Below are 70,589 nucleotides of genomic sequence, written 5' to 3'. Positions count from 1 at the left end.
TTTGAATTATTTTTCATAATACATTAATACAACTAATTTGTGCAAAAGTGTTAAAGAATACGGGTTTTTAACCGTATTTTCAAAGTGGGAAATTCATCAAATATTGATGGAATTTAAAAAAAATCTTGAAGTCAAAGACGCCGATGCAGCTGTTCGACTCTTCACAAAACTTGTAGATGTGATTACTTTCAACCAATAAAACTATATAGGTCGTATGTCTTACTTGTTTCCTAAAACAAATGTATTTGTTGATTTTTATGGTTTTCTTTAGCAAATGAGTAGTGTTAGGTTAAAACTGCTCATTTGGGTAAGCATGTTCACTTCCCAGTGGCGCAATCCGCATTCGGCCGAAATTGGGTATTGAGAGAGAATCCATTCGAGAAGGTATATTCGTAATCGATCGTTTCTCCAGCTTCTGGAACGTAGGATTGTAATGGGGCATTGTATTCGTTTTCTGCTCTCCCTTTTCATCGGGACTTCGGGAATCGTTCGGGTCGCACGTTTTTTTTCTGTTGAACGTTTCTATGATTTTTTAATTACGCACACATCCGAGCGCCTATGTTTTTTTCAGCAAGTTTTGGGTTCCACGGCATGTTGTTTGTGTAATTTTTTGTCTACTCTTTTTTAACGCACTTTTTTCTTGCAACGCGTCACTTGTGTTTTGGAACTTTGCAGAGTCTGACGTGTTATGGTAAAATAAAGTGGAAGTTTTGATGTATTATATGGGAAGTACAGCTAAACATTCTTAATAAATTGACAACTAATTTCCCATTTATTCTTAAATATAGATGCTGTAATAAAAAATGGACTAAGTAGCTTATTGTACGTTACAATGATGCCAGCTGTCTTAATAAAACAAATAATAAAATTATAATATTTAGTTGAAAATCACATTCTTTAATTTGTCTTCGAATAAAGCCATATTACGTGGTATACCAGTTCGTAAAGCATTTGCATTACAACCCTATATACAGGGTAAACCAGTCAGTAAAACGGGTGCACTACAAACCTATAAACCAGGTATCCTATTCGGTAATGCACTTGCATTACAGCCTCATATACTTGGTATGCCACTCAGTAAAGCGAATAGATTACCACCCTATATGCAACAGTATATAGGACGGTAATGCAGCACGAAGTGTGCTCGGCTACCGCCTACTTTCTCGATTCGAAGTATGCGGTTTTGAAGGTACACTAACGGAAAACGCGGCCAACCTTATGGAATCGTAAACAGTGTTGTGGTATGAAACCGAATGCATTCCGGCTTCGAAGTATGGCGGTCGGAATCGATTCTCGAAGGCAAATTTCCGCCATTATAATTTTATTATTTGTTTTATTAAGACAGCTGGCATCATTGTAACGTAGAATAAGCTACTTAGTCCATTTTTTATTACAGCATCTATATTTAAGAATAAATGGGAAATTAGTTGTCAATTTATTAAGAATGTTTAGCTGTACTTCCCATATAATACATTAAAATTTCCACTATATTTTACCATAACACGTCAGACTCTGCAAAGTTCCAAAACACAAGTGACGCGTTGCAAGAAAAAAGTGCGTTAAAAAAGAGTAGACAAAAAATTATACAAACAACATGCCGTGGAAACCAAAACTTGCTGAAAAAAACAAAGGCGCTCGGATGTGTGCGTAATTAAAAAATCATAGAAACGTTCAACAGAAAAAAAACGTGCGACCCGAACGATTCCCGAAGTCCCGATGAAAAGGGAGAGCAGGAAACCCTACGTTCCAGAAGCTGGAGAAACGATCGATTACGAATATACCTTCTCGAATGCATTCTCTCTCCATACCCAATTTCGGCCGAATGCGGATTGCGCCACTGGGAAGTGAACAATAAAGAAAAAGTTCGAAGGAACATGTTCACTCACTCAGTTTAGTGAGCAACTCTTTTTTGTTCACTCACTCATGAGCAACCCAACACTACAAATGAGTGCGTTGCTTTTCAAGTGCCTTTGAGTGCCATCCCCAAATTAGTTCATTCCCTAAAAAAAAATTCGTTGATTAATTTACTAAATGCGTAGCCCGCCGACTCGATGCGGTTTTGCCTTAGTTTTCGGTACTTTAAGTTTTAATTGAAGGCTTAACTCGAAGTCGAGCTATTTTGATAAGCTTTGCTATGAGAGCCCAAAAGTATGCCGTATTTTTTCTTCTTTAGTTTTTTGCACTTTTTACGTACATTTATCCATCATGGTATTTTCGAAATCTATATAGCTTAGATCCGGAAACTATTAAACAGGAAATTACAGCGCAGTGCTCAGTGGTCGCTGCCATAAGCCAAAAATCAAAAAATTGATTTTGAGATATTCCAGCGAAAACCAGTTTTACGATCAGCTGATTGTCGAAACTTTACTACACAATAGTTATTCCCGTTACTCGTAGAATAAAAGGGTATATTGTATTCGTGCAAAAGTATGTAACAGGGAGAAGGAAGCGTTTCCGACCCTATAAAGTATATATATTCTTGATCAGGGTCACAAGCCGAGTCGATATAGCCATGTCCGTCTGTCCGTCCGTATGAACGCTGAGATCTCGGAAAGTACAAAAGCTAGAAGGTTGGGCGCCACGCCCCCTCTAACGCCCACAATCGCCCACTAACGATTTTAAAATATCTCTGGCGCCCACACCTTTAAAGATATCCGAAAAGTATAAATGCAATTTTGTTGTGTATATTTATACCTATCGAAATGGTCAAATCGGACCATTCAATAAAAAGTTATACGCAATTAGCCGAGTGACGGGTATTACATAGTAGGGACAACAACCCGACTATAGCGTTCTCTCTTGTTTTGTGAGTTGATTTTAAACGTTAAAAATTCTCAAAAATAAAAACGTCTGAAGTAGAAAAAATATGTTTAAACTTTTTATAAAATAGCACAGGCCAGTAAGTTCTTCCAGAATAAAGCGTTTTTTAAATAGGTTTCTCGTTTATCCTGGTCCTCGACGATGAAAAGGTCTTTGAAGTGGTCCTTTTAATAAGTGATGGGTGAGGTGAATTGTAAATGGCTGCGGCTTTGATGGGGCCCCGGCACTTCATAACTATGAGCAAAATGTTGGACTAAAAATATAGTGGACCAAATGCAATTTAACTTCAAGGAATGAAAGAATATTGTGAAGCAGTAACGAAATGAAAAGGACGTAAAATACCATTCGATGCAATCAACCGTAAAAATGTAAATGAAAATTGACAGGAAAGCAACAAAGTTTTCTCGGCATAACAAAAATCACTCATGAAATTTGATTGACTGCATCAATGAATAAGTGACTTTAACCACTGACAGATGAACCGAAACTTACAGGAAAAAGTTCCTTTTTACTGCGGAAACGTCCTGACAATCACAACTCAACTTTTCCCAAAGCCGAGAGGGCTCCACCGCTGCCCAAACTTCCCTTCTAGGTCTCATGAAAATTGACAATCAAATTGCAAATAGCTTTATCTTGTAGTTTGCTTATTTATTTATATCATTTCGTTCACTTTCTGTGCACGGCAGGAAACAACGAGCGTCACGGAAACGGGGGTCGAGATGGGGCAGATGACGGCCGTATTTGTTATGTTTGCCCCGTCTCGTTTACTCGTGCCCACCCCGCTCGGATGTGGGAGTGGGTGTGCGATTGCCTGTCCTTTTTGGCCTGTTATCCTTGGCTTATGTTTTCAATTAAATTTCCATACAATTTTCATGACATGATGAACTACCTAGGGCCAGAACAGATCCAGCGCCAGGACTCAGCTCGACTTTCCTCTCAGCTGTGACTGACTGGACTTTTGTGGCTTCGCGTGCGTGTATGTATGTATTTCAGTCAATTTATTTAATAACAAACGCGCACATACACAAACGCCCACACATACATATACATAAGTGACGCAGTCAGTCACCTGCTGTATGTTACATAAGAGCATTGCCAATCCAACTCGTGTTTCATCACACAAATCTCTGTTGAAGTTTCTGAATAAATCAAGCGCCAAATATTTTATTTAACTCTGTTTTTGCTTAAACAAAATAGAAAAACAAGAGAAAACGCTATAGTCGGGTGCCCCGACTATCAGATACCCGTTACTCAGCTAAAGGAAGTGCGAGGGAGATAGAGATAGAAAACTTTGATCGGGCATAACTTTTTAACGAATGGTCCGATTTGAAAAATTTTTTCTACATTTTGATAAGTATTGATGAACACCATAACACTGCATTTTTACTTTTCTTATATCTTGAAAGGTGTAGGCGCCAGACTCCTTTTAAAATCCTTTGTGTGCGATTGTGGGCGTTAGAAGGAGCGTGGCCCTCGGCTGAAATAACCTTGCGCTGTGTAGGAAGCCAAAGAATATGTGTGGGAAATCCCAACTTTCTAGCTTTTGTAGTTCCCGAGATCTCAGCGTTCATACAGACGGACAGACAGACAGACAGACGGACAGGCGGTCATGGCTAGATCAACTCGGCTCTTACTCTTTTACTCTACGAGTAACGGGTATAATAAAGAGAACAGAAAAAAAGGAGTACATTTGTATATACCTTCGGAAGAAAATATAGGAAGTGCACAGAAGAAAAAACTGAACAATACCCGAATAGTTAAAGTTTTTGACTAGCGCGTTTTCTCTTGTTTCCTTGTGAAAATGTTTATATTTTGGGCTTATTTGAAAAGTGAGTATATTTAAATTATTATTTTTAAGAATTCGGCGATTCAAAGTAACTTTTGCATTGCCTTCAGACTTTTTGAATGTCCTTGTTCTCAAAATATTATTGACTTATAAAGCTATCGCGGAGTTTATTTAAATAATTAAACAAAACAAAAAGTAAATACTGCCAAATTTAAATATATTTAACAGAGTAACAACAGAGGGAAATTCGATTTTGTGCAGTTCTTTCGGAAGTGAATTATGGAACCAGTCTGGGAAATTCGAATCCGTGTGAATCTTTCGGAAGTGAAAACTAGAACAGGGCCGTATATCTGATAGTTGTGAAAAAAGTAAAATATGAATATTTCATTGAATATTCCAATTATATTAGCTGCCGCTTAAGACAACAGCAACAACATAAATTAAATCAGACCATTGCCATTGACAATTGTTGGAATTCGATAAAGATATGGACAACATGGACGAAGAGGACATAAATAACGCTTTCAGGGTCTGATAAGTTCCGAGAAGTATTTTGATGCATGTGAGTCAATGTTTATTAGCACAAATAAAAAGTAAATAAGCCACAGCCCTTTTAGAAAAGATTTGGCCAATTCTGGGAAAAGGACGTACCGAAAACAATGAGGAGTTTTCTGATGGAGACGGATATATTTTGTATTTTAGTCTCAGGACTGGAAGAGCTGCAAAAAAGGGCACATCATTTTGCAAAGCAATTCCTTTGTCAAAGCGTGTCGCTATTGCACTCTATACACTCAAAAAATTATTTTTTCTTAAATATAGAAAAAAAAATTTTTTCTGTGCTTCAAAAAAATATTCTATAAAGAGGAAAAATTTTCTAATCTTCAGAAAAATTTTCTAATCTTCAAAAAAATTCTGAATTGAACGAGTTTTTTTAGAAAATATTTTCTGAAATACAGAAAAATCAATTTTTTTCTAAATTATAAGGTTTATTTTTCTAATCATCCTTTCTTTTTTTGAGGGTTAAAATCGCCATTGATTTTAGAAAAAAAAAGACTGAACTTTTCTAAAACTGAAAAAAAATTGCCATTAAAATTATAAATATTTCTACATAATAGAAATATTGTTTTTCTAATAACAGAAAAATTTTTTGAAGATTTTTCTAACATTTTGAAAAAAATGTGTGATATTAAGAAATATTTTTCTAGAAAATAAAAAATTTAACCGTATTTGATCGATTTCCTTTCTTATAGACTTTTTAGAAAAGTTTTTTTTAGCCTAAGAAAAAATCGCTATTAATCGAAGAAAATTTCCGGGATTGGTAGCCTAGGGGTCTAACGCGTGCGTGCATGCATATGTTATTCAAGCTTGCGGCTGCAAGAGTGAGTTCAAACCCACGTCGAGACGAAAAACTCGTGGTGTCTTTTTGTTTTTTTTTTAACACTAATAGTTACATATTAATAAAAAAAATGTATTGCATTTTGTTTAAGTTTTTCAAATTTGAAACATTCAATTACTGTTACTATTGAACCATAATAAATAATAAATATATAAATATTAATATTAATCAATAAATATTTAAAAGTAAAATTAAATGATAAACTAAAAGGAATAACCAGAAGAAAGCCAGATCAATTTGAGTAAAAATAGGAGAACAAAATGTGAATAGACTTTGTACAGCGCCTCACGTGATGCTTCCGTGGCGTAGCTAGTAGAGTGCTTGACTGCAAACTGTGAGGCGCGAGCGGTTAGCGGTTCGAATCCCGCGTGCGGCGACCAAGATGTTTTTCTCAAAATAGTAAGTTATTGGGTTTTTATATTTATAATTTGTAATTTGTACACTCATTTCAGTTCCAATTTGAAACCACCCATGTGCTCAATTAAAGGAAATTAAAATAAGGTGACAAACAAGAACGAAAAAAAAAACAACACAAAGGCCGTGGCGTCACAGAAACAACCGGGTATAATTCCGAAGCCCGAAAATAGATTTTTGTATTTTCTGAATTTGAGAAATTTTTTTTTTTTTATTTAAAAAATATTTGTCTATATTTAACAAAAACCGTATTTCTATTTTTTAGAAAACCTTTATTTCTAAATTCTAAGAAATAATTTTTTACTTTCTAGCAAAATATTTCTAAATTGCAGTCTATTTTTTTTTGAATTTTAGGAAAAAACGTCTTTGATTTTAAAAACCTACTTTCTTTAATATAGACAAAATCGCCAGTAAAGCAAATTCATAGGCGATTTTCTAAAACCAAGGGCGATTTCAGTCGATTTTTTTTTTGGGTGTACCTTGGAAAGCTCGGCAAAATGCTGGACTATAGGAAGGCTGTTCGGAGTGTCAGCCAACAGTGTTTGCAATATTCTTTATGAGTTTTGCCAGGCGTTTATTTCAAAGTTCGCAGAGGAGTACTTGCCAGCCAATTTTTTGACTGAAGAAATGGTTGATAACTGCACTCAAAAAAAAAAAACAGCCCGAAATCGCCATTAAATCAAGAAATTCGCCATGAATTTCAGTCGATGACAATTTACCGTATTTTTTAAAAAGGAATTTTCTAAAATTAAAAAAAAAAATTCTGAAAAGCAGAGATACTTTTCTAAAATCAAGAAAAATTGCCATAAAATTGAGAAAATTTCCTAAAATTCAGAAAGTACTTTTCTTGAAAATAGAATTTTTTTCTTAAAATAAAAAGGACTTTTTTTATTTTCAGAAAATGTTCTTTAATTTAAAAAAATGTATACATATTTAATTTACTATTTTATTTCCTAAAGGAGAAAGAGAAAAGAAAATAAAAAAGATGAAAAGAAAATTATTAATATTTCCTAAACAAAAAGGGAAAACAAAACAAAAAAGATAAAAATAGGATAATAAATATTTCCTAAAGAAAAAAGAGAAAAGAAAACAAAAAAAGATAAAAATAACATTATAAATATTTCCTAAACAAAAAAGAGAAAAGAAAACAAAAAAGATAAAAAATTATTAATATCTATATTAAGTTGGTATTTAACATATTACCTATTATTAAAATTTACTTACTTACTGCCAAATTATCAACAATATCTGAAATTGAAATTATTCCTGCAATCGAAAATAAAAATTAATATTAGAGAAGGATGGTATTTGCGGCCTGTAATATTATTAATAGCCAAATCTATTAAAATAGTATGCCCTTTGCTTACCATAAATTTTCACACACTTACCAAATTTATATTTAAATTTTTTTAAATTGCTTACCTATTAATTGCCTCTTAGAGGGATCGCACTTTAACTTTCTTAAATAGGCTCAACACAAACTTATTACTTTGAATGCTCATCTAAAACTGAGCACAAGGGTTCAAGATGCAGCGCAACGCAAGCAACTCTCTCGCGAGAGACTGCATTTCCAAAACAACGCAATAAAAGTTACAGCTACGCACAAGAAAATTCTCGATCATACGGACAAACACACATAAGCATATACACACATACGCCAAAAACAGTCGTCGCAACGCGCCGCCGACTAACCCCCTGTCTTCTTCTTTTTCGTTTCGAAGAAAGAATGAGAAGCATAAAAGAAATACAAAAAGTTTTTCTTAAATCTATGGTGATTTTCTAATTCTACTTTTCTGTTTTCAAGAAAAATTTTTCTTTTTTAAATCAGAAAAATTCTTAAAATTTAGAAAAATTTCCCGTATTTTTATGGCGACTTTCTAGATTCTAGGAAGGGCTGAAGTACATTTTTTCTTAATTTAATGGCGAAATCGCCATTAATTTAAGAAAACTTTTGGAGAGCAAACTAGGAAAAAACACCATTGACTTAAGAAAAAAAATAATTTTTCTAAATTTTCATAAAATTCTGTTTTTATGGTCTTCTTTCCTAGATTCAAGAAATCAATTTCTACAATTCCGAAAATTTTCTAAAATTAAGAAAAAATTTCATTTTATGGCAATTTTCTAAAATTTAGGGAAAAAAAATTTTTGAGTGTGCGTCAAGGGATTTGAGAAAATAGAAAATTCCTCAATGTATTGATGCGATTCGTTAGGGCCTTTTTTAATAGAAAGATACACATGTTACTCTACTCCAAGAACGTTTTCAGATAATTGCCATATTAAGATAAAGCCAACAGATCACTTTAGCTACAAGGGCTTGTACTCAATCGTTTTATTCGCTTGTGGTGATTATCGGTAATATCTGAAACCAGTGGCGGATCTAGAATTTTGTTGTGGGAGGTGATATCAGAACAAATTTTTTGTTGCATACTTTTTAAATACTAATATTCCTTTCATTTTGAACCCGAGTGGGGGGTGATATATCACCCTTATCACCCCCCGTGGATCCGCGCATGTCTGAAACATAAATTTTCGAATATTGAGTTTATTAATTTAGAGCATAGTTATAGGTTTATCTATGCTAATGTTGGCTGTTCAGGGCGTTACTATGATTCTCTTAAAATTGTGGAGTCATAATCAAAGGTTCCTCTACTTCTTCCATTTCTTAATTTTCCATTTCCATTTTCTTAATTTGAGTTAATGATCAGCATAAATTCTTTATTTGTAAAGTTTACCCTAAAATAAACTAATCGAGTATTACTATAAAAGAGTAGATGATGAAAATTGAGTCTGAATCGTGTGTTAGAGGAGGTGGGCACTAAGAAAGGACTTTTTCAAATTCGGCTCCCAAGTGACCGATGTAATAATTTATAAGACCTAGTCTTGTCGCATCGGGATAAAACAAATAAATAAATTAAGGACTTCCAGGACTCTCGAAAAATGCGAAATTGCTTGATTAAAACATCAACCATTCCCACAGTTTTCAACCAAACAAGTTGATATTTTTTTTTAAGCTTTGTGGAAATCTTTAAAAACCCAGAAGATGAGCCCCAACCGACTTCCGGTTAATTAATTAATTAATTTTTCCGCACCGATTATGCGATCGGATCCGTTTTTGGTTTAAAGTATGCAGCTATGCCATACAATCAGTAAGGTATTTTTTTTTTTTGACCCACGGATGATTTTATATGATTTTTTTTTGTAAGATTGCGGGTTGCGGGGGGCCTTTTTGGCAGCACGTGGTTTTTGTTTTTTGTATGCTTCGGCAGTTCACAGCACTTACGAACGTCAGCAGAAGCAGAACGAGAGAGTAGTGAGCAGAGAGAGAGTCATTCGAAGCGAAAGAGAGGCGGCCAATGTTTTTGAAGTGAAACTTCTTTAGGCGCGTTATGCATTTTCGGGGACGGATTAAAACCAATTCATGACCGTCACGAAAATCTTCTTCTCTATCACCGCTGACGAACGTTCTATTTGTACTCTGAGCGCGCTCAGAGCGAAGAGAGGAAAGAAGAGATGTATGTACAATGTACGTCCAATGTATATATATATATTTATATTTTATATATATTTGTATATTTATCTCTGATCTAATAGAATTATAAGGATAAAATTTGGTCAGTAGCAAATGCCGCACAGTGTGACGTAAAGATTAAAACAAAAAACGACCCCAAAATCGATTTGTTTTTTTCTACATTTTTTTTTGCCATTTCTCTGTTATAAATGTTTTTAAAATGGTTTAAAAATGTGATGTTCATAATCTTATGGCATACCCGCAAATAACTGCATTTAAATTTTTTAGAGATTTAGCATCTTTAACCAAGTCCCCAATATTTTCAAATTTGGCTAACCTAATGTGACGTCGCGGCCTCCCCATATGTACGTATGTATGTCCTGCTGTCGCACTTTAGGTGTGACCGCGCAAGGGGAAAATGAAAATACCACAGGCAACATTTAAAACGAAACTACCACACTCATAACACTCATAACATTAAAATGCGCGGTTAAAAAATCGATTATATCGCAAATCTTTTCTTTTGCGCCCTTTTCTTAAGTAAACGTTAAATTTTAAAATATCGGTGGACCTTATTTTACAGTTTAAATTTTCCTTAAAATTGCTTTTATTTTTATAATGCAAAAAACTGATTAGCAAACTATTTATTAGTTTTCAAACCTTGAGATATTTACGAATTGTTGATTTGTAAAAAACGTTATTTCGCTCTGTTGCACACACACATGGACGAAACATATAAAAGCCACAAAATGATTATACCCGTTACTCGTAGAGTAAAAGGGTATACTAGATTCGTGCAAAAGTATGTAACAGCTAAAAGGAAGCGTTTCCGACCCCATAAAGTATATATATTCTTGATCAGGGTCACTAGCCGAGTCGATCTAGCCATGTCCGTCTGTCTGTCCGTCTGTATGAAAGCTGAGATCTCAGAAACTACAAAAGCTAGAAGGTTGAGATTTCCCACACATATTCTTTGGCTTCCTACGCAGCGCAAGTTTATTTTAGCCGAGCGCCACGCCCCCTCTAACGCCCACAATCGCCCACTAACGATTTTAAAATGGGTCCTGCGCCCACATCCTTAAAGATTTCCGAGAAGTATAAATGCAATTTTGTTGTGTATATTTATACCTATCGAAATGTAGAAGACATTTTTCAAATCGGACCATTCATTAAAAAGTTATACGCACTCAAAAATTATAAATCTATCTCCCTCGCACTCCCTTTAGCTGAGTTACGATTATTAGTCGGGACACCAACCCGACACAGCGTTCGCACTCCCTTTAGCTGAGTGACGGGTATTAGATAGTCGGGACAACATCCCGACTATAGCGTTCTCTCTTGTTTTTTTATAAACACATCCCTAGATATGTGCGTGTGTGTGCATTTCAGCGGACTAAGGAAGTTAGATTCGCTTAAATTCAAATTAATGATAATACTGATATCCTTTTGCATCGAAGACATTTTCTTATAGATTTTTGTGTTTTAAAATGCAAATAGCATTGAAAGTATTAAAAAAAACTAAATATTCAAATCAATTGATTCTCTTACCCTTTCTTACACGTGCCTCATATTGTTTAAACAAATGGAAATGTTTAAGGGGTTATATACCTTTTTTTTTTTCAAAAAAACGAAATTTTTTTTTTTGCTGATTCCTAAAGTATATCCCCTAGAGAACATCTTCCCAAATTTTCATACAGATCCGAATAATAGTTCGATAGGAAAACAGCGTTTTGCCGCGCTCGACTTCAATAGTTGCAACGTCAACGTAAAACTTTGAATGCGATTATCTCAAAGTCGTGTTTTTCCAAAAGTGCCTTCGCTGTGACCACGATTGCGCAAGAACTATTTGATCGATCTTCTTCAATTTTTTTTTAAATTATTCGTAATGATTGTGCCGAGTTCGTGAACGATTCAGTTTTTATGCGTCAATTTTGATTTCGCAGAAAAAAATTTATTAATTAAATTTTTAGTACTCGAAAAATCAATTTTTTGGAAAAATTGTTACTGTATGCAAAAAAAAGCAAATATTCTTGAAAATAATCGTTCACGAACTCGGCACAATCATTACGAATAATTAAAAAAAAAAATTAAGAAGATCGATCAAATAGTTCTTGTGCAATCGTGGTCACCGCAAGCCGCTATAAAAAAAAAAGGGTTCCGAGAGAATTGCCATAACTTTGTAAATTATTCATATATTTTCAAGATCAAACGCTTGTTGTTTCGATAAGAACATGTACTATCAATAAATAATAACTTCAGTTTCATAAAATAATTGCTACACACCTGAAAAAAATCCAAAGTTCCCTCAATTTTTTTCGCTCAAAAAGGTATATAACCCCTTAAACAATTTGATACCCGGCATCCCCTTCCACCTGCCTTCCTTATTATTAATATAATTCTAATCAAGGTGAAAAATTAATGGAAACAAAAATAGTGAAGCAAAAAATTATTTTTAAAATGCAGTAATAATGCAGTAAAATTAGTCAAATACATAAAGCAAAATATTGCTTCGCATAAAACGAAAAAAAGCTAGCTCAACGACAGTAAATGCGAATGTAGAAGCCACCTTAAATCCTAACTTGGTAGCTGCAGCCGCTTCTGCTGACACAGGGGTAAGTGAACCACCTGTGCCAATAGACTCAGCTAGTTCCGGTGTAATCCCTATATCTGAAAGTCAGGCTCCAATAAAATCCCTTAGCTGGCGGAGTCAATCAATTCGGTGCCGACCATGCCCACAGGTTCAGTAGGTGCTGTTTCTGTCTCTCAGCCGAGTGACGTTCAGACTGCCGCTTTGGGGCGGAAGAAACTGCCAGTTGTACCCAAACGAGGCGTTTCTGGCTCACAGCTGGGAAATGTTCAGACCGCTGCTGGGGGGCGTAAGATACTCTCAGTTGTCCCACATAGGAAGCAATTGTTTGTTTCAAGATTTACGCCTGATACCACATCTGCGGATGTTATGGAATTTATTCGAGAAAAATTCCCATCCGAGGATATTGCGGTGGAACAATTTAGATTTTCATATGCCCGTAGGATATCGTCCTTCAAAATTTTTGCCCCGCCTGATGTGTTTAATATACTACTTTCTGAAAGCTTTTGGCTTAATGATGATCTACACACAAAAAAAAAACTTGGTAAAATCAACTGTAATAATTGTCAAACAGGCCCCAACCAGCAAAATTGTCAATTCTACTAAGTAAAATAGTCATTTCACAACAACAAAATACACACAATTAGCAAAGACACAAACCCAAAGCAAAAACAAAATACACGTAACTATTTTAATAGTTACGAAACTATCTTTGTTGGTCAATTTTACCAAGCAAATTTTTTTGTGTGTAGTAATCAAAGAATTTGTTCCAAATAAACCGAGAACAAATAACAGGCCTTCGACGGCGCCAAAAAACTAAAAAGTTTATTTTTGGCTTACCAAAATGTTAGAGGACTTAACATGAAGCTAACCAAGCTGTATGCTGACTCCTCGGCATTTACGGAAGATATCTTGGCTTTTACTGAAACTTGGCTGAAACCAGAGATAACCGACTCTGAAGTTCTGTCTAACAATTTTAATACCTACAGAACCGATCACCTTTCCCGTAGGGGGAGCGGCGTTTTAATTGCCGTCACCTCCACCATAAGTTCTGAGAGAATTCACTCTCATGCCTCTACACACAAAAAAATTTGCTTGGTAAATTTGACCAACAAAGATAGTTACGTAACTATTAAAATAGTTACGTGTATTTTGTTTTTGCTTTGGGTTTGTGTCTTTGCTAATTGTGTGTATTTTGTTGTTGTGAAATGACTATTTACTTAGTAGAATTGACAATTTTGCTGGTTGGGGCCTGTTTGACAATTATTACAGTTGATTTTACTAAGTTTTTTTTTTGTGTGTAATGACATTGAATTTGTTTGTGTGAAAGTTTCCCTGCAATCCTTGTCTATTTTTATTACATGTTCGTATATTCCGCCTGGCTCTGACCTAATAATTTATGAGCAACATCTATCTGCTATTAAATCTATTTTAACCTTTTTTTCCAATAGAGACCTTTTCATTGTTTTGGGTGACTTTAATCTCCCTGATATATCTTGGTCCCCCCCCTTCTGACTCACTTGTCGCTTTACCTTTATCCACCCATGATTTTGTGGATGGCCTTTTAGAATTATCGTTACAGCAGGTTAGCTTTATACGAAATTCATTAAATAGACAATTAGATCTTGTGTTTGTTTCAGAGCCGTCTGAAGTCACAGTATCTAAAATTGACGCTCTTGTGGTACCAGAAGACCGATACAATCCAACTATGGAATTGACAATTTGCCTCCCCTACCTTGATACCCTCTCTCCTTTAGTTTCTCCAACTAAAGTGAGATGCTTTCGGAAATGTGACTATAATAAACTTAATTTAATGATTTCGCAATACGATTGGACAGATCTTTATAACTGTTTGGACATCGAAAGTGCAACGAAACTTTTCTATAGCGTTCTAAACACTTTTTTTAATGAATGCGTTCCTGATAGGCTTCCTCCAAAGCCGAACAGGCCCCCCTGGTTTACAAATGCGCTTCAAAGACTAAAAAATCTTAGAACAAACACTTATAAAAAGTATCAATGGAGGCATCGACTGACTCTGAAATTGCAGATATATTTTCCGACTTTTTCCAAACTACTTATAGCTCTTCTTCATGGTCAGAATCAAACTACCGTAATCCCTTAAAAGGGGCCAATTGTATTTTTTTACCTATAATTTCCGAAAGTTCTCTCTTAAGAGATTTAACAACAACAACGCCAACTTACTCTGCCGGTCCTGATGGACTTCCTGGGTGTGTGCTTAAGTTCTGTGCATCAACCATTTGCAAACCTATTCTTAAACTCTTTCATTTGTCTATTTCATCATCAGTTTTTCCAACTATCTGGAAGGACTCTTTTATTATTCCACTTCACAAAAAGGGTGCGAAGGCGGATGCCCAGAATTATAGAGGTATTTCTAAACTGTCGGCAATTCCAAAAGCCTTTGAACGTCTCATCACATCCCATTTACAACATTTAAGTTCCTCGCTAATATCACCGTGTCAGCATGGTTTCGTTAAGCGAAGATCGACTACCACCAACCTACTTGAATTGTCATCTATTGTAATTAATGGATTTAACAATAAAATGCAGACCGACGTTATATATACAGATTTCAGTAAAGCCTTTGACTCCGTTAACCACTCTCTTCTTTTATTAAAACTAGACTTGCTTGGGTTTCCATGTAATCTTTTAACTTGGATTTCAAGTTATTTAAATGGGAGGACTCAGAGGGTTATATTTAAGAACGCTGTTTCTAAAATGATCCGCGTGACATCTGGAGTGCCCCAGGGTAGTCATCTAGGCCCTTTGCTGTTTACTTTGTTTATTAACGATCTTCCCTCTATCATAACAAATTCTCGCGTACTAATGTATGCTGATGATGTTAAGCTTTGTTTGACATACAATAATAGAGAGTCTGGTTTCGGCTTACAATCAGACATTGATAATTTTTAAGTATGGTGTGAGTATAACCTCTTAAATTTGAACTGCCTGAAATGTAACGTAATGACCTTTCATAGAGGTACTCCTACGTTTATAAGTTATTTGCTTCAGAACTTGCCACTTGACCGTATATATTCAGTAAATGATTTAGGCGTTCTTCTGGACCCGAAGCTTAAATTTGCCTGCCACATAATGCTGACTGTCAACAAAGCTATGAGTGTTTTTGGGTTTATAAAGCGTTGGTCAAAAGAATTTGACGACCCTTATATAACCAAATTACTATTTACCTCCCTTGTCCGTCCTATATTGGAATATTGTTCTTCGGTTGGCTCCCCACAATACCAAGTGCACATTGACCGTATAGAGTCGGAACAAAAAAAATTTCTTATTTTTGCTCTTCATAGTTTGAAATGGGATCAAAACGTAAGGCTACCTTCCTACCAAAGTAGATTACTATTGCTTAATTTACCTACACTTGAAAACCGTAGAATAATGCTTGGTACTATTTTTATGCAAAATCTTATAAGAGGTGATATTGATTCTGTAGAATTGGTAAACCGTTTAACTTTTAATGTTCCCGTTAGACTAACACGAAATTATTACCCTCATAATTTGCCTCGATGTACATCAAATTTTACTCTGCATGAGCCCTTTCGTGTTCTATGTAATAATTATAACAATCTTTATCATTTAATTTGCACTTCTACATCTATCCCTGTATTAAAAACTAAAATTTTATCTCATTTGCTTCAATCTTAGTTCATAATCTTTATAATCTTTATATGTCCCGTCTCTATTTGTCTCATGTATTTTCCTCGCGAACTCTCATTTTTGCCCAAATTGATAAAGGGTCCCGCGCGTAACAAGCACGTGCTTGGTATCGTTGGGCCACTTGTTTGTACTGCTCGTAGTGCATCAACGTCCATCATATATATAAATATTGGTTTCCCTTATAAGAGTTGTCTACTCTGGATACCTTCCAAAAGCCCCCGTTAACTAATTCGTATTTGGTTTTTATTTACCTTTTCGTTACCTATAAATAATATACCCTCTAATTTCATAAATCTTAACCAAAATTATCTTATTGGTTGTTCGAGAGCTATCTTTTCGAGAGAGCAATTTTTTGTACTATTTTTTTTTAGGAAAACAAGTTTATTTTTTAGATTTGCACGCTAATTGATTTGGAATTTAATTACATGCTCATACCAGTATGAAATTCTATATTTAAACAATATGTTTTGGACAAAGTACTAATGTTATGAAAAAAATTAATTTAAGGATTTGTGTCGAAAAATGAATTTCTCTTTTCTGTTCTGTGCAGAGCAATAAGAATTTTAGGATTTTTTTATGCAAGTTTTTATATATTACTTAAGTAGTTTGCTTAGGACAATATAATGTTGTTTTTACGGAAATTAAGGAAAAAAGTTATGATAAAATATTTTCTCGGCTTATAGGCTAAAAAATGTAAAGTAAAAACCAAATATAAAGGTATGCTTAGTTTTCAATTTTAATTTCCGCAGGCAAAGCTGCGGGCTACCGACCCTGCTAGTGTTTTTTTTTTTTTTAATCAGTTTGTTTATTATGGGGGGAAGGGTTTATAGAGCTGTGGGGGTGGTGTGTACAGAGTTTGTCAATATATAAAATAGACCAAGAAATAGAATAGTTAAGAATTTTGTTCCTGATAACCCTGCTGGACTACCGCGTGGCTTTGCTTCGCAGGGTCAGGATTTACACTGAGGCTCATCTCGAGGTCCCTCGTCGAGCTTCGTCTCGCGTTCTCTCTACTTTCCGCTGGGTCTTCATGACTACCGCGGCAAAGTTGTTCATCTGAGCCCAGCAGCAGGGTCTCTAGTCTCGCCTAAGAATTCTTCCCTGTTGCGCTCAAACCGTGGGCAGGTGAAGATCACATGCTCAGCGGTCTCCTCTACGCCACATTGGGGGCATCTGTGGTCGTCGTCGTGGCCAAATCTGGTCAGGTAGCTCCTGAAGCATCCGTGTCCGCTTAGGATCTGCGTCAGCCAGAAGTTTACTTCTCCTTTTGGTCTTTCAATCCACCGCTTAACGTCGGGTATGACCTGGTAGGTCCAGCGTCCTTTTGTAGACTGTTGCCAGCGAGCCTGCCATATTTTTGGCTCCGTTCCCTCGCCCTGGCTTTGATGTCTCGTCTCTGTAGGGGAGTGCATCGCATTCCAAGCGCCTTGACTTCTTCGTGAATATCCCTAGCCTCGATTGCCAGAAGGTCTATGGGGACCATTCCGGAGATCACAAGGGCTGCGTCATCTGATACCGTGCGGAATCCGGAGCAGACTCTCAAAGCGCATAGCCTGTAGGTGGATTCCAGGCCCTTTATGTATGACTCCGTGCTAATAGCTTCGGCCCATATAGGGGCGGCATATAGCATTGTTGACCGAGTTACCGACTGCAGAAGGAGTCGGCGCCCTTGTTTTGGTCCTCTGGTGTTGAGCATTATACGCGTCAGAGCTCTAGAGACGTTGGCGGCCTTTTTGTTCGCTTCGAACAGGTGCTCCCTGAATGACTGTCTCGTGTCTATTATGACTCCCAGGTAGCGTATTGCTCTTGCTAAGCGTATATAGGAGCCTCCAACTTGGATGCTCACTGTCTCGACCACCTTACAGCTGGATATGAGGACCGCCTCGGTTTTGTGGTGCGCTATGCTGAGGCCAACCGAAGAGAGCCACTCTTCGATAGATGCCACTGCTCCGTTTCCGAGTTGCTCCGCTTCCGGGATGGTTTTGGCCACGATTACGACTGCTATGTGGTCCGCAAAGCCTACCACGCTCGTTCTCCCTGGCAGTGCCAACCTTAGAACTCCGTCGTACATCGCATTCCAGAGCAGCGGTCCAAGGACGGATCCTTGAGGTACTCCACAGGTGATCTGGTGCTCCATTGTCCCTCTATCCGTGTCGTAGAGTAGGGTGCGGTCGCTGAAGTAGGACTGTACGATGCCTACTAGGGGCTCTGGTACGCCTAGCTGCCGGATTGCTTCCAGTGTAGCATCCCAGCGCGCCGAATTGAAGGCATTTCTAACGTCCAGGGTCACGACTAGGCAGTACTCCTTACCGCCTCTCGCCATCTTGTGCCTTCGAAGCAATTTCTTTCACTGTCGAGATTGCGTCCACCGTTGATCTCGCCTTCCCAAAGCCGAACTGCATGGGTGACAGGTCCCCGGCTGCGGAAATGGCTTCTTGCAGTCTGTTGCTGATGCACCGTTCAAGTGCCTTGCCTACATGGCCGATCAGGCATATTGGCCTGTACGACGACGGGTTCTCTGGCTCTTCCGCTTCGGGAAGGTATTTTCCCTTAGGCAATGGTTGAAGGCGTCAGCGAATGCTTCGGGTTGCTCGAGCATATCCAGCTTTACTGCGCTGTCCGGGATGCCGTCCGGACCTGGAGCCTTTCCTAGGGGCAAGTCCCTGGCTAACTTCCGTATTTCATACGGCTGGACGATACTCGGCGGTGTAGCTGGTAGTGCTACCTGTTCGCGCTGTGGAGCTGGACGCACTGTTGGAAACAGGTGTTGTACTATTTCCCTTGTTCTGTTGGCTTCTCCTGGGCCAAGGGGCTTTGCCTAGCTCATCTTTTTAACCACCACTTTGAACCCCAGGTATCCTGGTCGGCTGCGTTGCACAGTTCCAGGAAGCAATTCCTCTTTGACTGCTTAATGAGTCTCTTTAATATTCTGCGGTTTTCGGCGTACTCCTGCCGCCTGAGCTTAAGGTTTATGCGACCTCTCGCCCTCTGATGCTGTCTTCTCGCACGCACACAATCGCTGCGGGCTGCTGCGATCTCTCCTGACCACCAGTAGACCGGTTCTAGGTTACGGTGGTGACTCCTCGTTTCCCTCATGCTGGCTCTGCATGCCGTCGCCATGGCTCCCATTAGCTTCTCAGCGCTCCTCTCCGCGTGCTCGCCTATACCCGAGTCTCCCTGCTCTGTGGAACGCGTCCTCCTGGAGCGTCTTTGGATTGAAACGGCTGTGTGCTGGGGCTGCAGCCGCCGGTCGATTTGCATTTTTTCCAAGAATTTGGCCTTATGGTCGCTCGCAAAGTAGACTTCTCCAAGGCGCCATCGTACTTGTTGGAAAAGCGAGCTGCTGCAGAAGGTGAGGTCCACGACTGAGCCGGCTGAGCCTCTTCTAAAAGTGTGTTCCGAACCAGTGTTTAATAGGGCTACATCGAGTGACGCGAAGGTTTCGAGCAGAGTTTTCCCTCTGGCATTCGTGTGGACCGATCCCCACTCCTCGGCCCATGCATTGAAGTCCCCGGCGATGACCACATTCCCTTTTCCCCGTGCATCATCCACCAATTCGTCCAGAACTGATGTCAATTCCGCGATGGTGAGGCGTGGTGGCAGATAGCAGCTATATATGAATAGCTCGTTCACCATAGCCCGGATGAAGTAGGATCCGACGCGCACTTGTTGGGGTCGGGATGCTGCCCGCTATGTGCTTCACGTCTGCCTTCTTAGCATTTTGGTTCCCGCGAGCAGTCTGCGACCTTATGCCCGGATTGCCCGCACTTCAGGCAGCAGTCGCTGCGGTCTACTCCGCTCTTGCGCCGGAGCGCTATATGCCGAAACTCAAGGCACTTGTAGCACCTCCGTTCGGATGCCCTTTCTCGGACCCGGCAGTTCGACCAGCCCACCTTTACCCTCCCTTCTGCGAGGAGTTTTGCTGCTATTTGCGGCGAAAGTGCGAGCACCGCCATTTTTGTGCTCGCGTAAGCCGGGCGAAGCGCTTTGACGCTTGAAACGTCCACCTGGTGGCCCGTTAGGGCGTGCACGGCTGCTGCTACCTCCTTCTTGGTGGTCAGGTCGTCTAAGTCGCGTACTTCAACGTGGGCCTCTTCCACAACTGTCCGGACGCAAGCCAGGTCTCCAAGGACGTTGCCTAAGCTTTCCTTGATGGACTGGGTGTCCTCCCTTGATGCGCCATCCAGTTCCAGGAGGAGATCTCCCTTTTCTGCGCGTTTGATCCGGCGAACGTTCTTACGCTCGTCTTCCAGCTTGTTGTCCTCTCTCCTCGTTACCAGGTTGAGGATTTCGCTGTAAGAGTGCCCTTCTGTTCCTTTGATGATAAGGGCATCAGGGCGGACCCTCTTGCTCGGCTTGCTCTTTTTCGGAACCGTCTGCTCGGACGTCCTTGTCCAAACTCTGCTCCACTCCGTGAGGGACCTTCCTGGCTCTGGCCCGCGGGTGTTTGCCTCTCTGGCAACTTGGCTGTAGGAAGCTAGGCCTGGCGTTGTCTGCGTAGACGTGCGGGTTTTCACCATCGCCCATTTCTCAACTTGCTCGCTGAGCTCTAGCTGGATCTCCTTTATGCTCATCAGAGTATGTGTTTATGTGGCGCACCGCCGGCTTCTTCTCGATGCATGCAGCTATCAATCCGTCTATAAGGCTTTCCAAGTCGTTCACCAGCTCCATTTGGGTTTTTTGGCGCTTGGTCTTCTTGGCCTGATTCTCTGGGCTTGTAGGGCTCGTGAACACCCTGCTCCTTTTTGGGGTCTCGCGTTCTCCGGTCCGCTCGAAAGGAAACATTTCCCCAGCCAGGACCGGCGGCGCTGAAGGTGGGGGCGTTCGACAGTCCTTGGGTCGTTTGTCGAACCCCGTGAGGCTCCCGACTTCCGCAGCGGCGTACATCGGTAGGCCTCTTAGCGATCGCCGCTACCGTCGGCTGCTAATCGGTGAGTTTCGGTGAATATTTTGGTAGAACTCCCTTGCTGGCCGAGAGATTTCCTTCCGGCGCTCGATGGGGGTTTTACCGCCCCTATCCTGTTCCCAGAGCCCCCTTTTTTTTGGCGAGGCCGCCTAGCGGTGGGGTTGGGTGACAGTGCGATCCTTTGTCTTTACCTCTATTGTCCTACCATCGAAAATTCAAACCGAATTCGCCTTGGCGGGCTTTGTTGTGAAGCAGTGCCGGCGCTGACAGAAGCTCTTGTCTGCGACACCAAGCAGTGCAACTACGGGTATCTCCGAAATGGCAGCCCTGGCCAAAATGGCAGCACTGGCTGATTGGCAGCACTGACCGCAAGTGGGCGGGGTGGCAGCGCTAGCCTTGATCAGCTGGGCTCTGCCCGGGGGTTTCGCAACACTGATCAGCTGCGATCGTTTGCGGAACTTGGGAAAGCGTGGGAAAAAAGCAATAGGAAGGAGGAAAAACCAAAACCAAAGATATTATAAACACTACGATGTGTAACGAGGAGCAAGAAAATGTACGGAGGCAGCGTAATTTTTGTCAAATGCGACTCGCACGTATTCAGTCTATTTTTAGAATGCCGTTTCTTAACTTCTCTCTCTCTCGCTCACTTGCTCTCTCGCTCTCAAAACTCCGCGCTGCAGAAAAGTCGAAATTCAATTTTTGTCTCATTTGTTGATTCTTGAATTATGTTGCCGAAAAGGAATCGTCCTAAAAGGCACATTGCGCACAGCATTTCAAAAAGGGCTGTGGCGCATTGCGTTAGTTGGTGGCCCGAAAATAATGCGATTGAGGTTCGAGTCTACTCTGAGGCGAAGTGGTTTTATTTTTATCTTCATTTATTTTTATTTTACTTTGTTTTTTTTTTAATTTTTTTTGTTTTTCAATTTTTTGGTTTGTTTTTTAATTTTTTTTTGTGTTTTTTGTTTGTTTTTAATTTTGTAAGTTCTAAAAGCAGAAGGATTTTGAGCAAATCTTTTAAATTCATTACTTTTGAATTAAAAGTTTATGAAATACGCATCCGAGTTTACTTTTATAATTTTATTTAATTTTTAATTTTTATTGAAGTATACAATTTAAATGCAATTCAGGGACTAAAAATAGCAATAATTTTAATTTTTAAACAAAAAAGCAAGCACACAATCCCTAGAAAGAAATGATTTACACCGAAATCATTCAATCCTTTAATGGTCTTTATCTTTCTTTCAATTTTAAAAATTTATATTAAATGAACAATGTTTAAAAAAAAAAATTACTTTAAAAAAATGTTGTTTTCAATCGGAGTTGAACTCGGTCCGACAAGATTCGCAGTTGAGCGACTACACCCCTAGCCCACAGTGCCTTGTTTCGAGACGTCAGACAGATGCGACATTGAGCCTATTTCGCAGTAGAGCAAACAAAATTGCACACTAACACAACCAAAGAATCTAACACGGACAACGCACACTAGGAAAATTATAAATCCACTTTCTGAATCCACACCAAAAATTTTGCCGTACATTCAGTTGTATGGGCGTTACACCTCTTAGGGCCGGTTTCTCGAGTCCCTGTCAAAGTCCCTGATAGCTATCTGTTCGAAAAACTTAAATACCAGATAAACTGTTCGTAAAATCAAATCCGCTTTCTCGACTGCTTCAAAATTGAAGCATAAGACTTATTTGTCAACTTTTATAATAGAAATTGAAAAATAAAACTTATTTGTCAATTTTTTTAAAAAAGTAACTCTTACTTGCGATCCCTGGTATTTATTGATATTTTAGTGATTTTCCCAAACATTTGGGTAATACAATTTCAGCTGTCATTCTATCTTTGCCAAAACAGAGGCGAGAAGCGGAAAGCGCGGGATGTACCCCCTGGCCCTGCCTCCCCTGACCAGCAGAGAGATGCTAAAGGCGACTTTTTGGATCTCGGCGGCTGTTGTTTTGGAGGATCTCACCCTGTGTTGGTAGCGTGAGTACCAAGTTTGGCGAGCACAGTAGTTTTCCTTTCCTACAGCTGTGTTTCTTGATGCTGAAGAAGATTTTCGGGAGAGCTACTTGGAAAACTGCCTGTATTTGCCTTCGACCCTGCTAGTGTGTATATATGTATTTGCGTGCGCGCTCAGAGCGATGAGAAATCCATGTTTTAATACATAAACAAAAACAAAGGCTGGAAGTCTCTCCTATACTGACTAAAATTGAAATACCATTTTACGGGATGCAGAGGCCAAGTTCAAGCTTCTTTTAGTCAGGGGTAGTACATTTGCATTCGTTTCATAGGACTATTTAAAAAGAACGCCCAGAATCGGCATAGAAAACCCGTGGCGTCCAAGTGAGTTTTATTTTTGATAAAAGAAAAAATTAAAATCAACAATAATCATTATTTATATGGAGAAAATGGATTCATTAACCAAAGAGACCCTCGAAGATATCTTAAATAAAAACATTAAATGTTGCCATTTTTTTCAAACCGCGATTGCCCAAATACCATCCGTTAAACGCGAGAATTAAGTATGCAGATATGCTTATATACGTTTATATTAACATATTTTAATGCCAATAGGCCTGCACCTTTTAATAAAGTACATTTTGTTGACCTGTGTAATCATTATTTACGGTGCCTGGTAATTTTTAATTATTATATTGTTATTTATGTAATATTGTATACTTGTAAATAAATATGAAATAAACCAAATTCATGCTTCGTTCTTGAATTATTTGACCTATAATCTTCAAACTAACCTTAGACAGAAAAGAAGAGATAATGAAATGATAAATAAGAGAGGAATACTACAAGTTTCACTTCTGTCGTGCGTAGGCTTGACACACCCATTTTTTTTTGGTTTGGAAATACCTGATCAAAATTATACTATTTGGATACCAGAACGGATTATCTAATGGATGCAATTCTAAGTCAAAAAGTGTAGCCAACCCATTAAATGCATAAGGAATTTTTGTTTTGATTTTAAAACAAGAAAGGAAGCTAGTTTCGGCCAGCCGAAGCTTATATACCCTTGCAGATCATTCCTATTAACTTACAAATCGCAAAAATTTTAAATTTCGTATTGTTTTGATATTAATTTTTCTAACCTTCCCTATGGCAGCTATATAATATAGTTATTCGATATTAAAAAAAAAAGCATATCCTAGAGTAGAAGAGAATACAATAAAAATCAACGTAGCTATAATTTGTTTCCAATTAATTTCCCATTAATTTTTCCATAGAACGAAAAAATAACATCCCCAAGAGTAGAAGGTAATATTTCAAAAAACACCGAAGCTAGAATTTTTTTAACGATTTTTTTTCCGATCCTTCCTATGGGAGCTATAAGATATAGTTGTCCGATCCCGTCGGTTCCGACTTATATACTACCTCCAATAGAAAGAAGACTTTTGGAAAAGTTTCATGTTGATAGCTTAAAAACTAATAGTTTGCGTACAAACGGACGGATATCTGCGTCAAACCCGAATAAGAGTCGTTCAAATCTGAAATTTTTTTCTGACAAAAAAGCAAAGAGTGAAAATTAAAAATTCTTTTTTTGTGCTACAGAAGAAATTGTACTATAAAGAAAATCCATCGACTACTTTACGTCTTTTTGATAATTTGTAAAAAGAATTATTTTTTAGGTCCCAAACTGTAAGAATGATGGTTAAAAAGACGTTTTAGCATATAAAAACAGGATTATACATTTTCAACTAGCAAAAAAAACCCTCAAAACCTTATTTTTGAAAAAAGGACAGATTTCCGGATAGGGGATGTTTGAAATTTTTTCCGGATAAAGCCGTTAAAAAAAGGATAGATCTATCCGGAAAGAGAACCAAATGACAGCACTGCTGGTGATGCTGATCAAGAATGAGAATGAGATCTCGGAAACTACAAAAGCTAGAAGGCTGAGACTTTCCACACATATTCTTGGGCCTCCTAAGCAGCGCAAGTTTATTTCAGCCGAGCGCCACGTGCCCTCTAACGCCCACAATCGCCCACTAAGCATTAAAGATTAAAGATTTCCGAGAAGTATAAATGCAATTTTGTTGTGTATATTTATACCTATCGAAATGTAGAAGACATTTTTGAAATCGGAGCATTCATTAAAAAGTTATACGAAATCAAAATTGTTTATATATCTATCTCCCTCGCACTCCCTTTAGCTGAGTTACGATTATAGTCGGGACACCAACCCGAGTACAGCGTTCGCACTCCCTTTAGCTGAGTGACGGGTATTAAATAGTCGGGACACCAACCCGACTATAGCGTTCTCACTTACTTTTTATATATTCTTTTTTATGTTTTTAAGGTTTAACGTTAAAAAAGAGTAAAAATTTTTCTCTGCATTCGCTTAGCTAACCAAAATTATATAATTAGGCTACCAGAACGGTGGAGTTAAGGTGCACCTTCATTCCCATGGGAATAAGGTGAGGTAGGAGGTATTGATAGATTAGGGTAAAAGTAATGTAAAGAAAGGGTGAAGGTGAGAAAGGTAAGGTTCGTTTGGACTTTAGTGAGGATAAAGTGGGTCAAGGTGACAAACAAGTTTTACTAAGAAAAAGGAAAAATTATTTTCTAGGTGAGACTAAAGTTAGGTTAGCTTATAGTCTATTTACACTGGGGTGGAGTTATGGAGTTATGGGGTTATTGACATAACCCTGTTTTTTTTACATAGGATGTGTATAGGCAACTAGATGTGGGCAAAAGTGGGGTACTTTTAGGGTCTTTGGTATTTCGGAGTATTTTTTGTATATTTCGGTATATTTTGTATTTATTTCCTATCGTTGAAGGTCCATCCCTAGTCAAATAAACAACACAAACAAAAAACACTAGATGTCATTACTCGATATTTGGAGTTAACCAAGTGGAAACACTTTTTTGGAGTAATCGGGTTATTGGCTCACTCGATAGGTTACCCCACACAGTGTGACTAGACTATAAGAAGAAGAAAAACTGGTGTTAATATGGGCTAATGCCCTTTCCTCACCAGAGCTGAATGTAACATTTTGACATTTTTTGGTATATGTTACATTTTTCCCATATATGTTCAAGTGGTTCTAGAGGTGGGAGAAAAGAGCATTCCACAATAAAAGCTACTACATTTCGATATTCTCATGCCTAAAATACCAAATATCTGAGTATTTTTTGACTATCGACAAAACCGCCATCGCAAAATTTTCGAAATAATCAAGGCCCACTATAGATGATTTCTCTGCAGAAAAAAATTACGAATAACTGCAGTTAACAAAGCCTGGCCAATTTTTTGCCGCTCAGGTTTGTCACAGGAAGTAAGAGGAAACAAACCACCATATCGATAAGACCACCAAAGGATTGCAAAATTAACAAAAAATTATCCCAAAAAAAGATCTAATGTGCATGCATAGCTTAAATAATAAACGATAAAGATAGTGCAATATATAATGCAAACAAAAGCTTAGTAAAACATTCAAATCTTTATTGTCCATGGTCAATACATTTGATTGTTCAAATCTTCTGCTGGCGGATAGTAGTATTTTAGAAATTATGCCCATATTTCAGGTTTTGAAAAATGTCTTCCTCATGAAAAGCTTTCAACGCTTTCCTTTGTGTTTCCGTGCCTGTGTTTTTTCTCTAGCTGTTTTTAGAATTTTCAGCAGAAATCACATGACAAAAATAAGATAATTTTTGTTAGCATTCAATATTTTGAATTTAAAAGCAAAGCACATCTGTTTTGGAAATAATAAATGCTGAATGCTAAATGCTGTCCCGTGCGGACAGGAAATATCATTTTTTTGAATACCGAAAAAATACTGCAGTATGTACATCAGTGAGGAAACGGCATAAGACGAGAAAATAGTGATAACAGCATTAAGGTGCTAAAAAAGTGTGCCAAGGGCTAGAATAAAATAGGTGGGGTTAAGGTGAGATACAGAGAGCTGCAACGAGTCAATCATTTTCGGGTACACCCGATCATTTACTTGTATCCGTTTTGATTAATCGCTTCGGGTGAGCGAAACGAAATGAGCGGTGAGCGAATGCGATCGTCCCATGAATGATCGTTTGTGATCGTTCAAGTGTATGATCTGATCGTGTGTGAACGTTCGCCTTGAAGATTTTACCCGTTTGTGATCGAATATTTTGTGCAACCGATTGGTTGATCGTCCTTTGCGCCCATCGGTATGACCGTGCAGTTCGTGTTATTGCTTTATATTTTGCACAACATATTTTTATATTTGCACAAAAGGACAACAAGTAATAGATTTTGAAAGCGTTTTAGAACTAAAATCAGATGGAACCTACACGTTGTCAGGCCAACGGAAAGGAAAAAGTTCCATATGGAATAAATATTTCTCATTAAACATATAATACATTGAAGTGCACTCTTCCCCTATTTTATTTCGTCGTTACAAGAAATTATATTAATCCGTTCACAATCTATTCATGTACAACTGACTCGAGGTCGCAATAATCGGGAACGATTGAGCGCTTCGGAACGATCGTTTTGTTCACCTACACCCGAAGTTCAAAATCACATCATTGATCGTTACGAAGCGAGTGGGGTAGTTGATCGGATCGTACTTTGGCTTTCGGGTTTGTTCGTGATTATTCGTTGCCGAGTGAGTTTACCGGATTAAACGAAAATGATCGAGCGATGATCGATCGTACTCGATCATGCTCGTTGCAGCTCTCTGGTGAGATAATATTAGGGTTAATGCGGTGTTAAGGTAAGTTATGTTATGTCTTCAAGAGTACACCCAGAAAAAAAAATGACCTAAAATGTCAAAAAATGGCCTAGAATTTAGGTAAAATTGGCCTAAAACTGGAGCCAAGTCCTTGAATGGCCTAAAATTTAGGATTGCATTACCTAAAATGTTAGGCCATCATTGGCCTAAAATGGGGGTAATTTTTGGCCTAGATTTTAGGTAATTGGCTGCCTAAAAATATGAGAAAACCCCTATCCAAAATTTTAGGCTTTTTTTGGCCTAAAAATATGTACTGAAAAATGTATCTAACTCGAGGTCAATGTCGGCTTAGTCTTCAAGAAGTCGTCATTATGCCAACACACAAAAAGGAGCGAAGAGGCTTCACTGTACATGCATACAATCATCAGCAATGAAATCGCTGTCTTGGTCATCGATCGAATTGGGTTACCATGCAAGCCGCGCTATAACTGGTTGGGAATTATAGCGTCGTCAGAACGGTATCAGAGTGTGGAAGATGCTTCTGTCAAATTTATTTAGGTAAAATTAATTAATTCTAAGGCCCACGGTAACCTAAAATATTAGGTTAGACGGGACCTAAATAGTAGGGAAAATATACCAAAAATTTAAATTTTTAGGCAGTACATGACCTAATGTTGTTCATCATTTTTCTGGGGGTATATAAAAAAATCAGCAATAAATGCTTTGCTAATAGTAGCGGACAACGTCGCTTCGGGTATTGCTAGTATTCATATAATTGCGTTCTGACCATTAAGCACCGCATGGAACCCTTTGCTTGCTTTTAAAGATTTTTTCCCGCTGCTTCCGTCCAGATTGTAGTTAATGACACTGTGCAACATTTTTAGGGTTATAAAATGTAACCGCAATTCTGATTTCATGGGCGGAAAGAACTCATCGAAATAAGCTAAAACCCATTTGGGCTTTTCTGGCTTAGCTCGCGTTTACCTTTTATAGCGAGTTAAAGTTTTACATACAAAATTTATTTTTAACGGCCATATCTTGTGAACCGATTAAAATTTCACTATCAAGTCTTCAGTGATTATGTAGCTATGAACCCAAGGAACTAAATTGACAAATGACTCTTGCGAAGACGTACACCTAGCGCGTTAAAAATCGAAAAATTAGGCAAATTTGTTTTTTAACGCGCTAGGTGCACTAGGTGCTAAGTGCGCAAGAGTCATTTGTCAATTTAGTTCCTTGGGTTCATAGCTACATAATCACTGAAGACTTGATAGTGAAATTTTAATCGGTTCACAAGATATGGCCGTTACAAATAAATTTTGTATGTAAAACTTTAACTCGCTATAAAAGGTAAACGCGAGCTAAGCCAGAGAAACCCAAATGGGTTTTAGCTTATTTCGATGAGTTCTTTCCGCCCATGAAATCAGAATTGCGGTTACATTTTTCATGTTGCACTGTGTGACCAGACTATTGGAAATAATCAGCTTAAGGCATTTTGGTGCAAATTAAAGTTAAGTCTATCACAATATCTTACATATAAAGTAGCACTTACCTGACTTTAATTTATGTACAATATCACTTGCCACAAAATATTTAACTAATCACGCAAATCCTACTTCTCTCAGAAAACCTTAAAAAATAATGCGATGCACCAAGTCTTCTTCTTACCCCTTTAACTGATTTCGTTTGCTTCATCTTCGCTGTTGGCGTGTGCCAACGCTCCTATAGCCTTTCTAAAGCGGTATATGTCCGACTAAATAATTTGTATTTGTGTAGTAAAAACTCAATTACTGTTACTGTTATAATATTTAAATAAATATAAATGGATCATTTTTTTAAACTAAACTAAAAAATTAACTTATAAAATCAAGTTAAATAAAAAACAAGAAAGAACGCTATAGTCGGGTGCCCCGACTCTCAGATACCCGTTACTCAGCTATAGGGAGTGCGAGGGAGATGGAGATATAAACTTTGATGAACCATAACTTTTTAACGAATGGTCCGATTTAAAAAATTCTTCTTCTACATTTCGATAGGTATTGATAGGCACAAAAAAACTGCATTTTTACTTTTCCGAAATATTTAAATTTTTAAAATCGTATATAAGCGATTTTTGACGTTAGAGGGGCGTGGCACTTTTTTGAAATAAACTTGCGCTGCGTAGGAACTCCTAGAATCTGCATGCGAAATGCCAATCTTTTAGCTTTTGTAGTTTCCGAGATCTCAGCGTTCATACGGACAGACGGACATGGCTAGATCGACTCGGCTAATGATCTTGATCAAGAATATATATACTTTATAGGGTCGGAAATACTTCCTTCTAGCTGTTACATACTTTTGCACGAATACAATATACCCTCTTACTCTACGAGTAACGGGTATAATCACTATGGATGGCAGTCCATGTAGTGACGAAGCGCACCAGGAGAGTGTGCGAAGGCGACTACTATTATATAGCCGCAAAATTGAAAATCTGCTGTGATAGTCCGATCGTAATGAGTAATACACCAATCGAAAGGTATTTCAAAAACTTAATGGATTGCATACCAAGACTTTAAGAAAATCAATTGGCTTGGGAGAGAGAGCAGTGAAAGTGAAAAAGTGCAAATTTCGAAATTTGGAGCTGTTGGGGCCGGTGGGGATAAATGCCCCCTCGCAATGTTTTATAACACAAATTTATTCATTCGGCACGCTACAACAGAAAACTTCCGTGTAGATATTAAATATTTGCTAAAGCGGGCCGAACGAGTATATTTTAGGTAGCGTACTTATTTAGTCGCATCTAATATCATTTTTCGTCACAAAATTTGATATCAGAACTTTTGTACGTTGAAGGTGCGATCGTCACTATTTTTTTACCTCGTTAAGAGGTGTTTTTATTTGATAAAAATATAGCCATGTCCGTCTGTCCTTCCGTCTGTCCGTATAAACGCTTAGATCTCGGAAACTATAAAAGCTAGAAGGTTGAGATTTTCCACACATATTCTTGGGCCTCCTACGCAGCGCAAGTTTATTTCAGCCAAGCGCCACGCCCCCTCTAACGCCCACAATCGCCCACTAACGATTTTAAAATGTGTCTGGCGCGCACATCTTTAAAGATTTCTGAGAAAATTAAATACAATTTCGTTGTGTATATTTATACCTATCGAAATGTAGAAGACATTTTTAAAATCGGACAATTCATTAAAAAGTTATACGCAATCAAAAAATGTTATACATCCATCTCCCTCGCACTTTAGCCGAGTGACGGGTATTAGATAGTCGGGACACCAACCCGACTATAGCGTTCTCTCTTGTTTTTATCTTAAGACTTACGGTAGTTCATTTGAACTAATTAGCCTTTAATAGCTCATTTGAAAGGTTATTTGTTTCTTCATGGAATTTCTTATTAAAGACTATTAAAGAATCACAGCAGTCCTATAGGGAGCAACATTATTTTCGGTTTTGTCGAGAGTCAAATTGCCCTAGAAAAATCGGTTGACAGTTATTGGCAAGCTCTGGTATAGACTATTCCATTGCTCAGTTTTGCTCTCAGCTACTGATAAACAGGGGTAAAGGGGTAACCACCAGTGTTTTTAAACTATCCTGCGTTTGGCTTTTGCAGCTGTAACCAATATGCAAACAAACCATTTGCCGCATTAATTGCAAAGTAATGCGACCCGGAGCGTGAAATGTAAAAATAAACGGCAGCTGCTCGCGATTTCATAGATGACTCGCGCGGAGAATCAATTGAGGGGGGCGTGTTCAAGGATAGTGGACAGAGAATTGGTGTGGCAAATTGAGGTCATGCCAGTAAACTGTCTGTTCCGAATGACCACCATGCGCCATGCCAAAAATGGAGCAATTAATTTACAATTATGCACCCAGAAAAAAAAGACCGAAAAAATCTAAGACCGAATTTCTTACATTACTACCGTTTTGTTCTTTTATTTTTTTAAGACCATATTCTTATATTGATACCAAAGGGTATTGATTTAAGACCAGTAAATTTAGGTTTAAGTTGAACTTATGCACGCGCGTGTAACATGGTGCGATGGCCCAGTTGGTAAGGCGTCTGCCTCTGATGCGAGAGGACCCCGGTTCAAAAACCGAATAAGTCAAAATAAGTAAAAAGTTTTTCAAACGTATTTCAATTAACATTTCCTTTATAACTTTAAGAACAAAAATGTATTAAAAAAGTAAAGTTATTAATTTACTAATTACAAAAAAAAAAAGAGAGAACGCTATAGTCGGGTGCCCCGACTATCAGATACCCGTTACTCAGCTAAAGGGAGTGCGAAGGAGATGGAGATAAAAACTTTGATCCGACGTAACTTTTTAACGAATGGTCCGATTTAAAAAATTTCTACATTTCGATAGGTATTGATAAACACAATAAAACTGCATTTTTACTTTTCCGAAATATTGAAATTTTTAAAATTGTATTTAAGCGATTGTGGGCGCTAGAGGGGGCGTGGCACCCTTTTGAAACAAACTTGCGCTGCGTAGGAACTCCTAGAATCTGCATGCAAAATGTCAATCCTCTAGCTTTTATAGTTTCCGAGATCTCAGCGTTCATACAGACAGACAGACGGACAGACGTACATGGCTAGATCGACTCGGCTAGTGATCCTGATTTAAAATATATAAACTTTATAGGGTCGGAAACGCTTCCTTCTAAATGTTACATACTTTTGCACGAATCTAATATACCCTTTTACTCTACGAGTAACGGGTATAAATATAAGTTGTGTTGTGAGCGGGAATTGAACCTCGTACTCCCAAACACAAAATAATACCAAAATCCAGCACCTTGGCCCCTGGGCCATGGCCCTCTTATTTCCTTCCATGGCAGAATGCTTACAGGAGCATTCAAAGAAATTTATTTTTTTACTAAAAATAAATATAAATTTAAGTACGTTTCGTTCTTAAAGTAAAAACAGCGGTCTTAAAAATCCGTTCTTAAAATAATTATTAATTATTATAATGATACAAAACGGTATAAAGCTATTTTTGAGACTCAAACAGACACGTTTTCAGAGTGTGTCAATGATTGCAAATAAGCGCAGTAAAAACGAAACAAACATTAAAAAAACAACAAGAAAGGAAGCTACCTTCGGCTAGCCGAACCTTATATACCCTTGCAGATAAAGTAATTTTCTCGGTGCAGTTCCAGGGATTCCAGATTCAGCGTTTCTATTTAAATTTGGTTTTTAAGTAGTCAAGAATTAAAACGCCTACTTCCTACAAAGTTACAATGAATTTTCTTATATTTGTTTGAATGTTCCTATGGGAGCCTTAAGATATAGTGGTCCGATCCGGCTCGCTCCGACATATGTACTACCTGCAATAGAAATAAGACTTTCGGGAAAGTTTCATCGCGATAGCTTTAAAACTGAGAGACTAGTTCGCATAGAAACGGACAGACGGACAGACAGACAGACAGACGTACAGACGGACATGGCTACATAGAATCGGCTATTGGTGCTAATCAAGAATATATACACTTTATGTGGTCGGAAACGTCTCCTCCACTGCGTTGCAACCATCTGAGTGAAATTATAATACCCTCTACAAGGGTATAACAACGTCGAAAAATGTTGTCTCATATGAAGTTTTTGTTTTGGACGACTTTTTGTTGGGTTGAGTACTAGCCCTAAATTAAAAAATCCCCTGAGAAATATCTAGTACATATGTCGGAGAGAGCCGGATCGGACCACCATATCTTAAGGCTCCCATAGGAATATTTAAACAAATATAAGAAAATTCATTGTAACTTTGTAGGAAGTAGGCGTTTTGATTCTTGACTACTTAAATAAAAAATTTAAATAAATAGAAACGCTGAATCTGGAATCCCTGGAACTGCACCGAGTGAGCATTCTTTTATCTGCAAGGGTATATAAGCTTCGGCTGGCCGAAGGTAGCTTCCTTTCTTGTTTTTTGTATTTTTGAAATTTTGTGGGAAATTAAAATAATGATAATTTCCGAAAAAATACACTTAACCTTTCCCCATAAAAATGTATCTAAAATTCACCATACAACGTCAAAAAAACACGTGATCGGGGAACACTGTTGGAAGCCAAAGAATATGTGTGGTTAATCCAAGCATTCTAGCTTTTGTAGTTTCTGAGGTCTCAGCGTTCATACGGACAGACAGACAGACAGATGGACATGGCATGACAGATCTATATGGGGTCGGAAACTATTCCCTATTCCTGTTTCATATTTTCCGACGAGTACAACATAGCCTTTGTCTCTACGAGCAACGGGTATAGTTAAGAATTAAACGGATTTTTAAATAACTAAATACTTTAATTATTTTCGATATTTCGACTATCGATACAAGCCAGAAGCTATGTACCATAGCGCACAATTTTTACGCTACCTGATTGTTTATCAGTGATGAATTCTTTTTATCATGTGTGTTTATCAGAACTATCGTGAGATATTCATGATTGATTAGGTGTCATGTTGTTCTGCTGACCACGCCAAGGTTTCAGTTTAACTCTGGGTTTCGACGAAAAATCGAATTTTTGAACAGAATACGCTTTAAAGTTACTAACACTGCCCAGATCCTAGAGTTATGTCGCCATTAAAACGCTTGTGCGTGCGAGTACTCTTAACTTTTCTAAAATGTATACAATTAGGTACTAAGGTCTGCGTCTTGTTTTAGCTTGTCACGCATTGATGCGATTACCGAAAACATCGGACCATGCCCTGGGACAATAAAGTCGCATAGATGTGCCATTTTACAGCGTTCCTTGCGCTGAAGCTTCACACACTCGCTTCCAGCATCCTTCCAAATGCTCTCGTCCTCTATGTCCTCGCGTCTCTCAAAGAGATCCCCGGTAATACCAACCCGCCCCCCCAGCTGGGAGTTGTCCACAATCACTGAAACGCAGCTATGGGTGTGTCCTGGCGTTCGTCTGACAACCACCTCGGCATTCGAGTCTAACGCCAATTCCTCGTCCTGATCTTCACTGCTAAAGTGATTTAAGTAGAGGTCGCGGTACGAGGCACACGAGCCGACCAAATGCATTCTTGCATTCTGGAACAGGTAGTTGCATCCAATGTGGTCAGAGTGTCCGTGTGAGCAGACCACGACGTCGACGTTGTCGACGCCCACGCCGTGATCGCCCAGCAACGAACACAGGCGCTCTCCATCCCAGGCCGTCATTGTGTCCACTATGACGTTGGTGCCATCCCTGCAGCGTATCAACGTGGAGGTGCAGTTGGCTCTCATAGAAGTCTCGTCACCGTCTTCCTGGCGAGAGTATCCGTCCTGAAGTACAATTACATGGTTTCGTTGTATAGTGGACAGTGTATCAGTGAATGCCATTTTAAGTTTAGCAATTTAAGTGTGTAAAGGTTTATTTTTTGTGTAAGGCTGGTTTTAATGTTTACAAAATTGTGCTAGATGCTTAGTGGCTGAGGTGAAGAAACATCGATGTTAACATCGATGTCATCGATGATTTGGAAACATCGGTAACATCGATGTTGGCTTGTCAACATTTTTCCGGGTTTTTATTCGGGATCTAGACCTTGCGAATCGTCGTAAAAGATTTCTTCCATCGTTTTCCCATTTTAGTCTTGTCAAATTATGAATTTCGTTGGAATAATTGGTTAAAAAAATGGAGAGACAAACATCAAATGAACTATTAAAATGTAGATTAAAACAAGAAAGGATGCTAGCTTCGGCCATTTTCTCATTATTTTCCCGATCGTTCCTATGGTATAGTAGTTCGATTTTTACAAAATTAAAAACCGAAATTCCGAAATATTTAAAAAGAGTCATATCCCGAAGTAGAAGAGAATACAATAAAAACCAACGAATCAATAGTTTATTTCCTATTATATTCCCTTTAATTTTCCGATCGTTCCTAAAAATTAAATAAAATAATATTTTTAAAATAGGAGCTTAAATGTCAAAAATACACCCAAGCTACAATTTCTTTACATTTTTTCCCCCGCGTATTCCTATGGGAGCTACTTGATATAGTTGTGCGATCCGGCTCTTTCCGACTTACATACAGTGGTGGCCACAAGTTTAGCACACCATGCTCGCACCATTTTATTTCCTTTATTTTTTTGGCCGTTTATGAGCTACAAAAAAAGTGTGTTGAGAGAGTCCAGGACATTTTATAAGGACTTGAAAATCAGGATCTGCTGAAATGCCATGAAATGGAGAGTCTATTTATCACCATTTATCAGGTCCCAGCTTAATGTTTTCGACCGCATTATCTTTTAATTGTTTAATTTTAAGGATAACACGTAAATAAAATTGATGAGGATCCATTTGAACACTTAACCTGCCTAAAAACAGGATATTTTGACAATTTTGGTTTTATATGTTCCAGGGTCGTTGTGATGCATCTATAACAGCGGTCGGCAGCGTCCTATTAAGTGAGCATAGGGAATTGCTCTGCTCACACGCTGCCCCTCACGGACACTGTAAAACAGCAGTCTGTACACACACATCAATGCGCTGCCCCGTGGAAATTACTCACACAAATATAAAACAAAATGTCATCGTATGTGTGTGCCGACCGCTGATCTATAAACATCGTTTCTTCAATTTCTTTTCTTATTTAGGTTGACTAACCAGAATACGAAGTAAAAAGTTGAGGAAAATAATCAGAAGTGTGAAAAGGATATGAATTTCCTAAAGTGTGCTAAACTTGTGTCCAGCTCATTTTGCAGGTTGATCCACTAAAATGATTGCGAATGCGATGATATTTACAGTGGAAGTTGTTCTATTTATAGCACGAAGGTGGGTGAAAACAGGAAGCCGAAAACTCTAACGGTAACGAAGATATAGAGGAAATAAAATGGTGCGAGCATGGTGTGCTAAACTTGTGGCCACCACTGTATATACAGCCTGCAATAGAAAAAAGTTTCATCCCGATAGCTTTAAAACTCGGAGACTAGTTTGCGTACACACAACAAAATTTGCTTGGTAAAATTGACCAATAAAGATAGTTCAGTAACTATAAAAAATAGTACTTTAACAATAAAAATAACGTAACTTCTTTAGTATAAAAGTATGCAACAGTAATTTTACAAATCTTCTGCGATGCCTTATTTATAATTCCCAACTGGGGGTAGCCCTTCATGAACCCAGCCAAAGTCAGATTCTGAGTCATTAAGACTTATTTTCTGTCTTAAGTCTTTAATATACTTCCACACCAGCTGGAAGTCAAGTGCAACCCGCACCTTAATAAGGTGTAGGAAAAAGTCACTTTTGGAAAAAGTAATTGGACAACTACCTTTTTAATACTACTTATACTTATATACTACTTATATACTGTGAAATAACTATAAATAATTGTATATTTACTATAAAAATAGTAAGTTAACTACAGTTTATGGTTATTTGCACATCCTACCCTTTTTTACAGTTGCATAACTATTTTTTAAAGTTACCCTTACGCTTTCGAATTACGTAAGAGAAACAATTTACTTAGTAAAATTGACAATTTTTATGGTTGGGGCCTGTTTGACAATTACCAGGGACTGCAAATAAGTGTTATGAGTTTAAAAAAATTGATAGTCAAAATAGCGTCAAAAAAATAAGGGAAAAAAACCACTTACTTAGTATAGTTCGGCAAATGGGAAAACGTGATAAACCTTTTTTTTCAATTTTTATTTTATAAATTAAAAATAAGTCTTATTTTTCAAGTTTTAAATTAAAAATTGAAAATAAGTCTTATTCTTAAATTTTTATTATAAAAATTGAAAATAAGTCTTATTTTCCAATTTTTTTATAATAAAAATTGAAAATAAGTCTTATTCTCCAATTTTTATTATATAAATTAAAAATAAGTCTTATTCTCTAATTTTTATTATATAAATTGAAAATAAGTCTTATTCTCCAATTTTTATTATAAAAATTGAAAATAAAAATTGAATGCAAATATCTTTTAAACCAATGGGAATATGGGCAAAAATCTAAAAACAGGATTGATCCTCGAGTCAATACCTTTCATATGAGCTATGACATGACTATGTCCAAGGATATTTTAAGGACTTATAACGCCTTTTAATGTTTTATATATGTAACTGCTATGTTCGGTGGAAGTACATGACGTAAAAAAAAAGCCATTTAGTACCAGAAAATCCAAATGATACGAATAAATATCCCAGTCGAAATGCACCTGTCCATCTGTCTGATTTTGCATAAAGTAATTAAAAAATGAAAGTCGCGAATTTTCCAATTATTTTTAAGTATATTTAGTTAAGTTAAGTTATGTATGATCCACACAAATAAATCCTCTTGTTCCTAAGAATTCGCGGTTTTTAAAGAATCGACATAGAATACATATTTAGGTATCTGAAGTAAAGTTATGTAAGATACACAAAAATATATCCTCTTGTTCCTAAGAATTCGCGGTTTTTTAAAAATTGATCTAAAGATGTATTCCGCGAATTTTTAGGATTAGCTTGAGTGGATTATACACAGTTTAACTAAAGAGATCAATTTTAAAAAAAACCGCGAATCCGTTGAAAAATCATAATGGGTGCAAACTTAAAGTTTACATCCTACCAAATAAAACAAGCCGGATATGGTCCAAATCCATGGAAAACTGGATTTATGGTGGATTTTTAAAGTTTGGATTTTTCCACTTTTTTCGGTTGACAGAGTTCAAATTTAAGATTTATCATAGGCGGCGACATGTAAACATAAATGAGTGGTGACGGCAACGGGGTCAAAAAATAGCTACATTTAAAAGCTAGAAAATTATATAAATAAATTTAATTTCTAAAAATTCCTAAAAAAATATAAAATTGCTTGCGGTATGACTGTAAGTATTTTTAATAAGTAACATCCATTTGGATAATTAATAAATTTCAAAAATTAAATTCACTTTTGTAATTTTTTAGCTATTAAATATCTGATTTAGCTATTTTTTGACCCGGCTGCTGTTAAGCTGTGATCTATTGACTTTAAAATAAAACGAAAACTTGCCCAATCGGGTGGATATCTGCCGAGATACAAGAAAAAATTCGAAAAAAGTCCGAAATTTAACATTTTGAACTTTAAAAAATCTTTAACAAAAAACTGTGCCATCGAAAAAAAGATAGTGGTTTTTTTGGGATCTAGGGGTCCAACGCTAACAGAATTTGCCATCAATTGCTGGGGAGCACACCAAGAATATTATTTTGTAAACTAGTGTTATTACAGTTGATGTTACCAAGTTTTTTTTTTGTGGACGGACAGACAGACGTTCACACAAAAAACAAGAGAGAACGCTATAGTCGGGTGCCCCGACTATCAGATACCCGTTACTCAGCTAAAGGGAGAGCGAAGGAGATGGAGATAATTGGCTTAACTCGTGGGTTAAACTTTGATCCGCCGTAACTTTTTAACGAATGGTCCGATTTAAAAACTTTCTTCTACATTTCGATAGGTATTGATAAACACAATAAAACTGCATTTTTACTTTTGCACGAATCTAATATACCCTTTTACTCTACGAGTAACGGGTATAAAAACTATCAGGGTATTCCCTAAACTGTTGAATTGCTGAATTGTTGAAAATTCAACAGAAAATTTTAGCAATTAAGGGTACGACCCAAAATGGTTCCTGTTGAATTTTCAAACAGCTGTTATTTGTTGAAAAATTTCACGGAACTTAAAGCATGTAAAATTTGATTTATTATTGCTAGTTACTAGGGGGATTCCCTAAACTGTTGAATTGCTGAATTGTTGAAAATTCAACAAAAAATTTCAGCAATTAAGGGAACGACCCAAAATGACTCCTGTTGAATTTTCAAACAGCTGTTATTTGTTGAAAAATTTCACGGAACTTAAAGCATGTAAAATTTGATTTATTATTGCTAGTTACTGTCTAAAAGTGTTGCCAAGGTAAAAAGAACCACAAATATGCTTTCTAAGTTGATTTTAAAATAAATAATGCGTACTGGTGATACTAAAATGTTACAGAGTTGCCACGACTTTTTAAAAAAGGTGACAACTCTGGCTTTTCAGCAATTCAACAAAATTTTCAGCAGCCCCGAGGCTGATGAATTGCTGAAATTTCTGAAAGTTGACTTTGTATGGAACAGCTGATTAACAGCTGACCAAAATTCAACAATTCAGCAATTCAACAGTTTAGGGAATCCCCCTACTGTCTAAAAGTGTTACCAAGGTAAAAAGAACCACAAATATGCTTTGTAAGTTGATTTTTAAATAAATAATGCCAGAGTTGTCACCTTTTTTTTAAAGTCGTGGCAACTCTGTAACAAAATTTTCAACAGCCTCGAGGCTGTTAAATTGCTGAAATTTCTGAAAGTTGATTTTGTGTGGGACAGCTGATTAACAGCTTACAAAAATTCAACAATTCAACAGTTTAGGGAATACCCTGAACATGATAACTGATCACTGATGGATTTCTTACGATAGTTCTGCTGAACGCACATGATTAATAACCATGATGGATGAATTTTGCATCAGTGATCAGGTATCAGGTAGCGTAAAAATGGTACGTTACCTTTTCTTGATACATGATACATGGCTTCTGGCATGTATCGATAGTCGAAATATCGAAACTTATTAACATAATAATGGGATTCCCTAAACTGTTGAATTGCTGAATTGTTGAATTTTGGTCAGCTGTTAATCAGCTGTTCCATACAAAGTCAACTTTCAGAAATTTCAGCAATTCAACAGCCTCGGGGCTGTTTAAAATTTTGTTGAATTGCTGAAAAGCCAGAGTTGTCACCTTTTTTTAAAAGTCGTGGCAACTCTGTAAAAGTTTAGTATCACCAGTACGCATTATTTATTATAAAATCAACTTAGAAAGCATATTTGCGGTGGTTTTTACCTTGGTAACACTTTTAGACAGTAACTAGCAATAATAAATCAAATTTTACATGCTTTAAGTTCCGTGAAAGTTTTCAACAAATAACAGCTGTTTGAAAATTCAACAGGAACCATTTTGGGCCATTCCCTAAATTGCTGAAATTTTTTGTTGAATTTTCAACAATTCAGCAATTTAACAGTTTAGGGAATCCCCCTAATAATTAAAAAAAAAAAACCATCAATTCGGTGGAATTCTTTATAAATGTTTAGCCATTTTTGATTTTTCCCTAAACTGTTGAATTGTTGAATTTTGGTCAGCTGTTAATCAGCTCTTCTATACAAAGTCAACTTTCAGAAATTTGAGCAATTCAACAGCCTCGGGGCTGTTGAAAATTTTGCTGAATTGCTGAAAAGCCAGAGTTGTCCCCTTTTTTTTAAAGTCGTGGCAACTCTGTAACATTTTAGTATCACCAGTACGCATTTTTTATTTTAAAATCAACTTAGAAAGCATATTTGTGGTTTTTTGTACCTTGGTTACACTTTTAGACAGTAACTAGCAATAATAAATAAAATTTTACATGCTTTAAGTTGCGTGAAACTTTTCAATAAATAACAGCTGTTTGAAAATTCAACAGGAACCATTTTGGGTCGTTCCCTTAATTGCTGAAATTTGTTGTTGAATATTCAACAATTCAGCAATTCAACAGCTTAGGGAATCCCCCTTATATTTTTATTGAAACGAACTCTGGTGTTTTCGGAATTGAGCGGCAAAACCCTATGGACCATCCGTTCAACGGACGGTGGATAGCTTTCTGTGGGAAGACGCTATCAGGAAATCAGCTAATAACACTAAAAAAAATGTACAAGCATTTTTTAAAACGGAAAACATCGATGATTTCAAAATAAAAAACAGCATCGATGCATCGATGTGTTTATCGATTTTTCTTCACCCTTACTGGCACAATGAGAACAGCTGATCGACAACTTTCTCACATGTTAATACGGCGTAACTTTGTTATTATTTAACATTTGCTGAGTAGGGCTGCTGTGAGCAATGTATCTGAACTGCCTACCACGAGCACAATGGAAGCACCTACAATGCCTGTTGCATGTCCGTCAGCTTAAGTTGCTGATGGGGCGTGCAAACATCGGGACAAAGCCGCCCATAGAAACAGCTGCTTTGCTGCCGGCAAAGAAACATCAACTAAGGAGGTTCTCACAGCTGATAGACGGAGCTCCCCAGGACAAATTCGACGAAATGAGTAAGCAGGATGCTCTGCTAAGACGGCTGGAAGAGGCCAACACGAGCGACAGGCTTCTGGAGGTGTTGAAAAGCAGCGACAGCCTGCAGAGCTCCCATGTGGTGGAGGCAATCTCTCTGTTATGGCAGCACTATCAGGACATGGATCAGCCAGGTAGAGAAGCCATCACACAACGTGTACTCGTGGATATACTGCCAATGCTGGGTCCTTGCATAAACCAACTGGAAGTCAACAATCTTAGTCGTTGCTATCTGTACCTGCGAAAAATGCACATACCAAACTGCGAGCCAGTCGTGGAGGCCACGCTAATTAGAGCTCTTCAAGTGGTCGAAGCACAAGTGCATGGAGCGGTCATTCCATTGACTGCCTTGTCCCGGCTCTCAGTGGGAATTAACTTGGAGCGCGACTTCTTTACCCCGCTCGTGTGCAGGAACTTTGTGCCGCACCTGGAGCAACACATATATCAATGCCACAGTGAGGAGCAGGTGCGACTTCTGTCTACGTGCCTCTTTCAGCTGCACTTTCTCATCGACGAGGAGCTACTTACACACTTTAAGAATCGAGTGATTGAACTGCTTCAAATCGGCGTTCTTAGCAGCAAAACGCCTAAGGCTCTCCTTAAGGTGCTACACATGCTTAATATTCCATCGTGGTCACAACATCACACTCAATTGATTCGGGAAGTCATGCTGGCTTTGCGGCAATGCATCCACCAGATGGAGTCCGGAGACCTAAAGAGCATGTGCCGCGCATTTCTGCACCACCAGGAGCCCTCCGCACTGAAGGAGCCACTTAAGGAAGCCACTGAGAAGTTATTGCACGATGAGAGCACGGCTGACGCTCTGTCGTGTGCCGTACCTTTTGCCACACCCCTCCAAAGGGATAAGTATTTGCAACATTTTAGAGAACTACTCTACTCCGAAGAGGCTTGGCTGCCTGCGAATGCAAGCGGACACTTTTTCAGTGTTCTGCGTGCATTGAAGATCTCCGACGTGGATTTCTGCAACACGTACTGGTCTGGGGTTATACGGGAACTGGAGTCTTGCCCGGAGGAGCAAACGCACCTGCGGTTTCTAAGGCATTGTCAGCGATACATGAACTTTAATAACAACCTGGGAGGAACGTACCGTCACTTCGAGCTAGAACGAAAGCTTAGTCGCATGTGCATGAGTGCTGTGGAGGAGGACTTAGCAGGAAGGCTGCCGACAAAGTTTGCTCGCCTGGCAGCCTTTGTGCTGGCTTACGGACAGACTCCTCTAGCCTGGAAAAAGTTTCCCAACATTCTGCTCAGCAAGATGCTCGCTATGGCTCCTCAGCTTGGCATCCAGGATTGTTTTCTTCTCAGTCGAGGCATGCAAATAGCCTGTGAACTACGATTTCGGCAACATCTTCCTTCACTCGCTGGCATGCAGCTCTCCACAATGGACAGCATTCTCATCGGCTGTGCCGAAAGACATTTGGCGGGTGCCGAAAAAGATCCGCTGAATGCCAGTGAATTAAGCATGATTGTAAGAACACTTAGTCACCGCAAGAGTAAGTTAAAGAAAAAAGATCATTCCTATAACAGCTGTGTGATATAGATGTCCAGACAAATCTACAATTTTTGTCCTATTAGTTTTTCATTTATTTTGATTATACCTTTTTAAAAGTAACACTTGTTTACAAATTAATATTCTTGATATGCTCCCCAGCGATTAATGGCAAATTATGTTAGTGCTGGAGCCCTAGATCACAAAAATACCACTTACTTTCAAAATGTTAAGTTTCGGACTTTGTTCGAATTTTTTCTTCTATCTCGGCACATATCTACCCAATTGGGGCAGTTTTGTTTCATTTTAAAGTCAATACATCAGAGGTTAACTTTGCCGTACAGATCAATATTTTTTGAACCGGCTGCCATCACCAATCATTTTTGTTTACATGGGATAAATCTTAAATTTGGGCTCTGTCAAACGACAGAAACGGAAAAATCCGAACTTTAAAAATCCACTATTAATCACTATGGACGGCAGTCCATGTAGTGACGAAGCGCACCAGGAGAGTGTGGTCCGATCATAATAAATGATACACCTATCGAAAGGTATTGCGAAAACTAACAGGATTGCATACCAAGACTTTAAGAAAATCAATTGGCTTGGGAGAGAGAGCGGTGAAAGTGAAAATTTCGAAATTTGGAGCTGTTGGGGCCGGTGGAGATAAATGTCCCCTCGCAATGTTTTAGTTGTATTTCTTTTGAAAAATTCCATCGAATGATTGGTCATATGTCAAAATCCGACGCTCCGTTCAAAAGTTATACCCAAAATAGGATTTTCTTCGTCTTCCCAAAATGAAAATTTAAATCTGTTTGTCAGTTTGTGAGTTTGTCCAAAACATGTTTTTTAAGTTTTGAAAATTTGATATGACGTTCATCACATCGATATAAAAAACTTTTGTTCTACCACTTTTGGAAAAACTCGCTAGTTTAGCGGGAAAACAGCTATAAGTAGCTAAAATTCGGAAAGCCGTAACTTCTATACTACTAAAGCTACAGACTTGTGCTGCATCTCTTTTGAAAGGTAATTTTAAATTCTATAAAATATGAGAAAATATTAGAAAGTCTATTTAATGACAAGTGTAATAATTTTTCATCACAAATGTTGATATCAAAACTTTTGTATGTTGAAGGTGCGATCGTCACTAGTTTTTTACCTCGTTAAGAGGTGTTTTTATTTGATAAAATTTTTTACAAAAAATTTATTTCGGTAGGATTTAAACTTTAAGTTGGTACCCATTATAATTTTTCAACGGATTTATTTCGAGTTTTTAGAGCCAACTTACAAGCTCAGAGAAGCTGGGTCGAGTAAAATGACAAATTCGAATTTTGAAAACGGGAATCGTTTGACCCCTATTTGACCACTTTTGCCCACCCTTTAGTTTTTTTCGAAAATTCTTGAAAATTAAAAATTTGACTTTTTCAAATTTTTTTTGGTGGAATCGTTTGACTCCCATTTGACCACCATTGCCCACCTTTTAGAATTTTGAAAAAGTCAAAAATTTGGAAACTGTGGTAATTTTTCGTTTTTCTCAAAATGCGAAAATTTTAAAGTCGAATTTTTCAGAACTTTTTTTCGTCCAATCGTTTGACCCCAAATTGACCATCATTGCCCACCCTTTAGAATTTTGAAAAAGTCAAAACTTTAGAAATTACAACACTTTTTCGTTTTTCTCAAAATTCGAAAATTTTAAAGTCGAATTTTTCAAAACTTTTTTTTGTCCAATCGTTTGACCCCAAATTGACCATCATTGCCCACCCTTTAGAATTTTGAAAAAGTCAAAACTTTAGAAAATACAACACTATTTCGTTTTTTTTCAAAATTCGAAAATTTTAAAGTCGAATTTTTTAAAACTTTTTTTTGTCCAATCGTTTGACCCCCGATTGACCATCATTGCCCACCCTTTAGAATTTTAAAAAAGTCAAAACTTTAGAAAATACAACACTTTTTTGTTTTTCTCAAAATTCGAAAATTTTTAAGTCGAATTTTTCAAAACTTTTTTTTGTCCAATCGTTTGACCCCCAATTGACCATCATTGCCCACCCTTTAGAATTTTGAAAAAGTCAAAACTTTAGAAGATATACCACTTTTAATTTTTCACTAAGTTTCAAAAAAATTAAAAGTTGAATTTTTCAAAATTTTTTACTGATATGTCTTCGATGTGTCCACATCTTAGGGTCATACAAAAAAAGTTTTAAGTCAATCGGACAATCGTAAAAACAAATAATTTTTGATTTTAAGCGGATAAAAAAATATTTAAAGCTAAGAAATATAAAAATCTTCCCAGGGGACAGTTTCTTTCTTTTCTTAAACATAATGTAAAAGCAGAAGGGAAATTCGAATATTTGTATGCCCTTGCAGAGGGAATAATGATTTCAGGCAGAAGTTTGCAACAAAGTGAAGAAGACGTTTCCATATAGACCCCATATAACTTTGATGCTTTTAAACATATAACCTTCAACGCTTGGGAATAACATTTTTTTAATAGTTCTGAATTTTGAATTTAATTTTATAAAAATCGGACGACTATATCATAAGCTGCCATAGTAACGATCGAAAAATACATGGGACATTAAAAGGAAACAATTATAGCTTCGTTGGTTTTAATTGTATTCTCTTCTACTCTAGAATATTAATTTTTTTTGGAATTTCCGAATTTTGAATTAAATTTAACATTAATCGGACGACTATATTAAATCGGTGCCGTAGAAAGGATAGAAAAAATAGTGTCAAAATAATACGAAATTTAATATTTTTGCGATCTGTAAATTAATAGGAATGATCTGTTTCTTTCTTGTTTATAATGTATTAAATGCTTTATAATAGAAAATCTGTAGATTTTTCAATTTCAATAGAAAAGTATTAAAGCGTAGATTATACATTTTTCAACTTTTAAGCCAATGCACCCAACAGTTTAAAATTTATTTCAATTCAATCTTTTATTTCAATTTTGAATATAAAAGTTGACAAATAACTCTTTATTGTTAATTGACAATTTTTATACCCTTGTAGAGGGTATTATAATTTCAGTCAGATGTTTGCAACGCAGTGAAGGAGACGTTTCCGACCACATAAAGTATATATATTCTTGATCAGCACCAATATCCGAGTCCATCTAGCCATGTCCGTCTGTCCGTCTGTCCGTTTCTATGCGAACTAGTCTTTCAGTTTTAAAGCTATCGCGATGAAACTTTCCCGAAAGTCTTCTTTCTATTGCAGGTAGTAAATATGTCGTAGCGAGCCGGATCGGACCACTATATCTTAAGGCTCCCATAGGAATATTCAAACAAATATAAGAAAATTCATTGTAACTTTGTAGGAAGTAGGCGTTTTGATTCTTGACTACTTAAAAACAACATTTAAATAAATAGAAACGCTGAATCTGGAATCCCTGGAACTGCACCGAGTGAGCATTCTTTTATCTACAAGGGTATATAAGCTTCGGCTGGCCGAAGGTAGCTTCCCTTCTTGTTTTGAATATGTTAACTTTTACTTACGACCCCTGACTTAAAAACAAAAATTATGATTTTGACAAGACTTTGGTTTATTTGAAACACTAGTTTTAGGGAAATTGTAATTGTAAACAAAGTTCACATTTAATTAGGGGTGAGCACTGAATGTTTTATAGTTTTAATATTTTTAGTTCGTTTATTTTAAAAACTGTGTAGTTTTAAGTGCTGGGTAATCGTTTGTTACACTAGTTTACAGCCGAAATGCTCCCCAGCAATTGATGGCAAATTCTGTTAGTTTTAGACCCCTAGATCACGAAAATAGCACTAATTTTTTTTTCGATGGCACAGTTTTTTTTTAAAGATTTTTTAAAGTTTGAAATGTTAAATGTCGGACTTTTTTCGAATTTCTTCTTATATCTCGGCAGATATCCACTTGGTTGAGCCAGTTTTAGTTTTATTTTAAAGTCAATAGATCAGAGCTTAACTTTGCCATACAGATCAATACGATTGGATGAGTAATGGCAGCGCAGAAGCTCGACAAAGAGGAAAAATGTGTTTTTTGGTCGTCTGTAAGTCGGCTGTATATTTCGTAAAAACTCGAAATAAATCCGTTGAAAAATCATAATGGGTACAAACTTAAAGTTTACATCCTACCGAATAAAACAAGCAGGATATGGCCCAAATCCATGGAAAACTGGAATTATGGTGGATTTTTAAAGTTCGGATTTTTTGACTTTTTTGGGTTGACAGAGTTCAAAATTAAGATTTATCATAGGCGGCGACATGTAAACAAAAATGAGTGGTGATGGCAGCCGGGTCAAAAATAGCTAAAATAAATAATACGAAATTTAATATTTTTGCGATCTGTAAATTAATAGGAATGATCTGTTTCTTTCTTGTTTATAATGTATTAAATGCTTTATAATAGAAAATCTGTAGATTTTTCAATTTCAATAGAAAAGTATTAAAGCGTAGATTATACATTTTTCAACTTTTAAGCCAATGCACCCAACAGTTTAAAATTTATTTCAATTCAATCTTTTATTTCAATTTTGAATATAAAAGTTGACAAATAACTCTTTATTGTTAATTGACAATTTTTATACCCTTGTAGAGGGTATTATAATTTCAGTCAGATGTTTGCAACGCAGTGAAGGAGACGTTTCCGACCACATAAAGTATATATATTCTTGATCAGCACCAATATCCGAGTCCATCTAGCCATGTCCGTCTGTCCGTCTGTCCGTTTCTATGCGAACTAGTCTTTCAGTTTTAAAGCTATCGCGATGAAACTTTCCCGAAAGTCTTCTTTCTATTGCAGGTAGTAAATATGTCGTAGCGAGCCGGATCGGACCACTATATCTTAAGGCTCCCATAGGAATATTCAAACAAATATAAGAAAATTCATTGTAACTTTGTAGGAAGTAGGCGTTTTGATTCTTGACTACTTAAAAACAACATTTAAATAAATAGAAACGCTGAATCTGGAATCCCTGGAACTGCACCGAGTGAGCATTCTTTTATCTACAAGGGTATATAAGCTTCGGCTGGCCGAAGGTAGCTTCCCTTCTTGTTTTGAATATGTTAACTTTTACTTACGACCCCTGACTTAAAAACAAAAATTATGATTTTGACAAGACTTTGGTTTATTTGAAACACTAGTTTTAGGGAAATTGTAATTGTAAACAAAGTTCACATTTAATTAGGGGTGAGCACTGAATGTTTTATAGTTTTAATATTTTTAGTTCGTTTATTTTAAAAACTGTGTAGTTTTAAGTGCTGGGTAATCGTTTGTTACACTAGTTTACAGCCGAAATGCTCCCCAGCAATTGATGGCAAATTCTGTTAGTTTTAGACCCCTAGATCACGAAAATAGCACTAATTTTTTTTTCGATGGCACAGTTTTTTTTTAAAGATTTTTTAAAGTTTGAAATGTTAAATGTCGGACTTTTTTCGAATTTCTTCTTATATCTCGGCAGATATCCACTTGGTTGAGCCAGTTTTAGTTTTATTTTAAAGTCAATAGATCAGAGCTTAACTTTGCCATACAGATCAATACGATTGGATGAGTAATGGCAGCGCAGAAGCTCGACAAAGAGGAAAAATGTGTTTTTTGGTCGTCTGTAAGTCGGCTGTATATTTCGTAAAAACTCGAAATAAATCCGTTGAAAAATCATAATGGGTACAAACTTAAAGTTTACATCCTACCGAATAAAACAAGCAGGATATGGCCCAAATCCATGGAAAACTGGAATTATGGTGGATTTTTAAAGTTCGGATTTTTTGACTTTTTTGGGTTGACAGAGTTCAAAATTAAGATTTATCATAGGCGGCGACATGTAAACAAAAATGAGTGGTGATGGCAGCCGGGTCAAAAATAGCTAAATCAGATATTTAAAAGCTAGAAAATTATTAAAGTGAATTTAATTTTTGAAATTAAGGTTACTTTTTTCATAAGAATGAACTATCCAAATGGATAATACTTAGTTAAAAATACTCACAGTCATAACGCAAGCAATTTTATATTTTTAAAGGAATTTTCAGAAATTAAATTTATTTTATAATTTTCTAGCTTTTAAATTTAGCTATTTTTTGATCCGGCTGCCGTCACCACTCATTTTTGTTTACATGACGCCGCCTATGATAAATCTTAAATTTGGACTCTGTCAACCGAAAAAAGTGGAAAAATCCGAACTTTAAAAATCCACCATAAATCCAGTTTTCCATGGATTTGGGCCATATCCAGCTTGTTCTATTCGGTAGGATGTACACTTTAAGTTTGTACCCATTATGATTTTTCAACGGATTTATTTCGAGTTTTTACGATATATACAGCCGACTTACAGACGACCAAAAAACACATTTTTCATCTTTGTCAAGCTTCTGCGCTGCCATTACTCATCCAATCATATTGATCTGTATGGCAAAGTTAAGCTCTGATCTATTGACTTTAAAATAAAACTAAAACTGGCTCAACCAAGTGGATATCTGCCGAGATATAAGAAGAAATTCGAAAAAAGTCCGAAATTTAACATTTCGAACTTTAAAAAATCTTTAAAAAAAAACTGTGCCATCGAAAAAAAAATAATTGCTATTTTTGTGATCTAGGGGTCCAACACTAACAGAATTTGCCATCAATTGCTGGGGAGCACACCAAGAATATTATTTTGTAAACTAGTGTTATCATTAATATTAAGTTTTTGGGTGTGGGCAAAGGAATTTATTAAGTTTTAAGGGTGGGGCAAACAAATTTTTCGTAAGGATAAACTTATAATTAACATTATAATTATTCAATTTTTGAAAATTCTAAAGGGTGGGCAATGATGGTCAATCGGGGGTCAAACGATTGGACAAAAAAAAGTTTTGAAAAATTCGACTTTAAAATTTTCGAATTTTGAGAAAAACGAAAAAGTGTTGTATTTTCTAAAGTTTTGACTTTTTCAAAATTCTAAAGGGTGGGCAATGATGGTCAATCGGGGGTCAAACGATTGGACAAAAAAAAGTTTTGAAAAATTCGACTTTAAAATTTTCGCATTTTGAGAAAAACGAAAAATTACCACAGTTTCCAAAGTTTTGACTTTTTCAAAATTCTAAAAGGTGGGCAATGATGGTCAATCGGGGGTCAAACGATTGGACAAAAAAAAGTTTTGAAAAATTCGACTTTAAAATTTTCGAATTTTGAGAAAAACGAAAAAGTGTTGTATTTTCTAAAGTTTTGACTTTTTCAAAATTCTGAAGGGTGGGCAATGATGGTCAATCGGGGGTCAAACGATTGGACAAAAAAAAGTTTTGAAAAATTCGACTTTAAAATTTTCGCATTTTGAGAAAAACGAAAAATTACCACAGTTTTCAAAGTTTTGACTTTTTCAAAATTCTAAAAGGGTGGCAATGATGGTCAATCGGGGGTCAAACGATTGAACAAAAAAAAACTTTGAAAAATTCGACTTTAAAATTTTCGAATTTTGAGAAAAACGAATAAGTGTTGTATTTTCTAAAGTTTTGACTTTTTCAATGACGGACATGGCTAGATCGACTCGGCTAGTGATCCTGATCAAGAATATATATAGTTTATAGGATCGGAAACGCTTCCTTTTACCTGTTATGTACTTTTGCACGAATCTAATATACCCTTTTACTCTACGAGTAACGGGTATAACAAGAGAGAACGCTATAATCGGGTGGGTGTTCCGACTATTTAATACCCGTCGCCCAGCTAAAGGGAGTGTGAGGGAGATGGATTTTGATTGTATTTGTATCCGATTTGAAAAATGTATTCTACATTTCGATAGGTATAAATATACACAACAAAATTGCATTTATACTTCTTGGAAATCTTTAAAGGTGTGGGCGCCAGAAACATTTTAAAATCGATAGCGCTCGGCTGAAATAAACTTGCGCTGCGTAGGAAGCCCAAGAATAAGTGTGGGTAATCCCAACTTTCTAGTTTGTGCAGTTTCCGAGATCTCAGCGACAGACAGACGGAAAGACAGACAGACGGAAAGACAGACATGGCTAGTGATCCTGATCAAGAATATATATACTTTTTAGCAGAGCTTGCAAAAAACTGTCAACCGATTTTCCTGAGGCAGTTTAATCTCGACAAAACCGAAAAAAATGTTGCTCACAAACTCTCTCTCTGAGCGGCACCCCTTTTTAGTTTTGCTTGTCGGTTTCGGTCCGACCGTTCGGCTCAACCGAACAAAGCAATCGGTCTTTCAATAACCACTCGGTGAGACCCTTTTAAGTTAACAGTCACCTAAAAGGGTTTCTGAAAGACTACTGTTAAATAAAAGTCAAAACAAGAAAGGAAGCTACCTTCGGCCAGCCGAAGCTTATATACCCTTGTAGATAAAAGAATACTCACTCGGTGCAGTTCCAGGGATTCCAGATTCAGCGTTTCGATTTATTTCAATTTTGTTTTTAAGTAGTCAAGAATCAAAACGCCTACTTCCTACAAAGTTACAATGAATTTTCTTATATTTGTTTGGGAGCCTTAAGATATAGTGGTCCGATCCGGCTGGCTCCGACATATGTACTACCTGCAATAGAAAAAAAACCTTCGGGAAAGTTTCATCGCGATAGCTTTAAAACTGAGAGACTAGTTCGCATAGAAACGGACAGACGGACAGACGGACAGACGGACATGGCTAGATAGACTCGGCTATTGGTGCTGATCAAGAATATATATACATTATGTGGTCGGAAACGTCTCCTTCACTGCGTTGCAAACATCTGACTGAAATTATAATACCCTCTACAAGGGTATAAAAATGGGTTTTCTCTAGAAAGGAAAAAGTATAGGCCTGCTGTGATATGTGCATAAATTTTACATAGGAAATCAAGATAATTCTAAAATTGCATTGTACATATAAATGTATATAAAATTGTATTCTGAATTTACGTTAGCTGCTATTTTTTTGTTTGCTTCAATATATTTATTGACTATATAAGAAACTATCTTTAATAAGAAATGCCATAAAGAAACGAATTACCTTTCAAATGAGCTATACCATAAGAATAAATGAGAATTACCATAAGTCTTAAGATAAAAAATGGCTCAAAGTATTCCAACCAAGCCTATTCCTACAAAATGGATCGCGCGTTCCTTCAAATCTTTCGAAATATTTTGAATAAAACCAAATAATGTTGTGAAGATATTCTTAAATAGTTAGGAATTGATTTAAAGCTACATAAACAAAATTTGAAACTGCTAAAGCTCTACTTTTTCTTGCGCTTTAAAAGCTAGCAACTTATTTTCCCAAATGAATGTACATATCTTTATTCAGGCGCTCCCATGCGGGAAATGTTGTCAATTACAATCTGAAACGAAAAGTCTTTTTAACATTAAGAATATTTCATTGATTTCTATGGCAGCTATATGATGGGACGGTGGTAAAATTATAAGATTGACACATGTGCATAATATCAGTCAATAATTGAGTTCTGCTAAATTTTAGCTCAAACATCTAAGAGATGTACTTGTTGGAAATATAAATATAATTACCTAAATACTAACAAAATTCGCCCCAAATCTAAGAAAAATCAGTTTAGAAAATATTTTTTATGGTTAGTTTTTATAAACGGACTCTGATAGTATTCATTTCTTTAAAGGGCGAAATCACCTTAAAAAGTAAAACCTTAAATACGTAAGGGAGTATAGGGTAAGGTGACAAACGATTCGATTTTTGAATGTAACTTTTCTAAAAATCAATATTTTTTAAAAGTTTAAGGGCAGAAAGTAGCTTACATCTACTGAGCATATTTCCGTAAAAGTACGATCAGAAATTCCAACGGAGCTATATCCTACAGCGTTGTGCGTGAACCATACTTTTTTTGCACTCTTAAAAGTTGTAGGGTAATGTGACGAACGATTTGTTTTTTAATGTAACTTTTCCAAAAATCAATATTTTTTAAAAGTGTAAAAGCAGAAAGTTGCTTACATCTACTGAGCATATTTCTGTAAAAGTACGATTTGAAATTCCATCGGAGGTAAATCCCACAGCTTTTGGTGTGTGCCACTCTTCCAACTGACGTCACAACTAATATCAATACAAAACTAAAACAAAACTGCAGCATTTAATGTTATCTGGTAATATTATAGTTTTCTACACAAAATCAACGATAAATATAAAAGTCCTTGAATAAAAAAAATTGTCACCATACAATATAAAATGTTCGTCACAATACCCTATTTAATTTTATTTTCCACCCATCTTCGCTCTGGCACTACTGAAACACAAATAAATTGAATAAGTTTGCTTGTTTGCGCACCACCTTTTTAGAAAAAAAAAAAATCTCGCGAAGAAATTACGGGACTTTATATTAATATACATTGTCGACACGATAGGGGGAGACGACTACATTTATTTGGAACTTTTGTCGTGAAGTGGTTCCTATTTATTAGTACCTACTGTAATCATTCGGTCTAAGGATGTATATGCTATTATCACTTTGCAGCGCTGAAGAACACTGTTGTATACAACCAAGCCCTGCTGCAATACAAACGACTTAACTGCAATGATCTCAATTCACGGGTGGTTCGGGACATGGCATACAACTTCAACACCTCGCATTTCTGTGTACCCGAGCTTTTGGAGTCGATGTACGGTTACATCTCCGAACAGTATGAGCACATTACTGGCGACACAGTGGAGAAAGTGTTGACCTGTTCTTATAACTTAGGCTTTACGCCTGCATCTCAGGAGGCATTAGAGTATTCTTCTAGAGTGTTACTAAGGTGAGTAGAATTATACCGTAAGGCAGATGTAAAATTCAAAATTACCTTTAGAGACTTTGAGCAGATGAGTGGATTGTCTATTGTCCAGGCTTGTCTAGCACTGTGCTTCTATAAATCGATACCTGCGCAACTGATCAATCAGGTGTTTTGCGTGAAGTTCATTCAGCGAATTGAAGATGAAATTCAGTTTTGCTATTCAAAGGCAACCTATCCGGAACGGGTCCTTAACCTAGTAATGCAACTGAACAGAACTGTCTGCTTGGATTTCCCCGAAGCGAATGTACCCTGGTTTCAGCAGAACTACATTGAGGCCCAGATAAACAAAAGTAAATAAGATAGTCTTTTGATTCTAAAAATGTTCTAAATTACATAATTTTTTCAGAAACCTTGCTTTCCAGTGGGTCCACTAGCGAGGTCAAACAGCTGCTGCAGAAGCTTCTCCAGAACGACAGTAATTTCCGTTGCAACCACACAACCCCTTACGGGTATCAAATAGACTTTGTGATACATTTTGACCGGAATAGGAAGCCCATACCGGCACCTCCCGTTGAGTCTACCATGTTGGATCGCATAACCAAGTCCGCATCCATATGCGAATAACCGAATTGATTTACTTTACTCAAAGTTTTCATTTTTAGAGTGGCCATACTGTTGCTGAAACTAGACTCATTTTGCGAGAACGATCTGACTGCCTTACGGGGTCCAGAGTCTTTGAAGATGAGACATCTGGAGATGATGGGCTACAAGGTGATGCAAATTAACGAACACGACTGGAACTCAAAGTATATGGCATCAACAACAGCCAAAGCCAACTACCTCAAGTGCTTGTTACAAATTGCCCATTAGCATTGATTTCAAGCCCTCGACAATACTTGTTTTCACGTACATACATACATTTATTTTGAGTTTAATAGCTTTATCAGCGTTTTAGGTACTTTGTATAAGTATAGTAAACAAAAATCGGTGTATTGTATACTTTAGAATGCTTTTAAATGTTTCTGTTACCCGTAGGATTCTTATTGATCCGACTTGACACACCAATTGTACGCGTTGTTAAACATTATCTGCCAGGGACTCTCCGCCTGTGTGGGGGAAACCTGGAAAGAGGGTGGAACATATGGCCACTGGTACATAGCCGAGCAACGCTCTGGATGTGGCATTAAAGCCAAATGACGTCCATCAGTTGAGCAAAGACCAGCAATTCCTCGAGGACTGCCGTTCGGATTAAGTGGATAGAGTTCTGTGGGCTTGCCTTCATCATCAACATACTGCAAAGTCACCATCTCATTCGACTGCAGCTCGCCTATGAGCTTTTCTTCCCTGAATGCAAAGCGACCTTCTCCGTGAGCCACCCAGCACCCTAGTATCAGATCCTTCATGCTTTCGAGCATGATGGAGCGATTCGCTGGAATCCTAACTGTGGCCCAGCGGCACTCGAATCGCTGTGATCGGTTATGGAGGAGGGCCACATCGGGATCTACACCCACTTCGCTGCCTGGGCTTCCAACAAATCCAATAAGAGTCATTAGTTGGCAACCATTGCAAATGCCCAAAGAGAAAACATCTTGGCTGCGCTTGAAGGCCTCAAACTGTGGCAAAAGAACGGGATTGTGGAGAATGTTGGCTGCCCAGCCCTTGGCCGATCCTAAAGTGTCCGCATAGCTGAAGCCACCCGGAAAGATAAGTCCCCTGTACTGGGACACGTTTGTGGTGCCTGAAACATTGAATTGTTTAAGTTAGTTTTACCTAAAAGTGCAGGTTTGGAAATGACGGGAAATTATTCATAATTGATTTGATTAAAAGAGATATCTGAAGTTTCCGGCAAGTGCTTTTGTGCTTACCTTGCAATAGATCCGACATGGTGACATCATGCACCTCGAAGTTTGCCTTAAGCAGGCATGCCATCATCTCCCGCTCACTGTTAACACCTTCCTCCCGGAGCACTGCCACGCGAACTGGGGCGCTGGATCGCTTAAGAGTAAGCTCAGCCTGCAGATTTAAGGGACCTCTATACTTAGGCGCTTGGCGATATTCAAGGCTACTGTACTCGGCCTCAGCGCACTCCGGGTTGGTCTGAAGCTTCTCCAGCTCGTAACTAGTGCGCTCCCATTTTTGGTATACCAAACGGAGTGGCTGATCCAATAGCGCTGATGCACCGTGCTTGATTACCACTCGGGAATCAAGCCCGAAGCCCTCGGTAACGCCCAAATAAAAGTTCGGCACTCCCGCGTCAGTATAGATTGATCGAACTCGCTCTAAGTCCGTTTCCAATATTTCCACTACCCATCCACACTCCTCGGCGAAGAGAAGAGCTAGTTCGGGACGATTGAGTTTCTCGACAGCCGTATCGTAGTTATTTAGCTTTGCCAAGGGCTCTGATAGGTTTACTTGAAGGCCGCTCAGCCCGCCAATGGCCATCTCCAACAGGCAAACGATCAATCCTCCGTCGCTAACATCGTGCCCTGCCCTTAGAAGCCCATCCCCCAACAACGATTGGGTGACTGCAAATGCCTTGCCCAGCAGATCACTCCTCGTCAAGTTTGGCGTCTCATTCCCCTGCTGGGCGTAGGCCTGAGCCAGAGCCGAGCCACCCAGTCGAAGCCTGTTTTCTAGATTTATCCAGAGCAACGCAGTCTTGGAGCCAGAGCCTGGTCCCTTTAGATCGGGTGTAACCCTGAGCCGTACATCCGGACAGGGAGCGTAGGTGGAGATGACAAGAGTACCCGGGGATTTTATTGTATCGCCTTCCACCTTGGCAGCCATGGACAGAGAGTCTTTTCCCCCGTCGACGGCGATGTGTAGCTCCTCGAGAATGTGGCACAGCTCCTTGCAGGCGTCGTACATTCTCGCTCCCTCCCCGGGAAGCTTTGCTGCCCACATCCAGTTACCTGAGCACTTGACGTCCGGCAGTTCGCTAATCTTTACAAAGACGAGGTTACTCACCGCTTCAGCGACACACATCCTGGCCATTGCGCCAGGATCAAGCAATCCCTTGAGCGGCTGGGTACCAATTGAGGTGGCAATGCCGGCATGGCTAAAGTGGGAGACGGTAGTCAACGCGTAGTCCGAAAGTGGAGCTTGCAGCGGGCCCACACACTGTTGTTGCGCGATCAACCCGCCAACACAGCGATCCACCTTGTTAGTAAGAAAGCGCTTGCTGCCCACTGCGACTAAACTAAGAACTCTCTCCAAAGCCTCGTCCAGGCACAAGTCTTTCGGTAGACACAAGGCCCTTAGCGGCGTCAGTTCGCGTCTCAAGTCGTATGTTCTCTTTGGCATATCACCCAAAACATACTTGAGCTCCAAATCGAAGGGCAACATTGTGCTCCGATCAAATTCGTTCAACGCCTGCTCAAAATCCTTTGGCGCAGCCGTCTCTAGCAGCGTTACGCGACCATCTCCCGTCACCACTCCAACGAAGCTAATAGGACAGCGCTCGCGCCGGCAGATCTTCTCCAGTAGCTCACGGTGCTCTGCCTTGCACAGAATGGCGTTGTTCTCCTGGTACTCGGCACCCCACAACTCAAGGGCAGTAATTGTGGGATCGCCTAGTTGGAACTCCTTGGAAAAAATAATGGCTCCGGCGAAGCCTGGTTCAACCAGTTCTTTGAGGACATTGCCATTGCCGCCAGCTCCCTGGTCGTGGATGGCTAGTATAGGATTTTGGTCGCCCATTTCCAGACAGGCGCGCACGACCCGATTTAACTTGTTCTCCATTTCGGCGTCTCCCCGCTGTACGGCATTAAAGTCCAGCTCAGCATCTCCTGATCCTTGTACTTCAACGGAGCTTGCGGCGCCGCCACCCACTCCTATCCTGTACACTGGACCGCCGATTTTGGCCAACAACTGACCACGAGCCGGTGGCAACTTCTCCCGCATTGACGCGGGCATGGTGCCAAGGCCACCGCTGAACATGATCGGTTTTACATACTCATTACGCTGACTGGCATCGGCTGAACTATTTAATCCATAGGAAAGTGCGAATCCGGAGATCACAGGTTCGCCAAACTTGTTCCCGTAGTCTGAGGCGCCATTGCTCGCCTCTATAAGCACCTGAAGTGGTGGCGCAAACGTCGCTGGATATTTATAGTCCGATGGCTCGTACGGCTGTTTATATCCTGTGTAAAATAAGAAAAAATTGAAGTACGGTATTTAAAATTACTAAGAATTCACTGGGTTCTAACTTAAAATGTCAAAAATCTAAACGCCTACTTTCTACAAAGTTGCAATGGTTTTTCTATTATTTTTTTGATAATTCCTGTGGGAGATATAGTGGTCCGATCCGGCTCGTTCCGACATGTGTACTACCTGTAATAGAAAGAAGACTTTTGGGAAAGTTTCATCGCGATAGCTTTAAGGCTTTAAGGCTCCACCGATTTTCTTTTTCGATTTTTTGTTTAAGTACTTTAAATGTATTAATGTATGTATCTGTGGAATTGGGTTATTTCATTGAAAAATTCTTTTAGAACTTGCGCTACATACACGGTTGCCAGATTTGGCTCAAAAGAGACAAATCATTAAAACAATTTGCAGAAAGTTGATTGCTGCAAATCAAAAAATATTGCTGCAAGTTTTTTGTTTACAGGAAAATGGGGTAATACTCTAGTTTTCAGTCCTCACCCCCGAAAAAATTATCCTCGCAGTTCGTCGATTCTTAGGAATTTACATGAAGAAATAAAGGTGCGGTTATCCATGGCTTTCTTATAATCGAATTTCAAAGTTGCGTGATTTGCTAAAAAAAAAAAACTTTACCTTTCACCCGGTTGCGTCTCCGTTAATTGCGGTCCGATCACAACGAGCCATAGCTTTTCAAAAAGCTATTGCATTTATCTATTTATAGTGTCTGTTACCACTTTTTTGGTCTATCGGGTTTCGAGATCTGTTAGGTTTTATACAAGAAGTACAGGGAAATCTGGATTTTTGCGAGTATCTTAAGAACGGTTCTTTGGAACGTTTGTTTAATTTGTTCAGAGTGATTAGCGACTCAAAACTAAACAAAAACAAATGGTTTCTGCCGTATGCTAGTGTAATTTAAACGAAACCATAGTCGTTGAATTGCATTAAATATATATGTTAAATACATTTCTCGATAGTGTTGTGTTGTTTAGTTCACTTATGTAGTGCATAAAGCGTTCGATTTTTTCTCACCTGGAATGTGAAGAGCTCCCACGCAGTACCCGGCGGTGCCAGCTATCGGAATGCCTCCTCTCCCCACGCCCTGAACATCACGCAGGCGTCCCCCCGTGCCGGTAGTGGCCCCGCTGAACGGCGCCACTGCCGTAGGCATGTTATGGGTCTCCGCCGTAAAAATCAGGTCAGACTGCACGCTCTTCAAGTGCACTGGACCGGAAGCCACTACGGATGACGGAACTATGGCCTTGTGCAGGAATCCCACCATGGCGCTGCTGTTGTCGCTGAACTTAATGGTGTTGTTGGGGTTCGTGTGAGTCTGAGTGTCCATTATCATTCGAATCAGTGACTTTGGCTGCTCTACACCATCAATCACCATGCGTCCCCGGAAAAACCAATGGCGCGAGTGCTCGCTGTTGCTCTGAGCGCAGTCGAAAAGCTCCACAGTAGTGGGATTGCGTTTCAGTTCCTTGGAGAACAAATCGTGGTAGTAGTCCAGATCGAAGTCGTTGAAAGCTAGGCCCAGCTTTTGATTTATCAGCTCCAGCGCTTTACGTCCCTCCTCCAAGACGGGCACATAACACCAGTTGGCCTGTTGTTCTGGGAGCTGCTCATCAAAGGTCGCCTTGGGGGTGTTCTCCTCGGTGTACAGGCACTGGGTCATGCGGTCGCCTAGCAGAAAAACGAATTTGGTCGCCTCCGGCACCTGCGGGCCTTCGCGAAAGGTCAGCAGATAACGAGTTGAGGCTTCTACCCGTCGGACCTCGGAATACCCGAGGTTGTGGAATATATTCACGCAATTCGTGGAGTAGGGCGTAGAGAAGTTAAAGCGCGGTCCAATCTCCAGGAGCAACTGCGCCTGACCCCCCGACTGGAGAGCAGGCTGTCTGGCCAAGCTCTGGCCACTGCTCAGTGGTTGCTTTACCAGCCAGACCAAGAGCTCGTCCAGGGCCAGAGGGTGTTCTGCCTGAGTGCTGTACTCCAGATGGTAGCATCGCTCCATGCGCACAGACACCACGCCGGCGTCTTCCTCTTGCAGTCGCCGCAGGACACTCTGCTCCTCAGCAGGTGAGTGGGCCTGCACATCATAAAGGCGAAGGATGACCATGTCGTTGGGCTGTAAGAAACGAAACGCTGATTGAGTAAAGACAGTGCGCTCTCCTTGCTCGTCGAATCAATAATGGTCTATGGAAGCCGTTGACGACTAGTGGGCCGTGCCCACGCTGAGGGTTATCAACTGGCGACACCTATACCGCAGCCGCGGATCAGGTTACAGCCGATCGATTGAAGTCGCATGCAGCAATCATTGCACTGCCGTCACAACTTGTTTTTGTTTTCTCCAGGCTGGGAGTCTGCTGATAAGCTAGCGTAAACATATTTTCCATCACGACACGAACGGCCATTTCCATAGCTGAATGGAACTAAGGAATTTAAGGAGATTAATTGAGAGCAAGTACCCCAAATCGAAGCACAATAACACTGAGCTGAGCACACGTGCGTTAAAGCGGCAAACTGCGATCGTTTTAAGGCTTATTCCCCTTCCCCGGCCTTAATCTCACCACGAATTCTGCCAGTGTTGGCTAACGCCGGGACCCGACCCAAAAATTCAAATAAACCCGCCTGGTAATCAGACAGGAAATTTAAATCGTTGCTATATTTTAAGCTAAATTTGGTTAACAGGGGTTAGGGGTTGGCCAACAGTGTTTTAGGCCTATGGGCATTAAACTGAGTTCATATAGACGCACATATGTACAATGTACATATGTACAGTAGGGTGGACTTTTTTAGGGTCAACTGAGCTCAGCATCTTGAATGATAGGTTTCTGTGTCCAAAAAATTTATGCGAAAACCGAAAAATCATCGTTTAAGCGGTGCGCAATGGCCCTAAAGTTTTAAAAGTTTTAAAGGTATTTACACCATTCCATTTCTTGTCAGATTTTAACATGTCAACTTTTTGGTTTCGCTCGAATAAAAGAGTCAAGTAGAAATTTATTTCATGAAAATTAACAGTTGGACGTAGCCTAGCCTGTAGAGCTTCTGTCTCCCGACAAAAAGGACCGAGTTATTATACCCTTGCAGAGGGTATTATGATTTCAGTCGGAAGTTTGCAACGCAGTGAAGGAGACGTTTCCGACCCCATAAAGTATATATATTCTTGATCAGCATCACTAGACGAGTCGATCTAGCCATGTCCGTCTGTCCGTCCGTCCTTCTGTCCGTCTGTCCGTCCGTTTCTACGCAAACTAGTCTCTCAGTTTTCAAGCTATCGGGATAAAACTTTCCCAAAAGTCTTCCTTCTATTGCAGGTAATATATAAGTCGGAACGAGCCGGATCGGACAACTATATCATATAGCTCTCATAGGAACAATCGGGAAAAAAAAATGTAAAAAAATTATATCTTGGGTGTTTTTGAACCTATAACATCCTACTTTTGGAAATGTAATTTTTTATCTAATTCTGAATTTCGAATAAAATTTTTTCAAAATCGGACGACTATATCATATAGCTGCCATAGGAACGATCGGAAAATTAATGGGAATATAATAGGAAATAAATTATTGCTTCGTTGGTTTTTATTGTATTCTCTTCTACTCTAGGATATAACTCTTTTCAAATATTTTCGAATTTCGATTTTAATTTTATCAAAATTGAACTACTATATCATATAGCTGCCATTGAAACGAAAGCAAAATTAACATTTTTGCGATTTGTAAATTAATAGGAATTATCTGCAAGGGTATATAAGATTCGGCTGGCCGAAGCTAGCTTCCTTTCTTGTTTTTCGTTATTATTGTTATTATTGTTAGTTTTAAGTTGAATTTTATCACCGACTTCGGCCCTTTTTAAATTGCTCGGGAAAGTGATTAAGATACTTTTTAAAATACTGTCAAAGTATAAAATTAAGTCTACTGCATCTAGATGAATCTGAAAAATGCGTAATAAACTTTAAAGACGTTGCGCACCGGCTAAAACGAATTTTTTTTTAATTATTCTTTCTTTTATGGATTAAGGATACAAAAAAGCCATATATGAAGGGGTGAGAGCATGGCCTTAGAAATTTCATACAAAATAAGTCCACCCTAATGTACAGTGATGAACTTAATTCTTGGCACACTTGGCATCTTGGATTTTAGGTTCCATTTTCTCCGACTAATATATGAATAAACGAGGACGGAAGCTAACTTCGGCAAGCCGAAGTTTTAATACCCTTGCAGATTTTACGAATTAAAACTTGACTAGACTAGCAACATGAATTAATAAACAACAAAATATTTTATAATTGAAAAAATAAAATTTTAAAATTTTTCACCCTATTGTTCCTATGAGAGCTATAGGATATAGACGCCCGATCGGCACGCGCGTTTACCTTAATGAAGGTACGCACAAAAAAATACGATTTGGAAAGTTTCATGGGAATAGCTAATATTTTGCGCGAAATATCCTGAAAAACGTCAAATTTTGACCTATTTCACCCTATTGTTCCTATGGGAGCTATAAGATATAGACGTCCGATCGGCGCGCGCTTTTACCCTGATCAAGGTACGCACAAAATAATACGATTTGGAAAATTTCATGGGAATAGCTTATATTTTGCGCGAAATATCCTGAAAAACGTCAAATTTTGACCGATTTCACCCTATTGTTCCTATGGGAGCTATAAGATATAGACGTCCGATCGGCACGCGCTTTTACCCTGATCAAGGTATGCGTAAAAGCATAAGATTCATGTCAAAAGCTCTTACACTGAGCGAAATATCTTCATTTTGTGAAAGCTATATCCGATTGTTCCTATGGGAGCTATAGGATATAGACGTCCGATCGGGTCGGCTTTCAAACTTGATCTGCGTACACATGTTTTAGGACGACTGTGAAAATTTCAAGGCGCTAGCTTTTAAACTGAGCTCGCAAACGGTATTGAAACAGACGGACAGACGGACATAGCTATATCGACTCCCCTATTGATCCTGATCAAGAATATATATACTTTATGGGGTCGGAAACGTCTCCTTCACTGCGTTAAAAACTTCTGACCAAAATTATAATACCCTCTGCAAGGGTATACAAATTAAACAAAATTTGTTTATATAAAGGCCACATTTTACTGTTCAAATAATTTGGTTTTATATTTATATATCTTAAGACTAATTTTTATACCCGTTACTCGCAGAGTGAAAGGGTATATTGTATTCGTGCAAAAGTATGTAACAGCTAGAAGGAAGCGTTTCCGACCCCATAAAGTATATAATTCTTCATCAGGATCACTAGCCGAGTCAATCTAGCCATGTCCGTCTGTCCGTCTGTCCGTCCGTCTGTCTGTCTGTCTGTCCGTATGAACGCTGAGATTTCGGAAACTATAAAAGCTAGAAGATTGGCATTTCGCATGCAGATTCTAGGAGCTCCTCCTCCTGCAAAAGTTGGTAATACTCTAGTTTACGGTCCTCACCCCCAAAATTCGCGAAAAAATTATCCTCGACGGACCGCGGATTCTTAAGAATTTACATGAAGAAATATAGGCGCGGACTGTCATGGTTCTCTTGTAATCGAATTTCAAAGTTACGTGTTTTGCTATAAAAATAAAGTATCCTTTTCTATGATTTTGAGTAGTTTGCTATAAAAAAAATTAAGGGCTTTTCATCCCTTGTCAAAATAATAGGCGTTCACAAAAATTCGACCAAAATCTGAAATTGTTTTTATAGGGGGCGCGCGATTTTTTAAAAAATATTTTAAAGAGCATAACACATGTGGAATGGGCATTCTGGCGTTTTATTTTTACACAGGCTGTTCGAACTCATTGCAATTCTAAGATTTGGCGGTCATTCTACTGCCAGACCCACACTACATTTACATACACACATATGCATGTATATATGAAGTAAAAGTATACAATTGATCTTGAAACTGACTGGTTGCAGACAACTTTTTAGTTTAATTGCTTTCTCGTTCTTCCATTTCTGCGGCGGCTTACAAAGCTTACATTGACTATGTACTTTATGAATATTGATTTGCACAAATAGGTGCTAGCATTAGCGTGAGTTTCTTCAAATTCTGCCAGATAGGGGAAATTCTTATCGGCCGACAGCCACCAGCCGTGACTGATAGCCGGGGTCGGTCAAAAGAGAGTTGGTATAAAATATATTTAATGGCTTGAGAAAAGAAGTAATTGTTGATGTCTCAGGCGTTGCTAGAAGTCCATCTCGCCATCGGTTCTTTGTTGTACTATAATGGCGACTGGGCGCCATCTAAAATAATTCACTACTGCCTGGTCGCCACCTATGTTATGTGCATCGCCTTCGCCGCCTTAGCAGCCTGCGCGCTGATCTCGTCCATACTTTTCCGGGCGCTCTCCGTCACCTCGTCGATGGAGCGCCTTGTACTGTGTAACAGTTCGTCTGTGCCGCGGGCGATGCCCTTGACTTCCGTGTTAATCAGCCCAATCACCCACTCTAGGCCCTGCCGACCCTTGCCCGCGTTGGTGCTGATTGTCGAGGTGAGCAGGTCCTCCATATAGTGGGACAGCGGAACGCCGAAGACGGTCACTGTGGCCTCCTGCTTGAGCAGCGTCTTGCCGGCGTCCGATGGATGCGGCTCGTAGTAGAGCACTTCGTCGACGCTGATATTGCGGCAGAATGTGAGGTTGTTCGTCTTAAGCACCATCTGCTTACGCTCCGGGTCCACCGTGGAGCGCTCGCTGGCGAAGCATGTCTTGGCCGTGCCGATCAGCGCGTGCGTCCACTTGGGGAAATACCACTTGGACTGCACCAGCCGGTGTGTGTGCAGCACTCCATCCACCACCCGGCGCTCGACCACGTCCGTGCCAATAATGGAAGGAGTCATCGGGTTGGGATACTTGCGCCACGCCGCCTGCGTGACCGTCTCCCACGGGTGGTTGAATATGTGCTCCGACGTCCAGATTTTCATTATGCAAGCGCCGTTGTCGTCACCTTCGGGAGGGATGTGTATCCTTAATTGGCAAACGAGCTGTCGGCTGAGCTGAGCCTGCAGGGGCAGACGTAACGGGAGAGAGCGTTAGGTCGAGTTTACGGTTCGAATTTGGACGGCAAAATCTGAATTATTAAATATTTGGGAGAAAAGTTACGAGAGCTGACCTTTACTCGTGTTCCGTGCTGCTAGAGATGAGACTGTCTCCGATAGACGGTGCTATCGATGGTGTGGGTGTCGTTGTGCAGATAACGAAAGTCACCCTGTGCTCGATAACTAATTTATTAATGCTTATAAACAATTTAACAGCTAGTTCTTAACTCGATTTACTCTCCTATTGCATTGGCAGCCGTCTTACTCCGCGCCAAAGGTCCGCATGTACTTTTCGTAGGGGCGCTGGTCCAGTCGCTGCAAGCGCGTCTGAAGGAATTCGCGGAACTTGCGCATTACGCTGGCGTCGGCCCTGATTAGGATTCTTTCCTCGTCCATAATCTCGCCCAGCAGCTCACCGCTGTCAGCCTCCGGCCGCCGTCCCAACGACCGCTCTAGACGAGTTCTGATCTGATTGACAATCTTCTCGCTCTCGTAGTCCATTATTTTGGCCAGAGCCTTGGCCGGCGTGCGTCGTGGATTGCGTGACTCGGAGACGGGATCGGCGACCAGATCCGCCTCCTCCTCCTGATCCTGTACTGCTACTGCTCGACTGATTGACTCTTGATCCGGAGACTCTGCCTGCTCAATGAACGCAGTCAGCGAAGGCTCGTCAGGATGCAATTCGCTATGCGTAGAGTTGTTCTGAAAGTTGGTCAGGTGGAAAGTACCGTTCGTGTCGTAGAACTTGTATCCCAGCATCTCCAGAGCTATTTCCGTGAGTAAGTACGACATTTGGCAGGATTAACAATCACTCAGAATTAATTGGAAACAAAACAATATCTGGTTTATAGGTAGCAGATGCCGAAACCATCCAGCGATAACGATAAGCAACCTACCTAACTAAAAGCTTATTCACACTATGTGGGGTAACCTAACCCGATTACTAAAAAGGTGTTCACACTGGGTTAACTTTATTTATGGGGTTTTGGCAGCTGTTCCTTGATAGGATAGGTAGGGTATTCGTTTGTGTGTGTGTCAACTGTGTTTGTATATTTCACCGTTACCGATAAGAAAAACAGAAAAGAGAAAACAAAAAAACTACAAATCTATGATGACTATATATACAATATTCATTCTTTCAAGGCAGAAATGAGTTTCGGAAATTCAACAGCCTCAAATTGGCTATGGAATTTTCAACAATTCAGCAATTAATAATGTCCGAAAATGTCCCAGTTAGTCCGCCATCCAATTTTGACGGGGTCTTTTATGCGATAGTTAGGCGACGTTTTTTTTTCGGTGTAACTCTGATTTCTTCCTCTTGACTATGGAAAATGGAACCATGACTGCGAAAACAAATCAAATCGATGGCGGAAAAAAATTAAATAATGCTTCAGCTCATTTTTCTTTTAGTTTTTTTTTAATTATTTGTAGTTTGTTATGAGCGTAAAAGCGTTCGCAAGCAGGTTGCTATGTGTTGGCCAAAATGTAAGCTGTTGTGCGTACGAAAACATCAATGTTTACAGCAAAGTGTCAGAATATGTTCTGCACTTCGTAAATATACATAACTAATATTAATCAAAAGTGTTTTTTGTACTCCTATACAGTTCCAAAGTTGCTATAAATTACCAAAAACAGCACAAATTTGGTTTTGTTTACAAACTTTTCATATTAATATTGGCTAGGCAGAGGCGTAGTAAGAGCGGAGTGTGGGGTACGGGAGGTTAGGATCTCCCCCCGTCAGCAAAATGTATACATACTCTTTATAGGATATGTTATAAATGTTCAGATATGTTTTTTAACTGTTATCTTAATCTATTTATTGTATTACTCTACAAAAGGATTAGGAGAGCGCAATTTTACGAGAGTTTTCCCGAGTTGAAATCCCCCTTGAGCTGAGCAACTGCTCTTCAGTCAGCTGTTATTGGATGGTGGATGGAGCTCTGTGGGAACACGAGTTTCACATGTGTCAAAAATCCCAACCGTTTCACACGGATGGGAAGGGGCTGTAACAGTTTGTACGGTAATCTGATTTTTGGAGTTGCTGATCGTTCAAATATCGATAACCAGAGTACGATATGAGAGCTCCGCACTGACCAACAGCTGTTCTGGCGTCGATTCTGGCTTTACAATTTTACCTGCTCATAACAATAATAAACAAAAGAAGCAGTCGGTGGGCCTATATTTACTCCAAATGCAACCCAAGCAAGTCCAGCAATGAAAATCAACGAGAAGAACTTGTACGTCTTCGCAAGAACTCCGCCGTTCGACATGGAAGGTATATATTTCTCTGTATTAAGCCCTTTTTTCTCGTCTATTAATAATCATAATCTATTAATCACCGAAACGCCTGGTAGGCTTTCTCAACAAACGGGGCGAGGTCAACAAGGCCTTCCAGAGACGCTATTTCGTGCTGAAGGGCAACCTGCTTTTCTACTTCGAGTCGCGGGTGGATAAGGAGCCTCTGGGGCTCATCATAGTCGAGGGATGCACTATTGAACTGTCGAACGAGGTGGACAACTACTGCTTTGAAATAGCCTTTAACGGCAACCGCACCTACATCCTCTCCGCAGACAACCAGGAGAGCATGGAAACGTGGATGAAGGCACTCACGTGCGCCGGCTATGAATACAAGCGCATCATCCTAGCCGAGCTAAAGCGGCAGCTGCACGAGATGGAGGACTCGAGAAACAGTGAGCCAGATTTTTGGGTCAACCAAAGAACCCGATTTCCTAATCTTATACGTTCTTTAATCTACAGAAATGCTTGGCAATGTCATTGATGGGCCGCAAAGTGCCTCGGAGGGAGCGAGGCCCAGGCCTCCGCCCAGGCGGACGAATCCCTTCAACAGACCAGCACCTCCTCCACCGGACAGCTCGTTAAGGGGCGGTGTGGTCATGTCGCCCCTGCCATTTATCAACGGATATTTCGGCTCCAGTAATGCCCGCTTGCAGCAGGAGAAATTGATGGGCAAGCAAGGTTTGTAAAAGGATTCTCTAAAAAATAGTATTCTTTGGGAACGAATGTTTGCAGTAGAGAATGTTTGCAGTACACAAACAACAGAGTAAAACGATATATTGCATATTGAAAAGTATCTAACAGGTAGAACGAAACGTATAAAGTATATACATATACTAGCAATACCCGAAGCGACGTTGTCCGCTACTATTGGCAAAGCATTTATTGCTGATTTTTTCGTATATTCAAATTAATATCAGAGTAAAATCCCGCCTAACCTTAGCTAAACAGTAAACCCACCTACAACGCACTAATATTCTATCCATATTCTTCTAACCATAACCATAACATCTTACCTTAACAACGTATTAACCCTAATATTACCTCACCTTAACTCCACCTATTTTATTCTAACCCTTGGCACACTTTTTTAGCACCTTAATGCTGTTCTCACTATTTCCTCGTCTTGACCCACATTAACACCAGGTTTTCCTCTTCTTAGCTAACCTAACTTTTGTCTCACCTGAAAAAAATTTAAACCTTACTATACTTACTTACTTTAACTTCACTTTTTTTTTTAGTAAAACTTGTTTGTCACCTTGACCCACCTTATCCTCACTAAAGTCCAAACGAACTTTCTCACCCTCACCCTTCTCTTACATTACTTTTACCCTATTCAATCTAATACCTCCGTAATCGCAACTTAACCCAGCACTAACCTCACCTTATTCCCACCTTAACTCCACCGTTCTGGTAGCCTAATTATATAATTTTGGTTAGCTAAGCGAATGCAGAGAAAAATTCGTACTCTTTTTTACCGTTTATTTCGAACAGATCTAACCCCCAAAAACCTTAAAAACATAAAAAATAATATATAAAAACAAGAACAAGAACGTTTCGTTCTATGTTGATTTTACATTGTTTTTTTTTGTGTGTAGGTTTTCAGTTTCATTTTGCTTATGACGACCGTGAAAAGGACCCATGTAACTTTTTAATTGTGAAAAGCAAAAAAGACGGTTGACCATTTTTGAAGATATAACCGAAAAAGCCAAAAAAACATAGTTATGTTTTTCTTGAATTTTTTTTCATCCTGCCCTGAGTATTTTACTAGTTTAAAAATTGTCACTAAAATAAGATCATTTTGTTGTACTGTTTTTTCATATTGTTTATACAGTGTTACAGTTATATACAGTTATTTGAACAGAATAGCTGAAAAACAGCTTATTAAAGTACCACTAGCTGTTTTCCCCGAAAGCAACGTGAGTCTACCGTTTGTCAAAGCTAGAGATAAGAGCAGTATACTCGCAGCCCAATCCAAGCCTCTATTGTCTTCTGCTCGCAACTCATCGCGCTTAGTCAGAAAAATGCCTTTTGGCGACATTCTCAGCATACTCTGTTGCATATTTCCAGAACCAGGCTACAGGCATTTTCTTCTTGCAGATGCTAACGGAAACGGAAGTCCGAGTGGAACGCCCAGGGCGCAGCGCCGCCCCACACCCGTTCCTCCAGTCGCCAATAGCGTTTTCTACCCCGACGCACGGAGTCTTGCAGGGTTAAACAACAACCACAGCGCTATCAGCAGTGCTGAGCGACAGCGAAGACGTGTTAGAGCGGTGGAGGATTTTGCCCGCAACCATGAACGCTTCCGAGAGGAACTGATGCCTGACGTTTCCGCATATCGCGAACGCCAAGGACAGCCCCTCATACAGTTGTGATGTAGGAGCGGGCTGCAATAATAAGCCAATGTATTATCCGTTTTGTGCTAAATCAAATCACGTTTTAAATAAACTGCTTAATTTCAATAGGTATGTAAAATATTCGTGAATGAATTAAATGTGTTGCTCTCGTCTAAATATTTTTCACTCGAACATATTTCTCCACCTCTTAAAACTGGCTTAGTTTGTTTGCAAGCCCTTTAAAATTAAATATATTTAAATCGGTTGCCCATATCCTAAAATAGTGATAATAATAAATTAGACTAGAGCAACATATTTATTTATTTCACAAATAACTTACGAATAACTAGAGGCAAATTCTCAAAACTAAATGTTCTGGAAAAGTCGAATATGGAGAAAGTGCAATGCTAACTTGATATCAAGTTATCAGAGCATCCAATAACTTAAAAAAAAAACAAGAGAGAACGCTATAGTCGGGTTGGTGTCCTGACTATCTATACCCGCCACTCAGCTAAAGAGAGTGCGAGGAATATTTTTTTGATCACGCATAACTTTTTAATGAATGGTCCGATATGAAAAATGTCTTCTACATTTTAATAGGTATAAATATACACAACAAAATTTAAAATCGTTAGTGGGCGATTGTGGGCGTTAGAGGGGGCGTGGCGCTCGGGTGAAATAAACTTGTGCTGCGGAGGAAGCCCAAGAATATGTGTGGAAAATCTCAACCTTCTAGCTTTTGTAGTTTCCGAGATCTCAGC

General features: G+C 38.7%; 6 protein-coding genes and 1 long non-coding RNA gene across 11 annotated transcripts; 3 read left to right on the top strand and 4 right to left on the bottom strand.

The window, feature by feature from the left end:
* The first annotated feature begins 5,706 nt into the window (after positions 1–5,706).
* LOC138913764 (uncharacterized) lies at positions 5,707–6,622 on the top strand. The gene is made up of 2 exons (XR_011419603.1): positions 5,707–6,401; positions 6,455–6,622. It is a non-coding gene; the product is annotated as an uncharacterized lncRNA (long non-coding RNA).
* Positions 6,623–32,918: 26,296 nt separating this feature from the next.
* On the bottom strand, positions 32,919–35,203 carry LOC108062159 (metallo-beta-lactamase domain-containing protein 1). 2 transcript variants are annotated; one of them, XM_070211417.1, is made up of 2 exons: positions 34,608–35,203; positions 32,919–33,092 (listed from the first exon to the last, which is right to left on the bottom strand). In XM_070211417.1, exons 1-2 carry the CDS (start codon positions 35,085–35,087, stop codon positions 33,036–33,038), a joined length of 537 nt encoding a protein of 178 aa, XP_070067518.1. In that variant the 5' UTR covers positions 35,088–35,203; the 3' UTR covers positions 32,919–33,035. The 2 variants fall into 2 exon arrangements, with proteins under 2 accessions (XP_070067518.1, XP_044249506.1); XM_044393571.2 differs by having other exon boundaries at positions 34,134–35,198.
* Positions 35,204–41,514: 6,311 nt separating this feature from the next.
* LOC108062161 (FAST kinase domain-containing protein 1, mitochondrial) lies at positions 41,515–56,038 on the top strand. Of its 3 annotated transcripts, XM_017148717.3 has the most exons (5): positions 41,515–43,345; positions 53,754–54,033; positions 54,085–54,359; positions 54,416–54,611; positions 54,672–56,038. In XM_017148717.3, exons 1-5 carry the CDS (start codon positions 41,605–41,607, stop codon positions 54,877–54,879), a joined length of 2,700 nt encoding a protein of 899 aa, XP_017004206.2. In that variant the 5' UTR covers positions 41,515–41,604; the 3' UTR covers positions 54,880–56,038. The 3 variants fall into 3 exon arrangements, with proteins under 3 accessions (XP_017004206.2, XP_017004207.2, XP_070067912.1); XM_017148718.3 differs by lacking the exons at positions 54,416–54,611; positions 54,672–56,038 and having other exon boundaries at positions 54,098–54,179; XM_070211811.1 differs by lacking the exons at positions 54,085–54,359; positions 54,416–54,611; positions 54,672–56,038 and having other exon boundaries at positions 41,515–43,320; positions 53,754–53,884.
* Positions 54,905–60,733, bottom strand: Pfas (phosphoribosylformylglycinamidine synthase). 2 transcript variants are annotated; one of them, XM_017148715.3, is made up of 4 exons: positions 60,621–60,733; positions 59,182–60,280; positions 55,875–58,151; positions 54,905–55,747 (listed from the first exon to the last, which is right to left on the bottom strand). In XM_017148715.3, the coding sequence occupies exons 2-4, from the start codon at positions 60,269–60,271 to the stop codon at positions 55,050–55,052; spliced, it is 4,065 nt and encodes a 1,354-aa protein (XP_017004204.1). In that variant the 5' UTR covers positions 60,272–60,280; positions 60,621–60,733; the 3' UTR covers positions 54,905–55,049. The 2 variants fall into 2 exon arrangements, with proteins under 2 accessions (XP_017004204.1, XP_017004205.1); XM_017148716.3 differs by lacking the exon at positions 60,621–60,733 and having other exon boundaries at positions 59,182–60,345.
* Positions 60,734–63,907: 3,174 nt separating this feature from the next.
* Positions 63,908–65,412, bottom strand: slmo (PRELI domain containing slowmo). The gene is made up of 2 exons (XM_017148719.3): positions 65,272–65,412; positions 63,908–65,161 (listed from the first exon to the last, which is right to left on the bottom strand). Exon 2 carries the CDS (start codon positions 65,081–65,083, stop codon positions 64,436–64,438), a length of 648 nt encoding a protein of 215 aa, XP_017004208.1. The 5' UTR covers positions 65,084–65,161; positions 65,272–65,412; the 3' UTR covers positions 63,908–64,435.
* On the bottom strand, positions 65,315–66,067 carry LOC108062163 (uncharacterized). Its single transcript, XM_017148721.3, has one exon. It carries the CDS (start codon positions 65,987–65,989, stop codon positions 65,459–65,461), a length of 531 nt encoding a protein of 176 aa, XP_017004210.1. The 5' UTR covers positions 65,990–66,067; the 3' UTR covers positions 65,315–65,458.
* A 1,196-nt stretch (positions 66,068–67,263) lies between these two features.
* On the top strand, positions 67,264–69,954 carry IPIP (Inositol phosphatase interacting protein). The gene is made up of 4 exons (XM_017148722.3): positions 67,264–67,472; positions 67,552–67,887; positions 67,955–68,173; positions 69,593–69,954. The coding sequence occupies exons 1-4, from the start codon at positions 67,412–67,414 to the stop codon at positions 69,865–69,867; spliced, it is 891 nt and encodes a 296-aa protein (XP_017004211.1). The 5' UTR covers positions 67,264–67,411; the 3' UTR covers positions 69,868–69,954.
* Positions 69,955–70,589: the final 635 nt, after the last annotated feature.

The sequence above is a fragment of the Drosophila takahashii genome, chromosome 2L (genome assembly GCF_030179915.1).
Source record: "Drosophila takahashii strain IR98-3 E-12201 chromosome 2L, DtakHiC1v2, whole genome shotgun sequence".
Lineage (NCBI taxonomy): Eukaryota > Metazoa > Arthropoda > Insecta > Diptera > Drosophilidae > Drosophila > Drosophila takahashii.
The sequence above is the reverse complement of the archived record's forward strand: the minus strand, read 5'-3'. Positions and strand labels throughout refer to the sequence as shown.

Excerpts from the sequence above, each read along its gene's own strand:
- LOC108062159 (XM_044393571.2), bottom strand. The coding sequence starts at position 35,087 with ATGGCATTCACTGATACACTGTCCACTATACAACGAAACCATGTAATT.
- LOC108062161 (XM_017148717.3), top strand. The coding sequence starts at position 41,605 with ATGTATCTGAACTGCCTACCACGAGCACAATGGAAGCACCTACAATGC. Across the intron at positions 54,360-54,415 it reads TGAGGCCCAGATAAACAAAA|AAACCTTGCTTTCCAGTGGG; the intron begins GTAAATAAGATA and ends TAATTTTTTCAG. Across the intron at positions 54,612-54,671 it reads ATGTTGGATCGCATAACCAA|AGTGGCCATACTGTTGCTGA; the intron begins GTCCGCATCCAT and ends TTTCATTTTTAG.
- Pfas (XM_017148715.3), bottom strand. The coding sequence starts at position 60,271 with ATGGTCATCCTTCGCCTTTATGATGTGCAGGCCCACTCACCTGCTGAG. Across the intron at positions 58,152-59,181 it reads GGGAGCTCTTCACATTCCAG|GATATAAACAGCCGTACGAG; the intron begins GTGAGAAAAAAT and ends TATTTTACACAG. Across the intron at positions 55,748-55,874 it reads CATGTCGGATCTATTGCAAG|GCACCACAAACGTGTCCCAG; the intron begins GTAAGCACAAAA and ends TCAATGTTTCAG.
- slmo (XM_017148719.3), bottom strand. The coding sequence starts at position 65,083 with ATGAAAATCTGGACGTCGGAGCACATATTCAACCACCCGTGGGAGACG.
- LOC108062163 (XM_017148721.3), bottom strand. The coding sequence starts at position 65,989 with ATGTCGTACTTACTCACGGAAATAGCTCTGGAGATGCTGGGATACAAG.
- IPIP (XM_017148722.3), top strand. The coding sequence starts at position 67,412 with ATGAAAATCAACGAGAAGAACTTGTACGTCTTCGCAAGAACTCCGCCG. Across the intron at positions 67,888-67,954 it reads GATGGAGGACTCGAGAAACA|AAATGCTTGGCAATGTCATT; the intron begins GTGAGCCAGATT and ends TTTAATCTACAG. Across the intron at positions 68,174-69,592 it reads GAAATTGATGGGCAAGCAAG|ATGCTAACGGAAACGGAAGT; the intron begins GTTTGTAAAAGG and ends TTCTTCTTGCAG.